The sequence below is a fragment of the Leucopleurus acutus genome (assembly GCF_964270905.1).
Source record: "Leucopleurus acutus genome assembly, chromosome: 19".
Lineage (NCBI taxonomy): Eukaryota > Metazoa > Chordata > Mammalia > Artiodactyla > Delphinidae > Leucopleurus > Leucopleurus acutus.
Window position 1 is genome coordinate 41,077,629 of NC_139161.1, and position 55,660 is coordinate 41,133,288.

General features: G+C 54.1%; 6 protein-coding genes and 2 pseudogenes across 8 annotated transcripts; all 8 read right to left on the bottom strand.

Annotated features, from left to right (window-relative positions):
- Positions 1-13,653: 13,653 nt before the first annotated feature.
- LOC309976209 (transmembrane protein 102-like) lies at positions 13,654-15,286 on the bottom strand (the record flags this gene model as incomplete). The annotated part of the gene is given in 4 exon segments (XM_082861772.1): positions 13,654-13,692; positions 13,694-14,825; positions 14,827-14,971; positions 15,073-15,286. Coding segments are annotated over 4 exon segments (1,530 nt in total).
- A 3,202-nt stretch (positions 15,287-18,488) lies between these two features.
- Positions 18,489-20,823, bottom strand: LOC309976129 (uncharacterized protein SPEM3-like; the record flags this gene model as incomplete). The annotated part of the gene is made up of 2 exons (XM_082861604.1): positions 18,489-19,513; positions 20,655-20,823. 2 exons carry the CDS (start codon positions 20,821-20,823, stop codon positions 18,489-18,491), a joined length of 1,194 nt encoding a protein of 397 aa, XP_082717730.1.
- Positions 20,824-21,563: 740 nt separating this feature from the next.
- Positions 21,564-23,308, bottom strand: LOC309975175 (uncharacterized protein SPEM2-like; the record flags this gene model as incomplete). The annotated part of the gene is made up of 3 exons (XM_082860125.1): positions 23,165-23,308; positions 22,945-23,002; positions 21,564-22,813 (listed from the first exon to the last, which is right to left on the bottom strand). Exons 1-3 carry the CDS (start codon positions 23,300-23,302, stop codon positions 21,564-21,566), a joined length of 1,446 nt encoding a protein of 481 aa, XP_082716251.1. The 5' UTR covers positions 23,303-23,308.
- Positions 23,309-23,530: 222 nt separating this feature from the next.
- Positions 23,531-31,457, bottom strand: LOC309975445 (acetylcholine receptor subunit beta-like; the record flags this gene model as incomplete). Its single annotated transcript, XM_082860575.1, is given in 11 exon segments — positions 23,531-24,749; positions 25,055-25,202; positions 25,557-25,737; positions 26,231-26,242; positions 26,245-26,454; positions 29,354-29,482; positions 29,485-29,562; positions 30,055-30,202; positions 30,568-30,676; positions 30,781-30,890; positions 31,431-31,457. Coding segments are annotated over 11 exon segments (1,293 nt in total). The 3' UTR covers positions 23,531-24,608.
- Positions 31,458-31,678: 221 nt separating this feature from the next.
- LOC309976130 (fibroblast growth factor 11-like) lies at positions 31,679-37,535 on the bottom strand (annotated as a pseudogene). Its single transcript has 8 exons — positions 37,330-37,535; positions 35,576-35,686; positions 35,267-35,370; positions 34,446-34,644; positions 34,106-34,179; positions 32,286-32,457; positions 32,061-32,200; positions 31,679-31,921 (listed from the first exon to the last, which is right to left on the bottom strand). The product of its transcript is annotated as a fibroblast growth factor 11-like (transcript).
- A 2,121-nt stretch (positions 37,536-39,656) lies between these two features.
- Positions 39,657-41,303, bottom strand: LOC309975645 (transmembrane protein 102-like; the record flags this gene model as incomplete). Its single annotated transcript, XM_082860831.1, is given in 3 exon segments — positions 39,657-40,115; positions 40,117-40,988; positions 41,090-41,303. Coding segments are annotated over 3 exon segments (1,545 nt in total).
- A 4,245-nt stretch (positions 41,304-45,548) lies between these two features.
- Positions 45,549-49,881, bottom strand: LOC309976131 (spermatid maturation protein 1-like; annotated as a pseudogene). The gene is made up of 3 exons: positions 49,864-49,881; positions 46,662-46,719; positions 45,549-46,462 (listed from the first exon to the last, which is right to left on the bottom strand). The product of its transcript is annotated as a spermatid maturation protein 1-like (transcript).
- A 531-nt stretch (positions 49,882-50,412) lies between these two features.
- Positions 50,413-54,072, bottom strand: LOC309976135 (neuroligin-2-like; the record flags this gene model as incomplete). Its single annotated transcript, XM_082861614.1, is given in 6 exon segments — positions 50,413-50,994; positions 50,997-51,474; positions 52,274-52,870; positions 53,236-53,428; positions 53,551-53,736; positions 53,910-54,072. Coding segments are annotated over 6 exon segments (2,157 nt in total). The 5' UTR covers positions 54,031-54,072.
- Between the last annotated feature and the right edge of the window lie 1,588 nt (positions 54,073-55,660).

Below are 55,660 nucleotides of genomic sequence, written 5' to 3' on the forward strand. Positions count from 1 at the left end.
AGGCTTGATTTGTGACCTAAGATATGATCTATCCTGGAGAATGTTGCATGAGCACTTGAGAAGCATGTGTATTCTGTTGTTTTTGGATGGAGTGTCCTATAAATATCAATTAAGTCCATCTTGTTTAATGTATCATTTAAAGCTTGTGTTTCCTTATTTATTTTCATTTTGGATGATCTGTCCATGGGTGAAAGTGGGGTGTTTAAGTCCCCTACTATGAATGTGTTACTCTCGATTTCCTCTTTTATGGCTGTTAGTATTTGCCTTATGTATTGAGGTGCTCCTATGTTGGGTGCATAAATATTTACAATTGTTATATCTTCTTCTTGGATCGATCCCTTGATCATTATGTAGTGTCCTTCTTTGTCTCTTTTAATAGTCCTTATTTTAAAGTCTATTTTGTCTGATATGAGAATTGCTACTCCAGCTTTCTTTTGGTTTCCATTTGCATGGAATATCTTTTTCCATCCCCTTACTTTCAGTCTGTATGTGTCTCTAGGTCTGAAGTGGGTCTCTTGTAGACAGCATATATAAGGGTCTTGTTTTTGTATCCATTCAGCTAATCTGTGTCTTTTGGTGGGAGCATTTAGTCCATTTACATTTAAGGTAATTATCGATATGTATGTTCCTATTCCCATTTTCTAAATTGTTTTGGGTTCGTTATCATAGGTCTTTTCCTTCTCTTGTGTTTCTTGCCTAGAGAAGATCCTTTAGCATTTGTTGTAAAGCTGGTTTGTTGGTGCTGAACTCTCTCAGCTTTTGCTTGTCTGTAAAAGTTTTAATTTCTCCATCAAATCTGAATGAGATCCTTGCTGGGTAGAGTAGTCTTGGCTGCAGGTTTTTCTCCTTCATCACTTTCAGTATGTCCTGCCACTCCCTTCTGGCTTGTAGGGTTTCTGCTGAGAGATCAGCTGTTAACCTTATGGGGATTCCCTTGTGTGTTATTTGTTGTTTTTCCCTTGCTGCTTTTAATATGCTTTCTTTGTATTTAATTTTTGACAGTTTGATTAATATGTGTCTTGGCGTATTTCTCCTTGGATTTATCCTGTATGGGACTCTCTGTGCTTCCTGGACTTGATTAACTATTTCCTTTCCCATATTAGGGAAGTTTTCAACTATAATCTCTTCAAATATTTTCTCAGTCCCTTTCTTTTTCTCTTCTTCTTCTGGAACCCCTATAATTCGAATGTTGGTGCGTTTAATGTTGTCCCAGAGGTCTCTGAGACTGTCCTCAGTTCTTTTCATTCTTTTTTCTTTATTCTGCTCTGCAGTAGTTATCTCCACTATTTTATCTTCCAGGTCACTTATCCGTTCTTCTGCCTCAGTTATTCTGCTATTGATCCCATCTAGAGTACTTTTAATTTCATTTATTGTGTTGTTCATCATTGCTTGTTTCATCTTTAGTTCTTCTAGGTCCTTGTTAACTGATTCTTGCATTTTGTCCATTCTATTGTCCATTCTATCTCCAAGATTTCGGATCAACCTTACTATCATTATTCTGAATTCTTTTTCAGGTAGACTGCCTATTTCCTCTTCATTTGTTAGGTCTGGTGCATTTTTATCTTGCTCCTTTATCTGCTATGTGTTTTTCTGTCTTCTCATTTTGGTTATCTTACTGTGTTTGGGGTCTCCTTTTTGCAGGCTGCAGGTTCTTAGTTCCTCCTGTTTTTGATGTCTGTCTCCAGTTGCTAAGGTTGGTTCAGTGGGTTGTGTAGGCTTCCTGGTGGAGGGGACTAGTGCCTGTGTTGTGGTGGATGAGGCTGGATCTTGTCTCTCTAGTGGGCAGGTTCACGTCTGGTCGTGTGTTTTGGGGTGTCTGTGGCCTTATTATGATTTTAGGCAGCCTCTCTGCTAATGGGTGGGGTTGTGTTCCTGTTTTGCTAGTTGTTTGGCATAGGTTTTCCAGCACTGTGGCTTGCTGGTCGTTGAGTGAAGCTGGGTGCTGGTGTTAAGATGGAGGTCTTTGGGAGATTTTCGCCGTTTGATATTATGTGGAGCTGGGAGGTCTCTTGTTGACCAGTGTCCTGAAGTTGGCTCTCCTACCTCAGAGGCAGAGCCCTGCCTCCTGGCTGGAGCACCAAGAGCTTTTCATCCACACGGCTCAGGATAAAAGGGAGAAAAAGTAGAGGGAATTAGTAGAAGTATGAGGAAAGAAAGAAGGAAAGGAGGGTAGGAAGGAAGGAAGAAAGAAAGAAAGAGGCAAAGAAGGAAAGAAGACAAGAAGGAAAGAAAGGAGGGAGGGAGGAAGGAAGGAAGGAGGGAGGGAAAGAAGGAAAAAAGACAGAAAGAAAGAAGATACAGTAAAAATAAAGTATAATAAAGTTATTGAATTAAAAAATTCTTATTTAGAAAAAAAAAGAAAAGGGGGATGGATAGAACCTTAGGACAAATGTTGGAAGCAAAGCTATACTGACAAAATCTTACACAGAAGCATACACATACACCCTCACTAAAAGAGGTAAATGGGGAAAAATCATAAATCTTGCTGTCAGAGACCACCTCCTCAATTTGGGATGATTCGTTGTCTAAAGGAGGGAAGGAAGGACGGAAAGAAAGAAAGAAAGAACGAAGGTAAAGTATAATATTGTTATTAAAATTAATTATTAAAAAAAAAGTAAAAAAAAACATGGACGGATAGAACCCTAGGACAAATGGTGGAAGCAAGACTATACAGACAAGATCTCACACAGAAGCATACACATACACATTCACAAAAAGAGGAAAGGGGAAAAAATCATAGATCTTGCTCCTAAAGTCCACTTCCTTAATTTGGGATGATTGGTTGTCTATTCAGGTATTCCACAGATGCAGGGTATATCAAGTTGATTGTGGAGCTTTAATCCGCTGCTTCTGAGGCTGCTGGGAGAGATTTCCCTTTCTCTTCTTTGTTCTCACAGCTCACCGGGGCTCAGCTTTGGATTTGGCCCTGCCACTGCGTGTAGGTCGCTGGAGGGCGTCTGTTTTTTGCTCAGACAGGATGGGGTTAAAAGAACCGCTGATTCGGGGGCTCTGGCGCACTCAGGCCGGCGGGGAGGGAGGGGCACGGAGTGCGGAGCGGGCCTGCGGTGGCAAAGGCCGGCGTGACTTTGCACCAGCCTGAGGCGCGCTGTGCGTTCTCCCTGGGAAGTTGTCCCTGGATCCCGGGAACCTGGCAGTGGCGGGCTGCACAGGCTCCGCGGAAGAGGGGTGTGGAGAGTGACCTGTGCTCGCACACAGGCCCCTCGGTGGCGGCAGCAGCAGCCTTAACGTCTCCCGCCCGCCTCTGGGGTCCGCGCTTTTAGCAGCGGTTTGCGCCCGTCTCTGGATTCCGCGCTTTCAGCCGCGGCTCGCGCCCGTCTCTGGGGTTCGCGCTTTTACCGCGGCTCGCGCCCGTCTCTGGAGTTCCTTTAAGCAGCGTTCTTAAACCCCTCTCCTCACGCCCCAGGAAACAAAGAGGGAAGGAAAAGTCTCCTGCCTCTTCGGCAGGTGCAGACTTTTCCCCGACTCCCTCCCGGCTAGCTGTGGTGCACTAACCCCTTCAGGCTATGTTCAAGCCGCCAACCCCAGTCCTCTCCCTGCGCTCCGGCCTCAGCTCGCAGCCCCGCCCGCCCCGGCGCGTGAGCAGACAAGCCTCTCGGGCTGGTGAGTGCTGGTTGGCACCGATCCTCTGTGCGGGAATCTCCCCGCTTTGCCCTCCGCACCCGTTGCTGTGCACTCCTCCGCGGCTTCGAAGCTCCCCCCTCCGCCTCCCGCAGTCTCCGCCCGCGAAGGGGCTTCCTAGTGTGTGGAAACTTTTCCTCCTTCACAGCTCCCTCCCACTGGTGCAGGTGCCGTCCCTATTCTTTTGTCTCTGTTTTTTCTTTTTTTCTTTTGCCCTACCCAGGTATGTGGAGAATTTCTTGCCTTTTGGGAGGTCTGAGGTCTTCTGCCAGCCTTCAGCAGGTGTTCTGTAGGAGCTGTTCCACGTGTAGATGTATTTCTGGTGTATCTGTGGGGAGGAAGGTGATCTCCGCGTCTTACTCTTCCGCCATCTTCCGCCTTCTCTATGAAAAATTTTTAACTCTACAAAAGTAAACAAAATAGTGTAATGAGTCCCTGTGTGCCCATCATCTAGCTTCAATAATTATCAACCCATAGTTAATATTGTTTCATCTATACCCCTGTCCACAGCGTATTGTTTTGACGTGAATGTTAGGCATTTATATCATTTTATCTGTAAATATTTCAATATATATGTTTAAAACAGATGGTGTCTTATTAAAAACATAACCACAATAACTATGTGCACATTAAAAAATTAACAAGAATTCGTTAACATCAAATATCCAGTCAGTTCTCAAGTTTTTAATTATCTCCGTATCTTAAACTTTTTGTTTGTTTTTTTTATTACTGTTTGTTTGAATCAGTAAAGTGCACGTATTATGATGGGTTGATATCTCATAAGGCTTCTTAGCTACACTGTTCAGTATGATAGCCACTAGCCACTTATGGTTATATAAATTGAAGTTAATTAAAATAAAATAAAAAATTCATTTCCTCAGTTGCATCAGCCACATTTCAAATGTTCGCATGGCTGGTGGTTACTAGATTGGGCAGTGCAGAAGTAGAATGTTTCCATCATTACAGAAAGTTCTGTTGGACAGTGCTGATCTATGGCCACCCTCTCTTTTTCTTTTATGTTTGGTTTTCAGCAGCTTGACTGTTATGGACCTAGGTGTTTTCATTGTATTTATCTGGCTTTCAGCTGCTTGACTGTTAAGTACCTAGGTGTTTTCATTGAGCTTGGATCTGTAAATTGATAGTTTCTGCCAAATTTGGGAAATTTTTTTCCATTATTTCTTTAAATTTTTTTCCGCCTCAGCATCCCTGTTCCCTCCTTTCAGACCTCCACTTACACATATGTGTAACCACTCGATATTGTCCCTCAGATCACTAAGGGTGGTTTTTAGTTAGTGTTTTCTTCCTTTGTGTTCTTCAGATGAGGTGATTCCTGTTGATCTGTCTTCAAGTATACAGACACTCCTTTTATAGGCTACAGTGTTCTGTTACATCCATTCAGTATAACTTTCATTTCAATATTGTACTTTTCGGGACTTCCCTGGCAGTCCAGTGGTTAAAACTCTGCACTTCCACTGCAGGGGGCACAGGTTCAGGCCCTGGTCTGGGAACTAAGATCCCACAGGCCGCACGGCACGGCCAAAAATAAAAAATAAAAACAGCAACAGATACTGTACTTTTCAGTTCTAGGACTTCCATTTGGTTCTTTGCTAAAATTCCCCATCTTTTCACTCAGGAGTGCAACTGAAGAACCCTGTTTCATAGCCTACTCTTCCTTTATTCAACTTCTACCCTTTGGACATCCCTTGGGCCTAAGAATATGCTTACTGACCCTCAGGAAAAGTGACCAGTAGAAGTATTTCAAGAAGGCCCTGGAAACAGTGTTAGGGCTTTTAAGCCAGGAAATTCTATGTGTTCTACCTGGGCATGTCTCTTTGGCCGTGTGGATTCTTCTATACAGGGGTTCCGAGGAGGCCAGAGGAAGATCAGAGTATGGCCCTCTAAACCATGAGGGCCAGGTTAGGAGCTCCAGTTACCCATCACCGAGGGTAGCTGGAATCCTCTGTGTCAGTACTTTCATGTCTTTCTTTAGGGGCTGGCTTATTTTTTCAAAAAATTATCCTTGCCTCTCCTGTTTAGAATATAAAGAGTTTCTAGCAGCCTCCTGGGAGCTAAATTGGGAAAGAGGGCTGGAGAGTCTCAGCATTCAGTATATGCATAAATTCACTTCCTTCACCACCCCTCAGCCATGCCTGGCATCCCCTTCAAAGTGCCATCTATCTTACTATTTTATTTATTTTATTTTTTATATATTTATTTATTTTTGGCTGCATTGGGTCTTCATTGCTGCACACAGGCTTTCTCTAGTTGTGGTGAGCGGGGTCTACTCTTTGTTTGGGTGCACTGGCTTCTCATTGCGGTGGCTTCTCATGTGGAGCACAGGCTCTAGGTGCACAGGCTTCAGTAGTTGTGGCACGTGGGCTCAGTAGTTGTGGCACATGGGCTTAGTTGCTCCGTGGCATGTGGGATCTTCCCAGACCAGGGCTCAAACATGTGTCCCCTGTGTTGGCAGGTGGATTCTTAACCACTGCGCCACCAGGGAAGTCCCAAAGTGCCATCTATCTTATTTTCTCTGAAAGAATCAATCTTTCAGTTTTATTGAGGGGCTGAGGTAGCTTAGAATGGTGGGGGGATCTAGGGCTGTAACAGTTTCTTGATCCTCTTTCTTTTAACATCCCCTCCCCCCATTTCCCCTCCATACAGTTCCAGAGGCGCTACCAGTCCTAAGCCTTTGAGAATTCTGTGGTATTTTTGCTAACACCATTTGTTTCACAGTTACTGAGATTTTGTTGCAGTTGTATTTTCTCTTCCCCATCTCTATGAATTTATACCTTTAAATTTTTTCCCTTTAATTATGGCAGAATTTCTTCCAAGAGAAAGAAAATTTAAATGTGATTTTAAGTCTACTATCTTTACCTGAAAGCCTGATGGCCCCTTCATAAAAATTCTTCTTTCTTCTATACTACTTTATGGTTAGAGGTTAACCTATGGATAAAGAATTGGTCCTTTAGTGTATATGATTTTTATTATCTATCTTTGTATCCCCTTTATACCCCACATAAGTGTTGTTTAATAAGAGGATGGATATTAATTAGGGAAAAGCCATAATGTCTTGGTTTTTTCTTTAGATGTCTCTTCTAAAACAAGGCAGTATTCATCAACTGTGTTCATTTAACCTTTGAATGATTAGGGCAGGAAGTGCTGAGGATGCTAGCTGCAAAGGACACAATCTTACAATCCCATTTATTCATATCTTTAAGATCTTTGTCAGCCAAAAGGGTTTTTTTGTTTGTTTTCTTTGGCTGCATCGGGTCTTAGTTGTGGCACCCGGGCGCTAGAGTGCGGGCTTAGTTGCCCCACAGCATGTGGGATCTTAGTTCCCTGACCACAGATCAAACCCGCATCCCCTGCATTGGAAGGCGGATTCTTAACCACTGGACCATCAGGGAAGTCCCCAAAAGTTTTTTTTTTTTTTTTTTTTTTTGCCAGTGTATGGCTCTGAGAAAAGTGTGTCCGTTGCTACTCCTATATTGCAGTCCCAGCCTGTGAGACAATCAGTTGCAGATGGTGCCTGTCCCTAATATTTCATGTTTTACATATGTCTGTTCACACTCAGAAAGCTCACAGTTGTAGCTATTGTACCAGGAAAACTGGTAAATGCCTCCAAACGGAAGACCTTTTCAGCAGCTTCCATCAAAGGAAGCAAACCAGCTTGGCATTCACTGACTTTTCTTGACTGTTGTGCAAGCCAAACAACCTCAGTATTAAAGCCTCCTTTGGTCTTCCGGGATCCACAGTTGAGGACAGTGCACTCTGATTGCTTTTATGGAACCACATGCTGCTTGAATAGACGTTGAGTCCTTGAGGTGGTGGATCTTAGGAGAACTATAAGAGATTCCCAGGTCACAGATAGATCCAATGCTGAAAATAACCCCTGTAGACAGGACAGAATCTGAAATATTCCATTAGCAGTATGTAGGTAATGGTTATGAAGATCTTGGTTATGAAAGATGAAAATATTTTACCACCAAAGAAAAAATTGTTTTTTCTGATTGCTGCTTCAAATTTGATATATTTTTCTTGTCACATCAGGACTATAAATGTTTCTTTTAATCTCATCTGAGAAATAGGGTATCTTATATACTAGATGTTCCTTTTTCACTAGGTTGGCCTTAGTAAGAACCCTCTTTATCCTTTTTGTCTGGATGATCAAGATTCTGCTAGACAGTATCTTTTGTCTTTCTATAACCAGAACTCAACTACTGGCTTCTGGGACTCTCTTTTAGGATATGTTTATTTTTTAATTTTTATTTATTTTTTTATTTTGGCTGCGTTGGGTCTTCATTGCTGTGTGTGGGCTTTCTCTAGTTGTGGTGAGCGGGGGCTACTCTTCGTTGTAATGCACAGGTTTCTCCTTGCGGTGGCTTCTCTTTGTTGTGGAGCATGGGCTCTAGGCGCACGGGCTTCAGTAGTTGCGGCATGCAGACTCAGTAGTTGTGGCTTGCAGGCTGTAGAGCACGGGCTCAGTAGTGGCTCCTCAGCATGTGGGATCTTCCTGGACCAGGGATTGAACCTGTGTCCCCTGCGTTGGCAGGCGGATTGTTTTTCAGTGCGCCAGCAGGGAAAGTCCCAGGAATATGTTTGTTAATAGCGACGGCCCTGCTTGAATAACCACACATAAGCAGTAGATAAGAATTCTGTATTCTGAGGAACTTCCCTGGCAGTCCAGTGGTTAAGACTCTGTGCTTTCACTGCAGAGGCTGCGGGTTCGATGTCTGGTCGGGGAACTAAGGTCCCACATGCTGTGTGGCTCTGTCTCAGCAGAGGGCCACGCTGCTCCACCTTCCCCTGGGGAACCTACACAAACCTTGAACTTTTCCGGGGTTCAGAGTCTCCGATGTCTCCTCCTCCCCGCCGCCCCCGCCCTGCCCCCGGATGCCCGATGTCTCGGTGCAGCCTGGCATCTTCTCTCTCTCTCTCTCTCTCTCTCTCTCTCTCTCTCTCTCTCTCTCTCTCTCTCTCGGAGTCAGTTTGGGTGAGCGGAGCACCGCGCCTACTGGGCTGCGGGCGGCGAGACCCCGGCGCCACACCAGGGGCCGGGGCACCGGGCGCCCGCGCAGCCTGCGGCCAGGGAGGCGGTAACTGGTGCCTACGGGGCCGAGTGGAGAGGAGGTGCCAGCGGCGGGGCCGGCTCCCCATGGACGAGTGTGAGGGGAGAACAAGAATCAAGGAGCAAAAAGGAAGAGGAGGTGGGGGGAGCCACAGTTGAACGAAGCCGCCGCCGCCTCCGCCTCCTCGGCGATCACGCCGGCTGCTCCGCAGTAAATGACTCGAGAGAAACACACACACTCGCGCTCGCCCGCCCTCCTTCCTCGTCCGGGATTCAGCGCCCACCCCGGCAGTAGCGGGCGCGGAGCCTGGCGCGCTCTCTCCCTTCCCCTCCCCTCCCCTCCCCGATTCCCCGTGGTCACGTGGCCCCGGAGCGCGCGGCCCACGACTCGCGCGCCACGGAGACGCCCCCCAACCCCTGCCTCGCGCCCCAGCTTCTCCTCCCCTGTCCACGTGTCCATTCCGCATTCCCAGCCTGGGAGCGCGCGCGTCTCCTTAATGAGACTTGGGCAAGGGCCGACCTCACGATTCCGCTAACCCCTGTTTCATGTTTTATTTTTCCTCCCCAGAGCAGGCTAGCGCTGGGGTCCCAGTGGGGCCGGCCGGCTGCGGCGGCCACATTCCCCCCCCCCCCCCGGGAAGACGCCACCGCAGCCACTGTTGTCCCTTTTCAAAGGACGCTGTCTCCTCGCCGAGCGCCAGAGGTGTTTTACGGCCTCTCGGACAGAGGCACGCATAGAGGGTACCCTAACCCCACCGCCAGAGTCTGCATGGGGCTCTTCGGAGCCCTGGGTGGGAATCAGACGAGCTGTCGCGCCCAGCCCCTCTCGGGCCGCGCCAGAGCTCGCCGGCTCAGCTCCGTTTGGGGATGGGTCCGGGACGCAGCTCCTGCAAAACCTGTCCGCTGCTGGGGGTGGAGGGACACGAAGAGGAGGGGACATGCCTTCCTACAAGTTGTTTTGCCAGCCTTTAAAGGGACATGGGGATGGGGGTGGGGAACTGTCCTCTTGCACACTCACCCAGGCACCTGCCGAGGGGCAGGGGTGGGGGGGTGGCGTTCTTTCCCACCGTCGGGCCCGTTCCATTCGAGCGCAACCCAGATCAGACCAGACGAGTCAACCGTCAACTGTCAGCCAGGCATTGGATCAATAGAAATGATTTTATAGCATCGTTGGGTATCACGCCCCAACCCCCAAGGACCGGCTCTCAATCCCACTCTACTCTGGAGGAAGAGGGTCTTCAATCCTATGGACATAGCTCGTATGCCGGGGGTGTGTGTGTGGATCTTCAGGGTCACCGCCCCCCCCCCCCATATCTCTTCACTCAACCAGACAGAGTGTGGGAAGAGGTAGGTCAGAGCAAGGCCAACTGGGGCGCTTCGTCTCTGTCCCTCATCTGCCTGTCTCAGTCCTAGAACTCTCGACACTGTGAGTTTCCTTTTCATCTAGAAAAGTGACATTTTCTTTTTGGAAAATGGGCTTGGAGCCTTCCCGGAAGCCTCCCTCCTCCCGGGCTGCTGGCTGTTGCCGCCTCAGCTTGGCACGGGGGCCTGCGGAGAGCAGCTCTCGCCCCTCCCCATAGACCACGTCTGTCTGGAGCTCGGAGGTGCAGTGTGGGGAGGGCTGGCCGGGCTGTTGGCGGCCCTGGGGATGGAAGGTGCTGGAGTCGTCAAGGAAGATGATTCTCATTAGGCCCCTAATGCCTGATGGCAATTAGCGTCACCCAAGGGCTTATTCACCATCCCACTGAGAGGCGAGCCAGCCTCTGTGTGGGAGAAAGGGGGAAAGAAACCACCTCCTGAGACTGGCCTGGGGTGGGGGTGGGGGTCCAGGAGGAGGAGGACGAAAGCAGGGAGGTCTCCTACCTCTGCCCACCTCCCCACAAGGAAGGGGCACGGGGCTTGTAAAGAGTAAGTCCAGAGGACAGACACAAGTTTGCTTTTCTGAGCTGAGGACCCACTGCTCCGGTGATGTGGGTCAGCGATTTCAGTCCACTCTCCCAGCTTCCTCTGCAGACTGGGCACAGTGTTCCGGTTCTTCTCTCTAGCCCTGCCCCCGTAACCCAGAGCCCTTAGATAATAGGAATCCAATCTCCCTCTGCCCACTCAGTTTCCCCTCCTCCCTCCCTCTCTTCCCTCTCCCTCCCTTTCACAATATGGTGAATATTTCTGGTACCACAGCCACTGCTCACAACGGTGAGCAAGACCGACATAGCCTGTCCTCGTGGAACTTCCATTCTAGAGGGGAAGACAGACACTAAGCTTGTGATTGATTACAAGCTGTGATAAGTATGTGGCATAAAAATGCAAGCATTTTTGCTCATCTTATGGAGAAGACTGAGACCCAGAGTCAGGAAGGGTTGGGGGTCGGGGGCAGTCTGCTATCATTAGGGAATATGTAATTTCAGCCTCAGATTCTTCTGGTACCTTCTATGTGGATCCACCTTCATGGACCCTAGAACAACCCCAGCCTTCTGCCAGGCAGCCGGGCAGAAGTTGGGCCCATCAGGGACCCACACAAAAACTGCCTGACCTGCCACGACGGTGGACCTGGTGACATCTGCCCCTGTTTTTCAGGACCCCTGCCCATAGAAGAAGATAGGACAGGTCAATGTGGGCCTTCACTAAGGGAAGCTCACTGTTTGTGTGTGGGGGGGGTGCACAGTCGCATCTTGGACAGCAGGATGAGGAGCTGCTTCTGGCAAAGGGACTTGGTGCCGTGGGGACACACCCGCAGCTGTGCCGACATGGGCCGGCTGTCCCCGGGCTCGTGGACCTCCCGTTTCTGCCGGATCAGGCTGCTGACCAGTGCCGCCATGGCACCCCGGGAGGAGACACCCCAAAACCGGCAGGCTCCCGGAGCGCGCTGGGCCCCCCCAGAGAAGCCCGCTAGCTCACCAGGACATGCTCTTGACTCTCCGGTCCGACTCGCCGCCTCACCCACGGGACCTGAGGATAAGCCCTAGACGACCCCCACCCCAGGCACCAGCTCCCACCCTTGGGCCTCGTGCTAGCTTCGCCAGACCCAGCAGCCTATGTACCTCTCAGTTGACCCCACCCTCGACCTTTGCCCCCCACAGAAAACTCCCCCTTCTCTGATCTCCAGTGTCCCTGTCCCCCACTAACACTATCCCAAAGCCAAGACCCTCAAATTTTCCAGGATGTGGTTCCAATATCCCCAGGCACCTTTCCACCCTATTTCCGGGCCGTGCACTCCTGCCAAAGCCACTCTTGTAATTTTAAGGGTGTGGGTCCTTAGCTTTGGGGATATTAGCTCACCCCACCCCTGCTGGGGTGCTGCCAGTGTCTAGGGAGAACCCAACCTTGGTGTCTTTTCCTTTGCCACCCACTAAGTGAAGGATCCCCCACTGCTTTTCACTGAAATCCCCCAAAAACTATGCCTTGGAATATCCAGACTGTCGCCAATCAGCGAGAAGAGGTTCCCAGACCCTGTCTCTGGACGATACCGCTTTTTACCAAGTCACCCCCATTTCTAGTGGCACAGCATTCCAGCTGATGAACCCCTTTCCTCACCTTGTTACCATCCACTCCTTTTGAAGTCACCTCCAAATCCGCCCTTCCTAGTGGTTACAACAGGTGGTTGTCTGGAGGGCCCTGTGTCACCTCGGAAAAGGAGCATAGGTTTTTGGCTTTTTTTTTCTGGCAGCCCCTAATTTCCTCGGGGACAGCTGGTGCTGTGTAGATCCCATGCCCTCCAATCCAGCCAGCACCCCCGAGAGAGAAGTGCACCCACGTTGTCACAGGTCCCCAAATGTGAACACACCCGCTATAAGTCTGAGCGCATCAGAGCTTTCTGTGACAGGGCTTCCTTGTCCTCCCCGGGACTGCCTATAGCGCCCCCTCTTCCTTCCCCGACGCCCCTCAACCTCTCCTGTCTTGTCGATCCTGTGACGGCTGGTGCTGGCTCGGTTTCCAGGATCCTCTCTCCCTGTACTCAGCAAGCGGAGCTTCCCCCCACGCCCGGCTAGGCGTCCCGGACCCCAGGAAGGAGTGAGGGTGTTTCCGCAGAGTGCCCTCGTCTGGCGAAGTGAGCACTGGGCCTGGCGGCTGGACCAAACCGAGCGGCGGCAACGGTGGCACCAGTAGCAGCTGTGGGAAGTTGAGGCGGCGGCGGCGGCGACAGCGGATTTCCCCTCCTCCGAGAGGGGGTCTGGTGGCGGGGCAGGGGGTGGAGATGCCGGGAGAGAGGGGGAGGTGAAGCTGGGCAGGCGGAAACCCGGGGATCCTTGGAGGCAGGGAGTGGCAACGGTCTTAGAGACAGGCGGAGCCGAGGCAAGGCCGCATGTCTCGCATGTCTCACATATCTCGGGGTTCAGAGCAGGAGGGACAAGGAGGCGACTCCACTGAATGGAACTCTGGTTGGGGGGAGAGGTTGGGCTTAGATAGATGGAATGGCTGATGCCCCGAGAACGGAGAAAGGGACCCTACTGCCCGGGATGGAGGGCAGAACTGGATGAGGAAGGTGGCGGGAATAACTGAAGAGATAGCGGTGGTGGTGAGGTCTAGCCTGGGGTGAAATCCGGCCTCCTTAATGTCTCTGCTTTTGTGTGAGACAAATTGGTCAGTCCCTGGTCTCCATACCTTTCTCCTTTACACGTTTTTTCAGCAAATATATTACCCCCATCCCGATTGACTCCTAAGAGAAAAGACCATAAGAACTGGAGGGAGATGGATGCCAGAGGCTGCACCGGAGTGGGAGGGGTGCTGGCCACAGATTTGGAAAGTGGAGAGGCCAGAATGGAACGACCTGTGCCAGGGATGGGGCGGGAGGAGGGTGGGAGGAAGCGGAGGAACCGGCGAGGAGGCCTTCTAGAACGGGCTCTTCGGGCCCAAAGCGCTCAGCCTGTCTCCCAGGTGAGGGGAGAGCAGTCCCCTCCACATCCCGCTGGCCAACAGAAGCACATTCCAGGTTAGTAGGAACAGCGTCTTTAATGGGCTCCGCCTCCCACGCCGGCTAAGCCACCCCCCCTTGCCTGCAGCCTTGGCCTCTTCCACAGAGGGGTGCAGGGCGCAGGCAGGGTCCCTGCGAAGCAGGGCCAACGCCCTGAGCAGCGAAGCGGCGCCGTCTCCCGCACGGAGCTTTTGGCCACTCAGAAAATAGTGGGGCTTCGTCCCGGCCTTGAGCACCCGGCCCAGCTCATCCAGCAACCCGAGGCAGCAGGCGCCCGCATTCTCGGCTCGCGCCAGACAGGGCGCGGGCAGCCGCTCACACGCCCAGTAGAGCAACGTCCACAGGAGGTAGGGCGCCGCGACCCTCGTCCTGGCCACCAGAGGGCGCGGTAGCGCCTGGGCCGTCGCATGCGCTTGCAGCAAGGGAATGGGTATGCGCGTCTTGAGCGCCAGCACTTGGCGGGCGAAGTAGAGCTGCCAGCCGGAGGCGTCCGTCTGCTCTGTGACGCCGCCGCCGCCGGGCACCAGGTAGAAGGAAGACGACTCTGAAGCCAGCGGGCCGGCCCACGAGTGCCTCCGAGCCCTCTGGGGACATCCGGCCACGGACACCACGGGGATCAAGTCGAAAATCAGGAGGCGGCGCGGGGACCCGGGTGTAGCCAGGAGGATGGTGGTGACCCCCGCGTGGCGGGCTGCGTGGACCAAGCGCGGGGCACCCGGAACCGGAAACGGGGACTCAACGACAGCAGCCAGCGAAACAAAGAACCAGGCAGCCACCTGGGCGAGGCACAATATGGACCATGCCTCCGAAGCCTCCAACGGCTGTGGCACTGGGCTAACGTCGGTTGCTTTGGTGACGTCACCATTCGTTTTTTTCAGTGGTGAGGGAAAGTCAACATCGGTTACGTCTTGTGGAGGCAACTCTGGCACTGAAACATTACTAGGTGAGTTTTCCAAAGACTCGTGTGTCTCAGGCTCAGTGACGTGTAGCTGGTCCACGGAGATTTGCGGATCCTTGGGAGTTTCTTTGCTTCGAGCTGGGTGGATCGAATCACCTCCTCCTGGGACTGGGGATCCTAGGCAATCCTGCCCTGCCTCCCGGACCGAGGTTCCGTGTACCTGCTCTGGGAGGAAGAGCCATGTGTAACAGGATCCCACGTCCGGTTGCAGCTCCTGCCCAGTGTCATCTAGCGAAAGCACGGGCACCAGGTGTGAAGCCGGCGTCGTAGTGAGGTCCCCGAGCGTAGGGACCTAGAGGCACAGGCCCCAGATCCAGGGAGCCCTCGCGAATCCCGCAACGAAGCAGCAGGAGCTCTGCCTGAGGAGGAAAGCGAGGGTCCCGGCGGTGAACGAGACCTAAGGAAAGAGAAGGGATCGTAATGTCGTGATCCAGAGCCGGGGCGGGGTGAGGCGGAGCTGAGAGCTGCAAGTTCCCGAAGGCTGGGAGGGTTACTTACAAAGCAAAGAGAAAACAAAGTCCTTGGCCTGGAAGAGATCTGGTCCTGGCTTGGGACCTTCACTCCAGCTCGCCTGCACACCCAGCTCCTGGATCAACTGGGTTAGTTCTTGCAGCTGCGCCCCAGAGCAGAAGTCGATGTCCGTGAGCGGCCGGGCTGGGGCTGGGGGTGGTGGGCCCCACCAGGGAGCACTCCCCCAGACCGCGGAAGCCATATGGCTCTGTCGTTTGGGGGCTAGGAAATACACAGACGGGAGGAAGCCCAGACGGGCCGTACCTTTTGTTGCGGAAAACTGGCCCCCGTTCTTTCCTCTTGTAGAGGCCAAGAGGGTTCCCAAGACTCAGTCCGCCAATGGGTCTGCAGACGAAGGGCCCTAAATTTAGTCTTGAAAGAGAACAAATAAATACCTCCTCCATCCTTGCCCTTTTCTCATATGCTGGTCCCTGCCCCCGTGGAACGGTTCACCTGACTCAGCAGGTAGAAAGTAGCTGTTTGGCCCCTCCTAAGGAATGCAGTAGCCTCCTTTTCTGCCCCTTGTCTACGTTCCCCTTACCTCTTTTTCAGAAGAGGCTAGTGGTTTGCGTTTTCCCTCTTAGGGTTAGCTACAAAGGCTGGGAAGAGAATGGATAGGAAGATTCCACAGGTAACTTCTTCCTGCTGCCTGTAAGGCCACGCCCTGAAATTATAACCACGCCCCTTTCTGGAGACTGTCGGGGTGGTTCCGGACCAGCCCGGCCTCCAGTCAGAGTTCAGTCACTCCTTTCGCTCTGCAGAGATCTCGCGGCTATCCAGGGAGTTGTAGTTTGTCTTCAAAGCTACCAGGGCATTGGGGCCACGCCCCCACATCCTTTCCTGTTCCGTTGAAGTAGTGCCTGATGGAAGTTGTAGTTTCTATGGAGATACGCTATTCTGTGTCTTTGCAAGGCCAGGTGAACCGCACAAACACCCCTTGCGGTCAGAACAGAGGCCTAATGGGATGAATCTGAATTGCAAACCATGATGAGGGCCATACACTAACGCATGCGGAGAAATAGGGGACTCTACATCTCACTTGGGAGTAGAGGAGCCCTGGTCATTTAAATCTAGAAGGGTTCTTGCATGCAATTATAACTTCATTATAGAGATGGGCCTGCAAGCCTAGAAAGGTTGCACATGACTTGTCCAAGGTCAGAGCTGAGCCAGAGAGGTGTTGGAAATGGGCTATCCAGCTGGGACGTATCTCCTTGGAATCGGTGATGGTAACGTTAGTCAAGAACACACCGATAATGTGCATGTAGTGACCCAGGGATGGACATCTCACTCAGGGAAGGGACATGTTAGTGTTGCCCACCTCAGACACACAAGTGGTGGCAGGGAAAACGCTTTGGAATCTCGCAGCTTATCTGTGTATACAGAAGAGTTATCAGGACTGAAAATCAAGTCCAGAGGAAACTCCAGCTGGGCTAGGGCAGGGCCATGAAAAATTATCAGGGGAAGGAAATGGCTTTCAGCAACCAGTGCTATCATGGACACAGCTTAAGTCCAGGATGAAACTAGGAGCCAGAATAATAGGACAGAAAGATAGGACACCAGAGACACGCTCACAGATTAGACCAATGCACACTGGACCAGAAATTCTTACATGCCTTTTTCCCAGGGGTCTGTCTCCACAGTGAACTAGGCCTAAGTCCATGGGCAAGAAAATTAAGTGGAGACACCTCGAAAAATTTAGAGGCCTATGAAGGAGGGGACCCCCAGAATCCAGAGCCTAAAACACAAGGTTTCCTAGTCACTGACAAAGAGAGGTCTTCTCCCTCAGTAACCAAGAGCCCCAAACACAGCCCAGAACGGGGGAGGCAAGTTTCCGTACATCTGGTCGTGACCCAAGAGACCAGATGAGGAAAGCTGAAGCCTGGGCTCTTTCTCACAGTCTGGGGAAATCAGGCATTGGCTGTCCATCCCCACATCTTACCTCCTCCCCAGAGGATGGCTTCTGAGCCACCCTAAAAAGAGCTAAGTTCTCTGGGCTCTGGGGGAGCTTTAAGATGCTGGGGGTGGGTGACAGGGAAAGCAAAATCGCTCTAAACTCTAAAGCACTGCTCTCCAATAGCATTTTCCATGATGATGCAAATGTTCTAAATCTGTGCCGTCCAAAACAGTAGCCACTAGCTCCACGTGCCTACTGAGCACTTAGAAGGTCATGCCACTGAGGAACAGAATTTTTTTTTTTTTTTTGGCCAAACCATGAAGCTTGTGGGGTCTGAGTTCCCTGACCAGGGATTGAACCCCAGCCACAGCAGTGAAAGCGCCAAGTCCCAACACCTGGACCACCAGGGAACAGAATTGGATGCCAGGGAAATTCCGTTCCCTGAGGAAGAGAATTTATAATTTATAACTTAATTTTTAACAGAATTAATTTTCCTTAATTTTAACTAATTTACATTCTAATAGGCATTTGGCTAGTGGCTACTGTAATTGACAATGCAGCTCTAGGGCCTTGGCGATAACGGATTCAGCTAGAAAGCGATGGAGGGAAAGCAGGGATAGTTTAGGTCCTCATCAAGCCCTGTGGGATGGGGCTAGGGTGGATGTCCTCAATAACCACAGATCACTTCTCTTGTCTCTTTATTCCTCGTGCATATCTGTCCCCTCTTTTTCTAAGTTGCTCATCACACACTGATATCCCCACTCCTTGATGGTCTCCGGTGAGTTGTTGGATGTCTCTCGGTGAAGGCGCCTGGGAGACAGAGCTTCGCACTTGTCCCTGCCTGTTCTGAACTGTCTCTGGTGGGCATCAAAGACCACGTGCCCGAGCCGGGTGCCTGACCCAGGACAGTAGGGCTTCCAGCTGGTTTTGGGAGGTGTAGACATCTGGCGATAGTTCTGGCAGGTTGGAGGAACTGTATCCATGTGGTGGTACACTCAGTCTTGGCTGCCTGCTCGCTGGGAGGGTGATTGCAGCTCAATCAGCCCAGGTACCTCTGAGAAGGCTTGCAGGTCATTGTAGGCTACGTGAGCCTTGGGAGAGCAGGAGTTCTGACTGGGTGGGATAGAAGTCCATGTTATGTGCTGCCCTGCATTCTCCTTTCAAGGAACTGCCTCAGATATAAATGACTGTCGGGTCTGATGTGGGCCCAAAACTTGGACAGAGTCAGTTCCTAGAGGGTTCTTATGGAGGCCAGGATTTGGGATAAGGCATGAGTTGTTATGGAGGCCTGATCTCTTGGATGAGCCAGAGTACTGAGTAAGGGCTGGACTCTTCTGGGGTCAGGATCTCGATGAATTCCACAGTACTTGTGTAAGCTAGGGTCATGGGTATGTTCTGAGCCCCTGTCAATTCCAGCATCTTGGGTAAAGCCTGGAAGCTTGTGGAGGCCTTGGTCTTGAGCAAGGCCTGGGTTCTTGGGGAGGTCTGGGTTTGTGGTTGGGCCTGGGTTTCAGGAAACTCTGCAGACTTTGGAAGGGCCTGGGGTCCTTTGGAGGACAGAGGCTTGGTTGAGGCCTAGACTCTCAGGAAGTTCAGGGGGTTGGGCCTGGTTTGGGGTTTGGGAAGTAGTGGATAACTGGAGAGGGATGGGGCCCTGGGAAGAGAGGACAGACTGAGAAGACTTGGAGGTTGGGGGAAAGGTGGGGGTTTGTATTAAGGTGGAGGGCTTCTGGTGGTTGCTGTGTTGATGAAAGACCCAGGATCTGGGAGAAACAAGCGGTAGATAAAGAGTGTATGGTGGAGGCATGGTGCATGGTGAGCTCTGGGCACTGTTTGGAGAATGGAAGCAAGGTTGAGAAGGTACAGCATCCTTGGAGTACAGGAATTTGGGGTAGACTGGAGTCTGGGGGTCCGTGTTTCTCTTCTGAGACCTGCAAGGAAGGAAGCTGCAGTAAGGGAAGGTCTTGGACTGTACAAATTTGTCTTTGGCATCATTTGAGATCTTCCATTCCATATTCCCCAACTCCAGGTAACCCAGTATGGATCCTGTGGAGGGCTTAGCACTGTCCCCACTACATTGCTTGAGTGTTTGTTCAGCTGTACCAGAGCTCACCAGACCATGCCCCTCTTGGGGCCTGGAGAGGGTACCAAAATCCTTTCTGGAATACCCAGAGTTCTGAGGGGCACACACATGGAATAAGTTCTGCTTTACCCTACGGGCATCATAGACCACACGGCCGGAGGAGAGGCCTTGGCTGAAGGCAGACAAGGTAGAGGGAATAGAATCTAGGATGGGGATAGGGGTGGTGGAAGGGACTGGAGTGTTCGTCAGGGCCATGCCCAGCGCTGGGACAGAGGTTGTGTCAGAAGTTGGGACAGGGGCTGGTGTAGGGGCTAGGGCAGGAGTAGTAGCAGGGGCAGAATTTGGGGGAGGGACTGGGGCAGAATTTGGGGGAGGGACCAGAGTGTATGCATGGGTATAGGTCAGATGAGCATGGGTCAGGGTGCAGACAGAAGTGTGGCCCAGGGACTGGGCTGAGGCATGTGAGGGGGCCTGGGCTTAGGCCTGGGCTGGAGTATGGGCTGAGGTATGCTCAGGGCCATGGACCTGGGCAGGGCTGTGCTCAGGGGTGAGGGCTGGGGAGGGGGTCTGGGCCTGGGGGGTGGTGTGCTCAGGGAGGTGGAATGTGGAGCAAGTCTGGGCCTGAGGTGGGGCGTGCTCAGAGGGGTGGGTGGAGGAGAAGGTCTGGGCTTTGGCAGGAGTGTTCCCAGTGGGGTGCACTAGGGAGAAGGCCTGGGCCCAGGCGGAAGTGTGCTCATGGGCGTGGCCTCGGGAGCAGGTCTCAGCCTGGGTGGGGGGCGGGTGTGCTCAGGGGGGTGGGCTGAGGAGGTGGCCTGGGCCTTGGCAGGAGCATGCGCAGGGGGCTGAACTGGGGGGCGGGTCTGGGCCCGGGCTGGGACCTGGGCTGGGTCAGAGTCTGGGGTCTTAGTCTTGCTGTCTTGGGGCAGGTGGAGTGGAACCACGTCCACCTTGCTCATCCTGCAGAGCTTGGAAGATGTCTCTTACCTGTAGTAAAAGTTGGCTTGGGACTTTAAGACTGTGACCGGAGGGGCCTCCCCAGCTCTCACTACCCACTCCTTCCACAGTCCCCGTGGAACCTCCGTGGAAGCCCCAGCCCGTCCACACTGAGGCGGCATCCAGCAGTACTTAGAAGCCTTCTCATCTTTTCTGTCTCGTATCCAGGAGTCAGGGTGGTTTGGGTGCCCAAGCAGGAAGCTTGGGCCATGGCGGAAGCAGGGAGAAACTCTTGAGCACAGGTTCTTGGGATCCATGGAGCAGCGCATGTGACGGCTGCCTACACAGCTTGCTTGCTTGTCTGCAGGGAAAGGCGAGATGGGTCAGGGCCTGGGTTCCTGAGGGGCTGAGAATCAAGGCAGGGATAGAAGAAAGGGGACAGGCCCACATCCCCTGAACCCACGCCGGCGCCCACTCACCTTTGTGGAAAATACGATTGAAAAGTGCCCGCAAGAATCTCTTCAGATGCCTCCAGAGCTGAGGGAAGAAGGGGAGGGGGGAGGCCGGGAGCAGGGTGAGCCCTGAAATCCAACCCTTGTCCGGCCACACCCCAGCAGCCCTCCCACCTCAGCCCCTTCAAGACCCCAGGGCTCCCCCAACCCCGCTGCACATTTCCTGCCCTGACCATAACCACCATGTTGATCCCCACGTTGACGAAGATCAAGCTGACCAGGAGCAGGATTATTGCGTCTCCTTGCTCCTGGCATTTCCTGGGGATGGGGCCAGGGAACGGCTCAGCTCCACAGTAGGTTCGCTCACCCATGGCCATTGGTCCCAGGACTGCCTGGGCCCCCTGCCCTCCACTTTTAACTGGGTGTCAGACTGGGTCATAATGGGGCAGGTGGTGACATCACAGTGAGGGAGGGGGACGAAAAGGAGGGCCCAGGGTGGCATTGCCTGGTAACCAGGGTCAGGTAAGCTGAGCCTGGACAGTCAAACAGGGCCCGTAGGCCGGCACACCTCCCGAGCGGTCATTCATTCGCTCACCGCCCGCTCACTCACTTGTTCGAATGACACATTCCATCTCTTGGCCCCTCCTGAGACTAGGAAGACCTCGGCCTCAGAGGCCTCCTGAAGGCCTGGCTGGAGTCCAGAGCCTCAGCCTTTTTCATGCCCTTCACTGGGCCTGGAGCTGGACCTGCCCAGATGTGGAACCTCCCAGTTTGGAAGCAGCTTCTTGTATGAGGCTCTTTGGGGACGGGGACAGCTGAGACACAGAGGAGGTGCCCAGAGACCAGTGGTTTGGAGTCTGCAGCTGCAGATGTACTTAGTGCATGGTATAGGACCAGGAGGGGCCTGCTGTCAGGACTGTGGCCACTAAACCAAGGGGACCCTCAGGCCAAGAAGGGGACACTGGCTTCTTATTGCAGGAAGCCAAGGGCAGGGACCCAGGCTGGCAGAAGGAGTGGTGCTTCCAAGCCACAGACCACCAATGTTTCCTGGACTCTAGCACTCTTTATTCCTCTCTCCATGCCCTGACGGCCCCACCCCGGCCCCATTTGCTGCTGGTCAGTTCATTTTCCCAGTCTGTCTCCCATGCAGAGAGGGCCTTGAGGCCAATTTGGAAGGTAGCAGCGAGTTGGCCCGCGTTTGGCTCTTGCACTTGCCATTCAGCTCCAGGCTGTCATACATCTGGTAGTTGGCATTGCCCCCCGGGTTCCAGCTGAGTGGCATGAAGGTGGGTGGGGGTGGAGGGTGCTCGGTAGCCTGGACTTCAGGAAGGGGCTGGGAGGGGCGGAGGAGCAGCGCTGAGCTGGGAGCCGGGGCCCGCTGGTACGAGGCCTCGGCCAGCACCGTGAGGGAGGCGGAGGCGGCCAGAGGGCGCCGCACGGGCAGCATATCAGCCCATTCGGCCGCCCGGCGCCGCACCTTGTGGGGATCCCGGGAGTAGTTCAAGTGTCCCGTGGAGAGGTGTGGCCTGCGGTTGGGCTGGCTGTGAGCACAGCTGGGGAGGCTCCGTCCACTGGCCGGTGGGGAGTTGCGCTGCCAGGCTTCGGGCCGGCAGCCCCAAGGCACCAGAGCAGATGGAGGCCCAGAGCCCTCCAGACCACGCCGCTGCTGATCCCAGGAGTCATACGGGAGCTGGCCCCTTGAGGGGTAAGTGCTGTGCCCCCCAGGGACCCACGAGGGGTTAGGGGGCAATCGTCGGGGAGGTGGTGGAGACGAGGTCCAGCGGTCAGCCTCCACGTTGCCCCAGATGCGGGTTGGTGAGCAGGGGGACCCAAAGGACTGCAGCCTTAGCTCGGACTTGGCCTCCACACGCTTGGCCATGCAGCGCAGCTCGGGCGACAGGTAGAGACAGGGTGGTGGCAGGCTGGCCAGGATCCCACCCTGGCGGCCCCAGAGGCCCACGTTGGAGGGCAGGCCCATCTGCTGGTATAGCCCTCCCCAGCACCCCCACGGGTACTTGGGTTGTGGGAAGGAAAGATCCTCCTCCTCCTCCAGGTAGGAGTCCGGGTCCTCGCAATCAAAGGAGGGCATCGGCCGCAGCTGTGACATCCCGTGGCTGCGATGCAGCCTACGGAAGCCTGAGCGGCTGTAGGGGAATTGTCTGCGGTTCTTTGGCCTCCGCTGGTGGCTGCCGGGGTGGCGGCTGCAGCTGCGTCTATGGTTGCAGAGATGATGGTAGGAGGACAGGGAGTAGTAAGCGGGCCGGGCCATCTTCATTTCCACAGGGTCCAGGGTGCAGTGGATGTGGACTTCATGGGCCTTGGCAGGAGGATGTTTGGGGGACCTTTCACAAGCCTGTGAGATTTCATCTGGGGGAAGCGAGAGTCCGTGAGGGCAGGGCAACTGTCAGAAGAGTTCAGGGTTGGGAATCTGGGGGCCTGGGTTTCTAGGGCCCAGGGAGTGGCGGGGGGGGTGCCACTTACCTGTCTTCCGTACTTACTTTTCTGGTTAATCCAATAGATGGTCTTGTTTAAGGCATTCTGGAGCCCATGCCATACCTGGGGTTGGTGGGGTGGGGTGGGTGAAAATGAAGGCCAGGCTCTGTACCCTCACCCCCCCCTCCCAGCCAAGACCATTCCTGCAGATGGAGGTGCAGGCTGCAGCTGGTTCCCACCCTCAGCCCTCTTCACCCCTACTGGTGGTCCCCAACCATCTCTGACCATAGTTGCCATGCTGATCCCAATGCTGACAAGAACGACAAGGCCCAACAGCAGGAGTAGGAAGTCCTCCACATTCTGGGTTCTTTCTTGGTATTGATGGCAGCACCCCAGGTTGTCATACCAGAGCCGGTTTTCCATGGTGGGGGGGGGGGTCCTAGAGCCACCTGGGCCACGGGCCGCCCCCCCACCACCACCGGCCCTGACCCACAGTGCACTCATGCCAGGACCTGCGGACACCCACCAACAGGTGAGGGAGCATGGTCATAATGAGACACGTTGTAGGGAGTCACAATGCCGAGGTGGCCAATCTTTCATCCACTCAGCTGGCCCTTTATGTGGCCATCTCTGCCCTCGGCTCCCACTACATGGAGCCTAGTCCCCAGAGTTCAGTCTGTCCTTCTGTCTCCATGGGGCCTTGCTTAACTTGATTTGCAAGCATGGTTGCTACAGATGAGAGACCGTCTTCATAGGGACTGAATCATGCATAAAGGATTTCCTCCATTTCATTGTTCGAGACATTATGGCAGCTTATGTAGCCTGTTGGGATTCTTCGAACTAGCCTGTAGTTCTTAAAAAGTTTCAAGAGAAGCCAGAAATCCAAATTTCTCTGTGAAATATCCACATTTCAAAAGTAGCAAACCAATTCAAATTTTAAATTCTGCTGGCCAACAACATGGGCCAAACAAAACACACCGGTTTGTTACCTCTGATGTATACTGTATAATGCTTCTGTTCTCATCTTCTCATATGATCCTCAGACTAGGGAGCAGATACTATTATTAGCTTCATTTTACAGATGGGGAAACTGAGGCACAGGGCAGTTTAGTAGCTTGTCCAAAGTTTGAGCACCAAAGCTGGAACTTGAGGTTTTTACAGTGTGCTTTTTTATCCTCATCACAAATGCATCCTTTTAGAAATAACCTTTTTTTTTATCCTAAAGATATTACAAAATACAATAAACTACAGGAAGGTAAAAACAAAGAAAAAACGACCACTGGTCCCAACATGCAAACATAAACACTGTTACTTAGTGTATTTCCTTACAGAAAAAAAATTTCCCTGTTCATTCAACCAGAGGTACCAGCTGTATAGGTTAGGATCTGTGCTAGGTGCTGGGGATATTACAGTGAACAGACATAGTTCCTGCCCTCAGAAGGCTTACAATCTAGTTCTTGTTCTTTGTTCCATTCATTGCCAACCTAGATGTGAATATCCAATGGAGCTTCTTCAAGAAGCCAAAGAGTAAATAAGCGGATAGTGCATTTCAGGTGGGCCCAAGGCCCCCATCTGCCCAGTCCCACTTGGGCTTCCTCCCTAGAAACGAAATGATGAGAGGATTGGACTCCTAGTGAAGGAGTTAAGATGCAGAAAGGGATAGGACTTGAGAGTCCTACCAAACTCTCAATTCAACTGGCCGAGGACCTCGGTCTCGGCCCTCTCGTCCTCAAGGAAAGGGGTCGGGAGGGGCCAAGTGGTACGTGGCGTCCTGAAAGATGACGAGGGTCCCGACGCTCGTGAAGATGATGAAGGTCCAAAGGAAGAGGCAGTCCACCACCATGACCACAAACTGCCAGTCCTCCTTCAGCTGGGGGTAGGAAGAGGAAACTGTTCCTGAGCTCCAGACCCCCAGGGAAGGCGGCCCCAAGGCCCTGTACCGCACCCAGGTGCTCTTACCACGGCTTTGAGACAAGGGCAGGCCCGCAGAATAGTAGAGAGCGAAACTGCGGGCGACCGAGGTGAGTAAAGAACAAGTCGGAAACCAGGAGGCGGGACCAAGTGAGGCAAACTTCCAATCAGAAATAAAATCGAGTGCTGGGGGCGGAGCCTAAGTTTGTGGGTGGAGCCAAGGCCACCTCAGGCCTTGCCTTGGCCCACCCTCTTTGGATTCACCGCGTCGTGGTCCTCCTGTTCCTGCAGCTGTTGAGCGATGTAGCTGATTGAGGAAACGACCTCCCGTAGCTCGGGAGGCAGGCCCACAGCCCGGTGTGGACCATCGGTAAATCGCCGCAGGGCCGGGGCAGACAGTTCAGGCTGGAACCTGGAAGAGGCGAGTCTGTTTGGCCACGACCGGGGCACAAAGACGGCCTGCGCGGCTGCTCTAGGCCCCGCCCCAACTCCCTCCTCCAACGCCCATCCAGGTTTCAAAACGCGAGAGAGCACTTCAGGTTCTCTCCGACAGCGGCGACCTCTCTAGCCTTCCGCAATTCCTCCTATTCCCTTACGCTTTACTTCCCACCTCCCCGCAAAGTGGGCAACAGAAGGGATACTACAAGTCCCATGATGCTCAACCACGACAACCTCCGGGAGCTTAGGACGCCTGCCTCCGCACAGTCTCCTGGGAACTGTAGTTCTCCCTCTCCCTTCTACATGGGCGATGGGGAGTAGATACTACCTGTTGGGTTTGGGGAAGAGAAAATCATTTGGTGGCTTGCGGATGAAATATTCATCTGTTCCCCGACCCCAGCCACTTCCTGGAGAATCCCTGAGAGGTATAGGAGGTGGCTCCGGTTTCTGGTCTCTCTCAGGTTTGGGTCTCTTCAGACCCAGATACGGAGGGAGTTTGTGGATAAGATCTGCTGAGTAGAAGAAGAGGCGTATTGGAGGGGGCTCTTATGCTCTCAGACCAGAAGGGAAGCCGCCAACCACCCCCACGGCATGTGCCCATTCCTGTGCATGCGTGCATGCGTCCCACAGATGAAATGCAACTACACAGCCCAAGAGTTCTTAAGTGGGTTAGGAGGCATCCTGACTGGAAAGAAAAGTTATGAGGGCTTCCACCCTGATAGTACCTAACCCTTAGAATGCTTCCTTGGGACCCACGATGGGCAGTATTGATGAAGATAGTCTGGGATCTACGCAGCGTCAATGATGGGAGGATAAAATTAATTGGGCAACATTTCAACACCCAAAGACCTTGGCACTTTGACACTCTACCAGGAGTTGTAGTTCTCCCTCAGGTCTGTGAAAGGGAAGGTTGAAGTTGGTGGGAGGGAGGAGCGATACCTGGACAAAAAGCCAAATACTAGGATTGAGAGTTAACACAGGTTGGAGAGGAGATCTTCTTACCTGACGGACCTAAAGGGGCATTTGGTGGGTGTGGGGTGAGCGATGGTGCAGGTTGAGGTCTATGACGCTAAGGATGACTGAGAAGGTGACGAGGACCATGGTAAACATGAGGTATTTGATAATCATGGGGACAGACGGGGAGGTCTCAGGCACTTTGTCTGCCGGCAGCAGCAGGAACACAGGAAGGGTCAGCAGGGCAAAGGTCGAGAGCCCCATCTTCTCTCCTTGGGGGACAGAGCGGAAGGCGGAAGGATTAGGCTTTGCCAGAAAGCAATCTCCCCGGCATAATCAGTGACCGTGTTTCCAGCCCACTCAAGGACAGGCTTTTGGAAGGGTCAACTGCATGTAACTAACTCCTACATTTATACCTCCAACCTGGACTGATTCCCCTAAATTCCACACTTGTATCCACCTGCCTACTTAACCTCTCAATTTGGGTGTCCACTAGACATCTCGAACTTCACATGTCCAAAACTTAATTCCCTCACCACCGACTCCCGCCATAGTCTTCCTCAGTTCACAAATGACAACTCGATCTTTCCTGTGGCTCAGGCCAAATCCCTTTGAGTCATTCTCAGCTCTCCTCTCTCTCATCCCATATCCAATCCATACCAAACCCTGTTGGCTCTACCTTCAAAATATATCCTGAAACTGATGACTTATCACATCTACCACTACCATCCTGGCACAAGCCACCATTACCTCAGATCTGAGTTATTATAAAGGCCTCCTCTTTGCTTCATCCTTTGCCCCCCTGCTGACTGTTCTCAACAGAGCAGCCAGATTGACCCCGTTAAAATGTAAACCAGATCATACCACTCCAGTGGCTTCCCATCGCCTTTAGCATAAAAGTCCATACTGAAGTCTACAAGGCCTTCCCATTAGTTCTCTGACTACATCTCATACTGTTTTCTCTCTTGCTTACTTCATTCAGTTATTACTTCATTGGCTATTTCTTGAATATGCAAGGCACACGCCCACCTCAGAGCTTTTTGCACTCACTGTTAACTCCTCCTGCTAATTTCTTCCCCCAGATATCTACCAGGGTCATTCTCTCACTTCCTTCAAGTCTTTGTTCAACTATTGATCAAACATTCCCTTTTTAGTGAGGCATTCACTGACCATCCTATTTTTAAATTGCAACCCCTGTGATGAACCATAGCGGAAAAGAATATGAAAAATATATATATATCTATAAATGAGTCACTTTGCTGTACAGAAGAAATGAAACACAACATTGTAAATCAACTATATTTCAATAAAATTGTTTAAATAAATAAATAAATTGCAACCCATACCCCCATTCGCATCCTCCCCAAACCCTTTTCCCATTTTTCCTTCTTAGGAATTGACCTCTCCTAATATACTATCTAGGAATTCCCTGGTGGCACAGTGGTTAGGAATCCACCTGCCAATGCAGGGGACGCGGGTTCGAGCCCTGGTCAGGGAAGATCCCACATACCGCGGAGCAACTGAGCCCGTGCGCCACAACTACTGAGCCTGTGCTCTAGAGCCCGCCAGCCACAACTACTGAGCCCACGTGCCACAACTACTGAAGCCCGTGCGCCTAGATTCTGTGTTCCACAACAAGAGGACCCACCGCAGTGAGTAACCCGTGCACTGCAACGAAAGTAGCCCCTGTTCACCACAACTAGAGAAAGCTCCCGCGCAGCAACGAAGACCCAACGCAGCCTAAATTAATTAATTAAAAAAATAATAATACACTATTCAATGGGTTTATTATGTTTGCTGACTGTCTCCCCACTAGAATATAAACTCCATGAGAGCAGGGATTTTTGTCTGTTTTATTCACTGATGTATTCCCAGCGCCTTGCACATTACAGATGTTCAACAAATATTGTTAAATGAGTGAGTGGACCAACCCCTGTAGCAGGAACTATATAGCAAATCGAAGGATCTAAAAATGAAACCAAGTATATAAGAATATGCCAGGTGACTGGTTATTACTGTGGCATACAACAGGCGCTGAAAACTTCATGGAAGCTATTGAAATAAGTAACTATTATGGTCTGTTCTACTTTAGTCCTGTAATATTGGGTTCCAAGATTTGCCTTGCTCCAGGAAGAAGGAGAAGTTACATGTGGAAGTGTGTTCTAGAGATGCATCACTCTCCTTCCCTAGACTGAGAGAGGGCTTGATTACAGAGAGAAGGAAAGCGTGTGTTTTTTGTTTGTTTTGTTTTGTTTTGTTTTTCAGGCCACAGCAGTGAAAGCCCAGAATCCTAACCACTAGGCTACCAGAGAACTCCCAGTAAAGCATCTTTGAATATGAGAGTTTAGGATATCAGTCTCTGGATCAGACTAGTACTAAGCAGGGTTGGAACAGCAATACTGCCTCTCTCTGTGTAATGTCAGGTGAATGACTTAAACTCACTTAGCCTCTGTGAAACGGGCAGACAATTCAGTACTTACCTCACAGAGTTGTGAAGATTAGAACTGAGTTAATATATGTAACACATTATTTGTATTATCTTATAGCAAGTGCTCCAAATTAGAAAAGACTATACCTACACGTACACAAAGCTTACAGAGTACCAGGCATAGTTCTATTAACTCAGTTAATCCTCAAAATAGTCCTATGTGGGAGGGACAAAGACTGTCCTATTTCCAGATCAGGACACTAAGAGATTAAGGAATTTGCCCAAGGTTACTCTGTTAGCATATTGTGCTGTCTCCCAGAGAAATGTTGGCTATTATTTCCAAGGGACATAGGAGGTTAAGGGACTAGTAGGCGGCATTTGACAAGTGGGGGAGGGAGGATGCCAGGAATGGGGAAAGGGAAAGGAAGCGTTAGCTGAGCCTGGGAGTTTGTTGGTCAGAGGAGTGGCAGTTCCAAGGATGAGATCCTAGGATTCTGAAGGGAAGAGTTCAGAAGTTACTGGGTGCAGAGAAGTGAGCAGCAGAGGGGAGGTAGAGCTTGAGGTTGGAGGGGAAATCTGGATGCAGAGGCAAAGGCTCTTCCTGAAAGGAAAACCTGGGTGAGATTGCTGAAGCACAGTTCATGAAGGCTTGAGTTGGCAGGAAAACCTTCCCTGTATTATGGGTGAAGAGCAAGAACCTGAGCTATTGGTAAGAAGGAGTGCTGGGCCCCTTCCCCTCTTACCTGCATCTGGTGGCAGGTAGAAGACGAAGATGGCCAGAAGAGTGATGAGGATGCATGGGGCAATGACGGTGACCAGGTAAAAGAGAGGCTTCCGGCAAATGATGAGGTACAAGGTGACTTCTTCACGCCGCCTTTCCCCCCTCCCCTATGATCCACTGGAGGCTGGATTAGCCGAGAAGGCTTGTGAATAATCTCCCATTGACCATTCTCTTGGGGAGAGTGGGGGGAGAAGAGAAGGTGACACAGATGTGGAACCTCTCTTTGTTGGTGCCAGATACGGCTTTCTTTTCTTTTCTTTTCTTTTCTTTTTTTCTTTTTTTTTTTTTTTTGCCTCACTGCGCTTGTGGATCTTAGTTGTGCTTGTGGGATCTTAGTTCCCCAACGCGGGATTGAACCCGGGCCCTCAGCAGTGAAAGTTTGGAGTCCTAACCACTGGACCGCCAGGGAATTCCCAGATATGGCTTTCTCTGCCACATTCTAGAGCAGGGGGGACTGATGTAATATGGGGCCAGCTATGGTCCCTGGGCTGGACAGCCCATCTCTAATAAATTTAAGCAAGTCTCAATTTCCATAACCACAAAATATAGACAGTTACACCTATCTTGCTGAACCCACAGGGACTCACTAAGGGAATATATTTATCAGCCTGTCAGAAACTGGAAATCGTAAAGCCCATGGACATGGGAGCCAAGCCGACTCACCAATAAAGTTGCCTTCATGAATATGCACTTCCTGCCGCTCCTGCCCATCGGGACCCAAGCCGGTCTGCAGACTGACTTCTGAGCTGTCATAGCTATAGGAACTGAACACCATGGTGCAGTTCTGCCAGTCAAAGGGGAAGTAGGTGACCTGGATGGAGTGGAGAGTCACTAGAGCTGCCAGAGAGCTGGTCAGGGCTGGGGGAGTTGGGGAGGTCACAGGGCAGACAGGGGTCAGAGGATATGGTGCACCAGGGAGATAGGGATCACCAGGGGGAGATCGCAGAGAAGTGGAGTCACAGAGGAATAAGAAGGTTATGCGGGGAGGTCATGGACAATGGAGGGCGGCGGTCACTGAGGAAGACTGGAAGTCAATGAAAGTGGACAGAGAAGATGAAACTCAATGGAAAATCAGAAGGGTAAGAGAGACGTGAGGGTCATGGGGATTATGGAGGAGGGATATCTGAGTGAGGGTTTCTAGGAGCGCCTTGAGCTTCCCAGGTGGGGCCCGGACACCTGGATGCTGCAGCTGCTGCGATAGATGCCCGGGGGCTGCCAGCGCACGGAGCCGTCGGACGACACCATGACGCTGATGTCCAGAGCAACATCAAAATTTCCGTCGTTGCTGCCCGGAAAGAATCTTCTCATCTGGGTTCAGGTCCCTCCCTCCGGAGGCCGCGCCCCTCCAGAGGCCCTGCCCCACCTCCCAGACTCTGGGAACATCCTTACTTGTTTAGGAGCACCACGTCTGGTAGCCACACGGATTCGGCAGTGATGCGGAGTGAATCGATGCCCTCTTGCTCCTCAGGGTCCCAGCTCAGCCTGTAGTCGGTCCACTCCTAGGGAAGCAGAGGCTGAGGGGCCGTCTCCGGCTGGAGGTTGGAAGGAGTCTTGGGATGTGCGAAGGAAGCCCGGGCAGGGAATGCAAGGGAGGAGAGCCGCGCAGGCATGGTCTGTGGTTCTGGAGGCCGGGGCCCTGTTTAAGACTCCACCTGCACTCTTTGGGACCCTATTAACTGATTTCCCCTTCTCTCTCATCGGGCTCCAATTTCTTCTTTCTGTAAAAAAGAGGGAGTTGCACGCTAGCCTCTAAAACAGTGGTTTTCAAACTGTAGTTAACGACCCTTTTCATAGGTCCGGAATCAAATGAGTGGCCCCAAACCAGTGTTAAAAATAATTTAGAATGAAAAATGCATGGAATGCAGCTCCCATAGTAAAGATAGGTATTGTTTCCTGAAGCTTCTGTTTCAGTTATAAATGTGTTTTCTGAGGTCGTGATGCAAAAAAGAAAAAAACAAATCTTACCAGGCGGAACATTCGAGGAAATTGTAAAGGCAGCGGCATGCCCGCCCTTTCCCACCGTGCGGGGTTCTCCGTACCAGGTCTAAGCAGACCTTTGTGCTCATCTCCTCATCCTTCTCGTACTAGAAGGGAAAAGTTTAAAGGGTAGATATGATGTCAGTGTAGAGAAATGAGGGGCTCGGTGGGTAAACTCTCCCTGGAAACTCCCCTCTTTTTCTGAGTCGCACCCTCTTGGGTTCAAAGCCCACCTCCTATAAACTGCGTTGGCTTAAGCTCCGCCTCTATCTCGTAAACTTCCTGCTGGCCGTACAGCCAGCCAGTTCATTTACCAGTCCCGGCCCCGGCCGGAGTGAATCTCTGCCCGCTGTTGTTTATTGACCCTGTCCGGCACCAAGGTCCGCCCCAGCCTGTGACCCCGCCTCAAGTTCCGATCTCCGGCCTGTCCATCGGTCCCAGCTCCACTTTGAGATCCGCCAACAGGCCATTTCATCATCCTGCCCGGCTCAATACTGGCCCTTCCAGCAGCCACGCCCACAGCTTGTCCATTGGTCCGATTTCGACCCAATCTCTACTAACGGCCAGTCAGTCACCCAGCCTGGCCTCGCCCCGGACCCCGTCCCCGGTGGTCCCTGGGTTCCGCCCTGCCTAAAGCCACGCCCCCCAGCCGGCTAGCGGGCCAGACCTCAACTCCCCGCGTGTGCCCTCACCAGGCTGATTAATTGCGCTAGGCTGAGACCAATGCTGACCCCGACGCAGTCTCCCACCTCCCACGACGGCCTCACCGAGCTATCATAGCCCGAGCAAAGTTTCTCGTGGAGTCGGCCCTCCGCCTCTGAGCCGCGGGCGCCTGGAGGAGGAGAGAACTGAGTGAAGCCGTGGTGCCCGGCCACGACCTCTGGCCCTGTTACTGCCCCTGTGACGCTCAGACTTACCCGGGGCGAACGGCGCCCCCAACGCCCCCAGCAGCAGCAGCAGCAGCAGCAGCAGCAGCAGCAGCAGTGCCCCTGGGATCATAGCCCGCCCGCGTCGCTCAGTGAGTCCGCTTGGGTGAGCCGCCAGGACAGCCAGCGCAGGGGAAGTGACGAGGCGCCCAGGAATGTGCACCTGTTATTGGGGGGCAGCCGCCAGCCTACCCGCCCCGCCCCTGGGACTTGACCCCTCCCCGAACGGCTGCCAAAGCCTGCTACCCACAGATGGCAGACAACACTTCAATTGTATAAATCGTCTTTAATTGAAAAAGCATGGAGTGGAGACTGGTCCCCTGGGAGCAGAGCCTTTTTGGGTACCTAACACCCAGCTGAGGTAAAGCAAGTTTTATTCAGTTAGAAGCTGGAGGGGTGTATGAGGTCTAGAGACCAAGAGGCCCTCACCGTCCTTGGCCTGACCTGTAGGGGAGAAGGGTGGGACTTATTGCTGAATTGGTGTCTCCTCATTTGAGGGGCGTCAAAACTATATCCCATTTGTCTTTTTTATTCTAGACCCACTACCCTAAAGACCTCAGCTTTAAAGGGGGCCTGGAAGGAATTCCTGCTAAGGTAGCTAAGTGTTCATGTCCCCCCAACCCAGGCACAGGTCCAGTCATGCCATGGTTCTGGCCACTTTGCCATCCTAGCTGCCCTTCTATGAGCCAGGGATTCCTTCCAAAACTCCTCTGCCCTTCCTCAGCCTCTGTTCCCTGGCAGGACCCCAGCTGAGTTGCAGGAGCTAGAAAATGCATGTAAAAAATAAGGTTAGCATTCAATAGGAAGAATAAGATTTTTGGAAAAGTGTCTAGGGAAAACAAGAAGTTCTGGATGATCCATCCAGAACTTAGTTCTTTGTGAATCATAGCTGGGTCCTTTCCAGAGCTCCTGCTTAACAGGTATCACGAGAGAAGGTGGGAGCGTGGGTCTAGAACTCTTACTCTAGACCAATAACATGCCTATATAGGCTCTAGTTCCATCCTAGAGGGAAGGGCTGAGAGTCGGGGTCTATGTCCTAGAGCTGAGATTCAGAAGGAAGTATGGCTCCGTATGTGTCTAGAACACCACGCTCTAGAACCGGGTGTCTCTGGGGGAAGAAAGTTAAACCTGTGGTGATCTGAGACTGGCCCAATTCAGGCCAAGACCAAAAGCTGGACAGGGCTCAAATCCAGCCTCTCTCTAGATGGAAACCAGGGGTCCATCTGGGTGAAGGACAGAAGCCTGATGGATCCAGAACAGAGCCTGGCAGCATGCCTGTGTTCCAGCACAGACCCTGGGTGCAGAAATGGCCCTGGCTGGGGTGCCTGGTGTTCCAGAACCTGTCTGGAACAAGGCAAAAGGTGGAGTAGCGAAAGAAGGAAACTGATCCTGAGCTGCAGTGGACCTATAAGTCTACGGCTTGGTAGTCATGAAAAGGGCAAAGGGCTCCAGGAACTGGCTGAGCCCGGGGTGGGGAAGATTTATGCCCTGGTTTTGTCAGTTTTGGAACACACGCGCCATCTCGGGAAAAGGCTTTGGAGGGTGTGAGTGTGGAAGGAAAGAAGTGATCAGCCAGGACCATTTTGAGACTTCCTCCTCTCTGACCCCTTTCCCAGGCCCAAGGATCTAAGGGTCTCAGCAGCCCCGGAAGTCATGGCCGGCCCCTAGGCTCCCTCAGGGTAGGGCACCTGGTGGGACGTGGCTGCTCAGGGCATGAGTGTGGCAGCAGGGGTGAGAGCAGGGCCAGAAGCAGGGCTGGGAGACAGGCTGTGGTGGTGGCTAGAGCAGGGAGCCTCCAGTCCGGGGACTACATGGCAGGGGGCAGGTTGACTGGAAGGGGAGGTCTCAGGGACACTGTGGAGAGAAGGCTCCTGGTACACAGCCACTGTGAAGGGGAGAGAGAGGAGCAGGAAGGAGAGTTAGGCACCAAGAGAACTCTGAAAGGGCTCCCTTCCCCTACACTCCTCCTCTGGGAACGCACAGAAGGAGAGCTTCCCAAACCTCCAAAGGCCAAAGCCTTCCTGGCTTGACCTGTCATAGCATGTGTCCTCTTAAAACACTTATAGCCCCTTAGCTGTGTGTCACTAAATGTCCATGTCAAGGTCAATACCATCCCATGTGTCCACCTCTTCCCTGGGGGTCCATACTCACCCTCCAGGAGCTTGGGCACAAAGTGGGCGGCTGCCTTGGTCTTCTTGACTCGATTTCCCTTCATGACTCGGCCCTCCTTGTCCAGGCCCATGTACCATGCCTGGCCAGAACGACGCTGGTGATAGAGAGCAGAGGCGTACAGGACATAGTAATTCTCAAAGACGCACTCCTTAAAGCGACACTCAGCTGTGAAATGTGGCTGAGGAGACAAAGACCCAGAAAGGCACACACAGACAGAAACACAAAAAGACACATCACTGAACAGAAGGGAGCCCTGGGAAGAACAAGGCAGGATATAATCCATATGTTTGAGACTGGGAGAGCCAACTTCTGAGTCCACACAGGAACTGGGAGAAAGGGAGGATGAGGAAGAGTCTGGTGGCCCCCCGAGGGCCGGGAACTAGACTTCTGGGGGCCTGGGATAAGAAGATAACTTCTCTCTGCTCTACTCCCAACCTCTCACCATCCAGGGCACCTGGAGGGAATTTCTGCTTGGAGGAGTTCCTGAATCCTTCCCCAGCATCCTGAATGACTCCTGGGAAGTGAGTAATAATGAGGTCTAGAGGAGGTTGGAGAAGACACAGGGGTCCTAAAAGGTTGAAAGAGTTGGACATTCAAAGAGCCTGGGGGTATTTAGGAGAATATTGGAGGAGAAGGGATTGGAGGGACGCTAGAGGAGGTGCTTGGGAGCGGGCAGTGAGGACAGGGTGTCGGCAAGAGCTGGAGGGAGAGAAAGCCCTGAGCTGCAAAATATCTGTAGTTGGGAAGGCTGTAGCTAGGGGAGTCCCCTGACTCCAGGCCACTCTGCCCCCTTGTCTCACCGAGCTGTAGAGCAGCCCCTCAGCGTTCATGGCCATGTAGTTTCCCAAATTGGCACTCTGGGTGGTGACTACACGGAGCTCCGCAGGGATCAGGTTGAAGTGGGCTGGGGGTGGAGAGAAGGGGTATCAGTACCCCAAGCCTCCAATCCCCATCTGAGCCCCCCCCCCAATTCTGGTCCCAGTTCTACTTTTTCGTTTGCGGGGTCAAAGGGCCAGACTGAAAACCACAGAACATGAAGCCACAATACGACTGTCATCTCCTATGCCTGTGCTCCCCATTCCCACCCAGCATCTGGATTCCCCTCTCACTGAAAGAGCTGGTGTCCTCTGAGGTGCCCTGGATGCTCCCATCGGGATTCACCTGGAGGTAGAAACCCTGGCGGCAGAACAGTTTGGTGACGATGCCTTTGAGCTGAGGCTCTGGAGAGAGAGACATTCATCTTGGAACATGACATCTCTGTTCCCAGAAACATTGCTACACTTGGCGGGATCAGAGGAGAGAAAAGAAAGGAGGATGGAAGGAAGGAAGAGGGTCCCAGGGCCCCAGCTTCCTGACCCTCTAAGCAAGCTCTCCCACCTCTCTTTGACTCCAGAGGAAGCTGGGGTGTGGGTCCCTTCTGCCTCCTCTAACCAGCTTTCAGTTTAATTGATTGAAATTTATTTAAAGGTTTAATTCCTACTCTACAGCTCAACCAGAATGGGGGGAGGGGAGAAGAAGGAAGAGGAAGGGGAGAGATATATGGAAACGCAGAGGACAAAGGGAGACAGGCAGAGCTGCTGAAGGGGCAGTGTGTTTGCGAATATGGGGGGCATTAAGGTGACCCCAGGGTAGGGTCGCACCCTCAGGAGTGGGGGTGGGACTGGACCTGACGCTGACTCAGCACCTGCTGCTGCAGCTGCCGCTCGCTTCGCGCAGGCCTCGCCTTGGCCCAGCGCCAGCCTGTCTGACACTGACCCATCTGTCTGTCTGTCTGTCTGTCTGTCAGTCTGCTGGCTCGCGGGGGCCCAGCCCTCCCTTAGGCTCAGCCTCTCCCCTTCAGCCAGGTAACCCGCCTGGGATGGAGGATATTCGGTACCAAACCAAGGAAATGGGGGAGGGGGCCAGGGAGCTGGTGAGGCTGGCTGACTCACGTGGGGGCTGGGTCCCACACAAAGGGTGGGCTGCTGACCTACCACTGCGGAGGGCCGGCGGCGGGGGGAGGAGGACGGCAGCGGGGTGGTGGGGGGTCTCCCCCTAAGGGAGCTGCGAGCGGACGGGAGCGAGGCCAGAGGGACTTCCCGCCTGTCGCACCGGGACGGGGACCACAGGCAACTCTCTTTGCCTGGCGCTTGCGGCCGAGTTCCCGGTACCCCTTCGCAGATGGTACGACCCCCAGTCTCCGTGCGGGTATCCAGCCGTGTAGTGTGTCTGACTTCCTCGCGGCAGAGGGTCTCCTGAGCCCGTGGGGCCCGATTTCTGAGCCGTGTAGGCGGTCGTGGGGGAGTGCCCAGCTCCCTTCTTGAAGTGCAGGTCACGGGAGGAGGGCGCACAGAGGGACGGACTGGCGAGGTAGCTGCAAGGACACCCAGGGGAGAGCTGGGGAGATTGGTACCGAGCCAGGCAAGCTCGGCGAAGAGGAACGGATCGAAGGCTCGGAGGAGCGGGAGAACGAGGACGGGGCTACCGGAGCCGCAGAAACCCTCGGGGTGACCCAGGCGTCTGGAACCCCCAGGCCCCTCCACTCGGCATTGAAAGAATCGCGAGAGACGGCACGTAGGCAGAGGATGGTGGGGGTGGGGGACTCCTGTGTTGGGAGTGGGGGCGAGCGGGAGCTTCCAGGCTTCGGGGCACCAGGCTTAGCCGCTCAAGCCTTCCCCTTGCCCTCGAAAGCGAGGAGACTCGGGTTTATGGGCGCGAGAGAAGGAAAACTGAGGCATCGTTTGGCCGAGAGTTTGTGGTCCAGGCCCACCTCCTTTCACTTTCGGGGAGTCCCCGTCAGTCGGGCCCCACTCTTCCGAGTCCCTGGCCTCAACCTCCCAGGCGGAGAGACCCCTGGCCCGGAGACCCCTCCCTAGCCACTCACACGGCCAGCGGTCCGGTCGCGCGCGCCGACCCCCCCCCCGCCCCCCCCAACAGTCGCACCTTGGACAGCAGGATGAGGAGCTGCTTCTGGCAAAGGGACTTGGTGCCGTGGGGACACACCCGCAGCTGCGCCGACACGGGCCGGCTGCCCCCGGGCTCGTGGACCTCCCGCTTCTGCCGGATCAGGCTGCTGGCCAGTGCCGCCATGGCACCCCGGGAGGAGACACCCCAAAACCGGCAGGCTCCCGGAGCGCGCTGGGCCCCCCCAGAGAAGCCCGCTAGCTCACCAGGACATGCTCTTGACTCTCCGGTCCGACTCGCCGCCTCACCCACGGGACCTGAGGATAAGCCCTAGACGACCCCCACCCCAGGCACCAGCTCCCACCCTTGGGCCTCGTGCTAGCTTCGCCAGACCCAGCAGCCTATGTACCTCTCAGTTGACCCCACCCTCGACCTTTGCCCCCCGCAGAAAACTCCCCCTTCTCTGATCTCCAGTGTCCCTGTCCCCCACTAACACTATCCCAAAGCCAAGACCCTCAAATTTTCCAGGATGTGGTTCCAATATCCCCAGGCACCTTTCCACCCTATTTCCGGGCCGTGCACTCCTGCCAAAGCCACTCTTGTAATTTTAAGGGTGTGGGTCCTTAGCTTTGGGGATATTAGCTCACCCCACCCCTGCTGGGGTGCTGCCAGTGTCTAGGGAGAACCCAACCTTGGTGTCTTTTCCTTTGCCACCCACTAAGTGAAGAATCCCCCACTTTTTCACTGAAATCCCCCAAAAAGTATGCCTTGAAATATCCAGACTGTCGCCAATCAGCAAGAAGAGGTTCCCAGACCCTGTCTCTGGACGATACCGCTTTTTACCAAGTCACCCCCATTTCTAGTGGCACAGCATTCCAGCTGATGAACCCCTTTCCTCACCTTGTTACCATCCACTCCTTTTGAAGTCACCTCCAAATCCGCCCTTCCTAGTGGTTACAGCAGCTGGTTGTCTGGAGGGCCCTGTGTCACCTCGGAATAAGGAGCACAGGTTTTTGGCTTTTTTCTTTTTTTCTGGCAGCCCCTAATTTCCTCGGGGACAGCTGGTGCTGTTTAGATCCCACGCCCTCCAATCCAACCAGCCCCCCGAGGGAGGAGTGCACCCACGTTGTCACAGGTCCCCAAATGTGAACAGACACGCTATAAGTCAGAGCGCATCAGAGCTTTCTGTGACAGGGCTTCCTTGTCCTCCCCGGGACTGCCTATAGCGCCCCCTCTTCCTTCCCTGACGCCCCTCAACCAGTCCTGTCTTGTCAAACCGGTGACAGCTTGCGCTGGCTCCAGTTGCATGTTCCTCCCTCCGTGTACCCAGCAAGCGGAGATTACCCCCACGCCCGGCTAGGCGTCCTGGACCCCAGGAAGGAGTGAGGGTGTTTCCGCAGAGAGCCCTGGTCTGGCGAAGTGAGCACTGGGCCTGGCGGCTGGACCAAACCGAGCGGCGGCAACGGCGGCAGCGGTAGCGGCTGTGGGAAGCTGAGGCGGCGGCGGCGACATTGGCTTCCCCTCCCCCGAGAGCCGGTCCGGGGGCGGGGCAGGGGGCGGAGACCCCGGGAAAGAGCGGGAGGTGAAGCTGGGCAGGCGGAAACCCGGGGTTCCTTGGAGGCAGGGAGTGGCAACGGTCTTAGAGACAGGCGGAGCCGAGGCAAGGCCGCATATCTCGCATGACTCGGGATTCAGAGCAGGAGGGACAAGGAGGCGACTCCACTGAATGGAACTCTGGATGGGGGGAGAGGTTGGGCTTAGATAGATGGAATGGCAGATGCCCCGAGAACGGAGAAAGGGACCCTACTGCCCGGGATGGAGGGCAGAACTGGATGAGGAAGGTGGCGGGAATAACTGAAGAGATAGCGGTGGTGGTGAGGTCTAGCCTGGGGTGAAATCCGGCCTCCTTAATGTCTCTGCTTTTGTGTGAGACAAATTGGTCAGTCCCTGGTCTCCATACCTTTCTCCTTTACACGTTTTTTCAGCAAATATATTACCCCCATCCCGATTGACTCCTAAGAGAAAAGACCATAAGAACTGGAGGGAGATGGATGCCAGAGGCTGCACCGGAGTGGGAGGGGTGCTGGCCACAGATTTGGAAAGTGGAGAGGCCAGAATGGAACGACCTGTGCCAGGGATGGGGCGGGAGGAGGGTGGGAGGAAGCGGAGGAACCGGCGAGGAGGCCTTCTAGAACGGGCTCTTCGGGTCCAAAGCGCTCAGCCTGTCTCCCAGGTGAGGGGAGAGCAGTCCCCTCCACATCCCGCTGGCCAACAGAAGCACATTCCAGGTTAGTAGGAACAGCGTCTTTAATGGGCTCCGCCTCCCACGCCGGCTAAGCCACCCCCCTTGCCTGCAGCCTTGGCCTCTTCCAAAGAGGGGTGCAGGGCGCAGGCAGGGTCCCTGCGAAGCAGGGCCAACGCCCCGAGCAGCGAAGCGGCGCCGTCTCCCGCACGGAGCTTTTGGCCACTCAGAAAATAGTGGGGCAGAGTCCCGGCCTCGAGCACCCGGCACATCTCATCCAGCAGCCCAAGGCAGCAGGCGCCCGCATTCTCGGCTCGCGCCAGATAGAGCGCGGGCAGCCGCTCACACGCCCAGTAGAGCAACGTCCACAGGAGGTAGTGCGCCGCGACCCTCATCCTGGCCACCAGAGGGCGCGGTAGCGCGTGGGCCGTCGCGTGCGCTTGCAGCAGGGGAACGGATATGCGCATCTTGAGAGCCAGCTCTTGGCGGGCGAAGCAGAACTGCCAGCCAGAGTCGTCCGGCTCGCTCTGTGCCGCCGCCGCCGCCGCCGCCGCCGCCGCCGCCGGGCACCAGGTAGAAGGAAGACGACTCTGAGGCCAGCGGGCAGGCCCACGAGTGCCTCCGAGCCCCCTGGGGACATCCGGCCACAGACACCACGGGGATCAAGTCGAAAATCAGGAGGCGGCGCCGGGGCCCGGGCATAACCAGGATGATGGTGGTGAGACCCGCGTGGCAGGCTGCGTGGACCAAGCGCGGGGCACCCGGAACCGGAAACGGGGACTCAGCGACCGCAGCCAGCGAAACAAAGAACCAGGCAGCTACCTGGGCGAGGCACAATATGGGCCATGCCTCCGAAGCCTCCAACGGCTGTGGCACTGGGCTAACGTCGGTTGCTTTGGTGACGTCACCATTCGTTTTTTTCAGTGGTGAGGGAAAGTCAACATCGGTTACGTCTTGTTGAGGCAACCCTGGCACTGAAACATTACTAGGTGAGTTTTCCAAAGACTCGTGTGCCTCAGGCTCAGTGACGTGTAGCTGGTCCACGGAGATTTGCGGATCCTTGGGAGTTTCTTTGCTTCGGGCTGGGTGGATCGAATCACGTCCTCCTGGGACTGGGGGTCCTAGGCAATCCTGCCCTGCCTCCCGGACCGAGGTTCCGCGTACCTGCTCTGGGAGGAAGAGCCATGTGTAACAGGATCCCACGTCTGGTTGCAGCTCCTGCCCATCTAGAGAAAGCACGGGCACCAGGAGTGTGAAGCTGGCGTCGTAGTGAGGTCCCCGAGCATAGGGACCTAGAGGCGCAGGCCCCAGATCCAGGGAACCCTCTCGAAGCCCACAACGAAGCAGCAGGAGCTCTGCCTGAGGAGGAAAGCGAGGGTCCCGGCGGTGAACGAGACCTAAGGAAAGAGAAGCGATCGTAAAGTCGTGATCCAGAGCGTGGGCGGGGTGAGACGGAGCTGAGAGCTGCAAGTTCCCGAAGGCTGGGAAGGTTACTTACCAAGCAAAGAGAAAACAAAGTCCTTGGCCTGGAAGAGATCTGGTCCTGGCTTGGGACCTTCACTCCAGCTCGCCTGCACACCCAGCTCCTGGATCAGCTGGGTTAGTTCTTGCAGCTGCGCCCCAGAGCAGAAATCGATGTCCGTGAGCGGCCGGGCTGGGGCTGGGGGTGGTGGGCCCCACCAGGGAGCACTCCCCCAGACCGTGGAAGCCATATGGCTCTGTCGTTTGGGGGCTAGGAAATACACAGACGGGAGGAAGCCCAGACGGGCCGTACCTTTTGCTGCGGAAAACTGACCCCAGTTCTTTTGTCTCCAGAGGCCAAGAGGGTTCCCAAGACTCAGTCCGCCAATGGGTCTGCAGACGAAGGGCCCTAAATTTAGTCTTGAAAGAGAACAAATAGATACCTCCTCCGTCCTTGCCCTTTTCTCATATGCTGGTCCCTGCCCCCATGGAACGGTTCACCTGACTCAGCAGGTAGAAAGTAGCTGTTTGGCCCCTCCTAAGGAATGCGATAGCCTCCTTTGCTGCACCTTGTCTATGTCCCCCTTACCTCTTTTTCAGAAGAGGCTAGTGGTTTGCAGCTTCCCTCTTAGGGTTAGCTACAAAGGTTGGGAAGAGAATGGATAGGAAGATTCCACAGGTAACTTCTTCCTGCTGCCTGTAAGGCCACGCCCTGAAATTATAACCGCGCCCCTTTCTGGAGACTGTCGGGGTGGTTCCCGACCAGCCCGGCCTCCAGTCAGAGTTCAGTCACTCCTTTAGCTCTGCAGAGATCTCGCGGCTATCCTGGGAGTTGTAGTTTGTCTTCAAAGCTACCAGGGCGTTGGGGCCACGCCCCCACATCCTTTCCTGTTCCGTTGAAGTAGTGCCTGATGGAAGTTGTAGTTTCTATGGAGATACGCTATTCTGTGTCTTTATGATAAACTATTCTGTGTATTTACAAGGCCAGGTGAACCGCACAAACACTCCTTGGGGTTAGAACACAGGCCTAATAGGATGGATCTGAATAGCAAACCATACTGAGGGACATACACTAGGGCATGCGGAGAAATAAGGGACTCTATATCTCACTTGGGAGTAGAGGAGCCCTGGTCCTTTAAATCTAGAATGGTTCTTGCACGCAATTATAACTTCACTTTAGAGATGAGACCGCAAGGCTAGAAAGGTTGCACATGACTTGTCCAAGGTCAGAGCTCAGCCAGAGAGCTGTTGGAAATGGGCTCTCCAGCTGGGACATATCTCCTTGGAATCGGTGGTGGTAACGTTAGACAAGAACACACCGATAGTGTGCATGTAGTGACCCAGGGATGGACATCTGACTCAGGGAAGGGACATGTTAGTGTTGCCCACCTCAGACACACAAGTGGTGGCAGGGAAAACACTTTGGAATCTCACAGCTTATGTGTGTATACAGAAGAGTTATCAGGACTGAAAATCAAGTCCAGAGGAAACACCAGCTGGGCTAGGGCAGGGCCATGAAAAATTATCAGGGGAAGGAAATGGCTTTCAGCGACCAGTGCTATCATGGACACAGCTTAAGTCCAGGATGAAACTAGGAGCCAGAATAATAGGACAGAAAGATAGGACACCAGAGACACGCTCACAGATTAGACCAATGCATACTGGACCAGGAATTCTAACATTCCTTTTTCCCAGGGGTCTGTCTCCACAGTGAACTAGGCCTAAGTCCATGGGCAAGAAAATTAAGTGGAGACACCTCGAAAAATTTAGAGGCCTATGAAGGAGGGGACCCTCAGAATCCAGGGCTCAAGTTGGGGAGCCTAAAACACAAGGTTTCCTAGTCACTGACAAAGAGAGGTCTTCTCCCTCAGTAACCAAGAGCCCCAAACACAGCCCAGAACGGGGGAGGCAAGTTTCCGTACATCTGGTCGTGACCCAAGAGACCAGATGAGGAAAACTGAAGCCTGGGCTCTTTCTCACAGTCTGGGGAAATCAGGCATTGGCTGTCCATCCCCACATCTTACCTCCTCCCCAGAGGATGGCTTCTGAGCCACCCTAAAAAGAGCTAAGTTCTCTGGGCTCTGGGGGAGCTTTAAGATGCTGGGGGTGGGTGACAGGGAAAGCAAAATCGCTCTAAACTCTAAAGCACTGCTCTCCAATAGCATTTTCCATGATGATGCAAATGTTCTAAATCTGTGCCGTCCAATGCAGTAGCCGCTAGCTCCATGTGCCTACTGAGCACTTAGAAGGTCATGGCACTGAGGAACAGAATTTTTTTTTTTTTTTGGCCAAACCATGAAGCTTGTGGGGTCTGAGTTCCCCGACCAGGGATTGAACCCCAGCCACAGCAGTGAAAGCGCCAGGTCCCAACACCTGGACCACCAGGGAACAGAATTGGATGCCAGGGAAATTCCGTTCCCTGAGGAAGAGAATTTATAATTTATAACTTAATTTTTAACAGAATTAATTTTCCTTAATTTTAACTAATTTACATTCTAATAGGCATTTGGCTAGTGGCTACTGTAATTGACAATGCAGCTCTAGGGCCTTGGGGATAACGGATTTAGCTAGACAGCAATGGAGGGAAAGCAGGGATAATTTATGTCCTCATCAGGCCCTGTGGGATGGGGCTGGGGTGGATGTCCTCAAGCAACCACAGAACTCTTCTCTTGTCTCTTTACTCCTCATGCATATCTGTCCCCTCTTTTTCTAAGTTGCTCATCACACACTGATATCCCCACTCCTTGATGGCCTCCGGTGAGTTGTTGGATGTCTCTCGGTGAAGGCGCCTGGGAGACAGAGCTCCGCACTTGTCCCTGCCTGCTCTGAACTGTCTCTGGTGGGCGCCAAAGACCACATGCCCTAGCCGGGTGCCTGACCCAGGACAGTAGGGCTTCCAGCTGCTTTTGGGAGGCGTAGACATCTGGCGATAGTTCTGGCAGGCTGGAGGAACTGTATCCATTGGGTGGTACACCCAGTCTTGGCTGCCTGCTCACCGGGAGGATGATTGCAGCTCAATTAGTACAGGTACCTCTGAGAAGATTTGCAGGTCATTGTAGGCCACCTGAGCCCTGGGAGAGCAGGAGTTCTGACTGGGTGGGACAGAAGTCCATGGTATGTGCTGCCCAGCATCCTCCTTTCGAGGAACTGCTTCAGATATAAATGACTTTTGGGTCTGATGTGGGCCCAAAACTTGGACAGAGTCAGTTCCTAGATGGTTCTTGTGGAGGCCAGCGTTTGGGATAAGGCATGAGCTGTTATGGAGGCCTGATCTCTTGGTTAAGCAAGAGTCTTGAGTAAGGGCTGGACCCTTATGGGGGCCAGGATCTCGATTAATTCTTGAGTATTTGTGGAAGTTAAGGTCATGGGTATGTTCTGAGCTCCTGTAATTTCCAGCATCTTGGGTAAGGCCACATCTCCTTTTGACTTCAGTGGCTTGGGTAAGGCCTGGATACTTATGGAGGTCAGAATCTTGAGTAAGGCCTTGGCTCCTGCAGACTCAAGAATCTTGGGTAAGACCTGGATTCTTGTAGTCTCCTGAGTCTCGGGTAAGGCTTGAGCCCTTATGGAAGTGAGGGGTTTGCACAAGGCCTGGGCTCTTCAGATTCCTAGCAAAGGCCTGAGCTCTTGTTGGCTCCAGAGTCTTGGGCAAGGTATGGATACTTCTCTGGCCCAGAATCTTGGGTAAAGTCTGGACTCCTAGAGACTCCTGAATCTTGGGCATTACCTGTACTCTTGTCACATCCAGAATCTTGAGAAGGGTGTGGGCTATTATGGAAGCCAGTTTTTTGGGAGAGCTCTTGACTTTTATACAGTACAGTCTCTTGCTTTCGTTCTAGATTCCTATAGACTCCAGAATCATGCATAAAGCCTGAGCTCCCCTGAATGTCAGAAGTTTGGAGAAATGGTGTGTTCTTGTGGAGACCAGAGGGCTGGGTGAGATATGGGCGTTTAAAGAAACGTCTATCTCGAGTAGAACCTAAGCTCTTCTGGGTGCTAGAATCTTGGGTAATGACTGGATTCTTCTGAAAGTCAGAGTCGTGGGAAAGGCTTGGATTCTTGCAGAGGTAAGGGTCTTGGGTAAGGCCTGGAAGCTTGTGGAGGCCTGGATCTTGAGCAAGGCCCGGGTTCTTGGGGAGGCCTGGGTCTCGGGTAAGGCCTGGGTTCTTGTGGAGGCAGTCCTGGGATCATTGCTGGGGTTCATTGCTGGGGTCTGTGAAAGCGGTACCTGGCGAACCTCAAGTCATTTTGTTTGCACAATGAACATCTCAACAGATATAGAGGAATATAGACCTCACTTTCCATACCAGATGGGTTCCTGGAATGTGAGCAGATAGTCCTTTTATGAATCACCCTGCTTCTCTGTTCATTTTCATTTGACTAACGTTATCGATCATTTTAAGCTGATTCCATCAAGTGGGTCTATATTGAGCACCTGCTGTGTGTTTGGAGTCTTGATGCCCACTGGCTGTTTCTCTTTCTTTATCTCTTTTTTTTTCTTTTTGGCCATGCAGTGTGGTTTGCAGGATCTTAGTTCCCCGACCAGGGATTGAACTGGGGCCGTCAGCAATGAAAGCGTGTAGTCCTAATCACTGGACATCCCGGGAATTCCCTGTGGCTGTGTGGGCCCTGGCACCCCCCACACCACCACAAACCACCTCCTCTCTTCTTTTTATTCTTCTCCCAGTCACCTCTCTGTCAGGGAACGGTATACCTAGGCCTTTCCCGTCCCCTCAGCCGTGCTGGACCCAGAGACCGGGGGGTAACAGTGGGACAGGGCCTCCACCTCCCTGATCAGCTCCCGCAGCTGCCGCCTCACGTCTCTGGCATTATAGGCTATGCGCCCTGAGGAGTGGCACCGGGGGATGTCTGCGACGTGGGCTGGGCCCAGGATGGGTGGCTGGGCTGGCGAGCACTGCTCCTGTTCTGCTTGGGGCACCCCCCAACCGTTCTTGTGGCTCAGGGCCTGAGGGCTGTGGGGCGGGGGTTCACAGGGTACGCGTTGGCCTGTAGGCCCAGCTCTGACTGCCTCTCTTTTGAGCGGCCTTCCCTCTACAGTTTGCTGGAAGCGGATGGTCTGGGTAGGTGGCTCCACAGCATCCTGGGCCCACGGAGTCCAGAACCCCTGGGTGGACTGAAAGCCTTCCCAGTCCTTGGGGCAATTCCAGTTGTGGGGGCAGATTGTTGTGTGCTGACGTGGGGGCTTCTCATCATCGCTGTCGGTTGTCAGGGGCCGAGGCTACGGGGCGGTGGGCGTGGCGTGCTGAAGAGTCGTGACGGCGATGGCGGCGAGTGGGTGGGGGGGACACGATCATTTTCACAGGGTCCATGGTGCACTGAAGGCAGACTGCAGGGGCGCTCTGCTTCGGGGGCTGGGTCTGCTTCCCAGGTGAGCATAACTTAGAAGCTTCTGTGGATCGGGGACAGGTGAGAGGCTGGTGGGGAGCCTGGCTCCTCCAGGAATGGAGAGGCAGGTTGCAGGAAGAAAAGCTGCATAGTTATGGTGTCTGAGCAGGGAGAGCGGGAGGGGAAGGGGCCCACTTAAGGTCAGGGCTAGAACACCTGGTTTCTGCCTTTCCTATTCCCCAACCTCCCCATCCTCCACTTACCTTTCTCACAAATAACACGAAACACTTGGTGTAAGAAGCCACGGAGTCTGCGCCAGAGCTAGGTCGGGGAGGACACAGTGACTGAGTGGCCGTGGCCATGGGGGTCCCTAGGGCCCCAACCTACTGTGCCCACAGTACTACCGGCCGCCTTCCTGTCCCAGAGGCTCCTGGGGGTAAGTGGGTCACAACGATGTGGGGCTCTCCCTCACAATGTGCCAAGAGGGAGAGTCCTGGGCCTGTGTTTGACCCTCCAGCCTGGGCCAGGGCTTAGCAGAGGCCAAACCCTTCACCTTGCATGTCTCTCCTGTAGCCAGCCACCTGCACCAGCCCATAGGCCCTCTGGCCTGTTTGGTGTCTGTCCCCATCAGCCCCTGCCTGGTCCTCTATGCCAGGCTCTGACCTCTGCACAAACACTGGTCCTGATCTTAACTCCCCGAACAACCCCATTACCAATGACCACCTCACCCCAGCACTCACTCCCCCTTTCTCTCTGACCTCAGAGCTGTTCACTGGAAAGGGCTGTGGGCTCGGACCCCCTCCTCCTCCCTCACTGGCAGAGTCACTTCTCCAGGGTTTGTCTCTTCAGAGCCCCACCCCTACCTCCCAACATAACAGCAGGCAAAACCAACAGTTAAACTTTTATATTTACAATATTCCATCCTGGAGTCCCTGCGCCGTGACAAAGTCATGATGCAATCAAAGGCAGGACTGCAAAGCAGCACTGTGCCAGGACGGTGGACTACATCTCTATTGATTTGTTTGGTTGTGTTAAGCTTATGTATGGAAATAGCACAAGGGGGATTTGCGCCCAGGGTTAGGAAAATGAGAAAAACTACTACCCCCCCTACTATTGTTATTACAAAATGGAAAGTACCTATTTCATCCCCAGGAAACTGCGAACGCAATACACAAATGGAAATATAGGGATGTTCCTATGGAAAACACCCCCAATTGAACAACAGTGGCCCTACGAAGGGGCTGTTGATGATTTTGCTTTCATATGGGTCCACTATAAAGAAAGGTTAATACTCTGGCAACAATTGCCAGGTGATAAACAGGAGCATAGGAGGTATTGTAAGTGCTACTAGTGGAGTCAGGTACACAGGAACTGTAGGATATATTGTAAATATTTTTAAGGCACTATTCAAAAAACTTGCCCATGCATTTAAGAAAAAAAAGTGTCATGAAGAACCTAGGGGTAAGAGAGGAATAAAGACACAGACCTGCTGGAGAACGGACTTGAGGATATGGGGAGAGGGAAGGGTGAGCTGTGACAAAGCAAGAGAGAGGCACGGACATATATACGCTACCAAACGTAAGGTAGATGGCTAGTGGGAAGCAGCCGCATAGCACAGGGAGATCAGCTCGGTGCTTTGTGACCGCCTGGAGGGGTGGGAGGGAGGGAGACGCAAGAGGGAAGAGATATGGGAACATATGTATATGTATAACTGATTCACTTTGTTATAAAGCAGAAACTAACACACCATTGTAAAGCAATTATACCCCAATAAAGATGTTAAAAAAAAAAACTTGCCCATGCAGAAAGAACACGAAGATTGCACTTCTGTATTAAAGACCTTACATAATAGCTTGGCTTAACTATTAGAAAATAACCTGCAACTAATGAGAACTTGGGGAATTATCTTGTTAGTACATCTAGAAACTGGGGACATTTTCAGAAAACTGACAAAAATATTTTGAGGTTAGAACATGTTGAGATGTTTTGATTTTGTACATGATGATGAAACCTGCCTATATATAAATACCAGCTCTGAAAAATAAATTTGTGCTTGACGTGCTGACATCTACAAAGGGTGTCAGGTCTTGTTTCCTTCGCCGACGCCGTCCATCCCTCAGGTTTACCTGGACTCGTTGGAGCTGGACTCCGACAATTTACAATATTCTCTTCATCTTTTGCCAGGTTTAAAAATGTGTACAGAGCCGCGAAGGGTTGGGGTGGGGACAGGGGATTGTCAAGGAATTGTTCTGGGGACAGGGGCTGGGCATTGGAGTCCGTGGCTGAATCATGGGGTCCCCCAGCCCCCCTCCCATGCCCCAGTTTGGGGGGCATCTGTCTACAGGGTTCAGGGCCCAGGTCCCTAGCATTTAGAAGGCAGGGCTGTTTGAAAAGGAGCTAGACCAGGCAGGGGAAGGGGTGGGAAAAGAACTAAGTTTCCATGGGTGGAGGTGGGGGCAGAGGGACAGGCAGGAGGCAAAGTTCTGGGGAGCCAAGACCAGGGATTTGGGGGTCAGTGGAAGACAGCACTCCACCCCCTATTCAAATTTGGCACCAAGGAACCCACAAAATGCCAGCAGACGGGGATCGGCTCCTTCTCGGCTGGTGTCCCTTGAAACGCTTCCCGACATTGCTCCCTTCCCCAGAGGCCCAGACCATTCCTCTGTGGGCAGTCGCCTTACACACATCCTCTCAGATCAAATTCTTCCTGCTGGTGTCTGCCCAAGCGCTGTCCCCCACTGCCCCCTCCATCTGTTCCTCAGTGCAGCTGACCCCGCTCTCTCCCCCAACCTGTCCGGGGAAGCCTTTCTCCCCTGCTCTCCTCCCCTCCCCCCTCCACTGCTCCTTTCCCTCAGCCCTGGGGGCCCAGGGGAGAGGGGGCAGGTCAAAGGAGGGGGTGGGCAGCTGAGGGGAGAAGCTGGCTTGGGACCAGGAAGGGATGTCTTCAGAGGGGGACGGCGAAGGGGGGAGGGAAAACAGGGGCAGAGAGGGAGGGATGAGACATGGCGAGAAGAGGGACGCAGGCGGGACCCCTTTAGCTGCCACCTCCCCCTCTCCTGTATCCTACCTGCCCTGGCCCAGGGCTGAGGAATCCTTGGCACGTTTTGGGGGGTCTTCGCCCCTCAAACCCACCTCAGCAGTTTGGCACGGATGAGCGACGGTCTGAGGACTGAGGGAAGAAGGGCTGCCCTCAGACCGCGGTGAGGGCTTTGGTCAAACATGCACGGCCTCTGTGGGTGGCAGGTGCCACGCAGCCCCCACCCCACCCCACCCCCCGAACTCTAGGGGAAGGAAGGGCAGAGCTTAGGGTCTGTTCATCTCCTCAGGGTTTGTCCCTCCCCCTCAGCTTCTGTCAGTTTGAAGTCCTTTCACACCTGCTGTGTGAGAAGTTAAGTGCTGGGCCTGAGGCCCTAAGATGCAGGGAAGTGCTGGAGAGAAAGGGGCTGTCTGCATGGGAAAACGTACCTCCACATGCAAGAACATGTTTCCACTCAGAAATGCATCCTGGACCCAGGGGAAGACAAGTTCCCAGGCAGCACAGGGATGCAAGGTCTCCTCTCTTCCCCGTGGCACGGAATGTGTGTTGTCATCTGTGGAAGGCGAGGCCTGCCCGGGGGAGACCGTGCTTCACCTCACTTGTGCCACGGGGGATACACATGCTTCGCTGGGGCGGGAGGGCTGGGGGCAGGGCAGGGGGGCTGTGATTTCCTCGCTACTTCCCAGGCACCACCCTGCGTCGTCCGGTGGCCAAGGGTCGCTGTTTGTGAACACACCACTTCCAGGGTCTCCAGGGGGTGGGAGGAGGGAGGAGGTGGGGGCACAAATCCCCACAGAAATTCTTTGAGGGAGCCAACATGTGTCCAGGGCGGCAAAAAACCCCTCACCCTGCACATGGTTTCTCACCCCCTCGTGAGAAAGCACACCTCCACGTGGGAAAATACTTCCACGTCTCCACACACCGAAGACGGGTGTCCAGACGACGGAGGGGAAAAAACACCCCCCCCCCCCAGTTGTTCAAAGGCCCGGGTCTACAGAAGAGAACGGGCCACTCCGCGCGGGAGAAGCGCACACATCCCGGCGAGGAAACCCATGTCCACCTAAAGCTCCTCGATGTGTCACAGCTCCACACGACAAAAGCCTGTCGCCAAGTCCTCCTCCCTGCCTTCTGAGCTGGCCGGGAGGGCCGGGGAGGGGGGCCTCCCCGAGCCGCCCCCATACCCGAGTGGTGGAGTGGGGATGGGGGAGCGTGTTGTTGTGGCTGGTAGCGGTGGGGGGAGGCGGGGGGAAGGGCCCAAAGGGATGCAGGGAGGGGGGCGGCGGGGGAGGGGGTGGCCCCAGGCCGCTGGGCAGCAGGGTCAGGGCCCCGGGGGCCAAGAGTGGCACATCGTCCGGCGCCCGGCGCAGGGCCAGGGTGTAGTCGGGCGGGCAGGCGGGGCGCAGGGCCTCCGCAGGTTCCGCCCCGACGCCCCCGCCCCGCTTCAGCTGCAGCGACACCAGCTTCTCCTCGGGTGGCAGCTCACGGCCCGCAGCAGGGAGCAGGGTGCCCCCGCCGAGCACGCCGGTGCCCGAGCCGCCGGGGCGGGGTTGGGAGGGAGTCTGAGCCGCCTGCACCGCAGCTCCTGCCCCGGGTCCCGCTTGTTGTAGAGGGCGGCGAAGGCAAGGATGTTGAGGAAGAGGAGGGAGGCGCCCACGGCCACGGTGACGCTGAGCTCCGTGGAGTAGTCTCGGGAGTCCCCGGGGAAGCGGTCGTAGGCCCGGGGGCCCGGCTCGGGCTTGGGCGGGGGGCGGCGAGTGCCGGGGGCACCAGGGGGCGGGCGCGGCGGCCAGCGCGTGGCGTAGGGAGGGAGGCGCGTGGTGGTGGTGAAGAGCTCCGTGTGCAGGTTGTGCAGGTGCGGCACGAGCTCCAGCCAGAAGGCCACCTTGTTGGCGCGGTAGTTGTCGCGCACGCGCGGCTTCAAGCCGATGTGCAGGTACTGCTTCTCCTTGCTGTTGAACTTGCTCCACACCACCTCCTCGAAGCGGTTGCGCTTGGTGTGGATGAACTTGGTGTCCTGTGGCACCGGCTGGTTGGGGTCGCTGTGGACACAACGGGGCAGGGGAAGGAGGAGTAAGGGTGAGGCTCCCATGAAAGGCGGGGGTGGGGGCGTGCTATGGGAGGAATGGGGAGAGAGATGGACAGAGATGCAGAGAGCTGGGGAGACGGGAAGTGAGACAGAGACGGATACGAAGAGACAGAGAAACTGCCAGAGACGGACGGACAGACAGACAAAGAGGGATGAAGCCAGACTGCCAGAGACAGTCTGAGATGAGGACAGAGGGGCAGAGAGGGAAGAGACAGACCACCAGTGACAGAGGCAGAGTCTGAGAATGAATGAGATAGAGACATATGGAAACAGAGACACAAAAGGACATGAGAGACAGCCAGGGGGAAACCAGCGAGTACAGAGTAACCAGATCAAAGCAAGCAGAGATATCAATAGATTTCAAGAGAGAGAGGCAGAGACAGCAATAGACAGACAGACACAAACCCTCACACACACTCAGATACACAGATGGGAGCACTCAGACAGCGGGCAGAGCTCTGGGAGGAGAAGGAGAGAGCTGGGTGGGCAAGGGAGGGAAGGAGAGACAGACACGGAGCCAAAGGCACCAAGTGAGCCTGCCCCCCAGAAAAGACAGGGACCTCTCTTCCAACTCTTCTGAGTCTTCAACACACACGGAGGAGCTGTCCGGCAGGTGTCTGAGTCGAGAAGGCAAGAGTGCCTTGATGGAGGAATGATGGCCGTGTGAAGGAGAGGGAGAGAAGGGGCTGAGGATGGAGGCGGTGTGTGCCCTGACCTGCAGGGATGCCTGACCCAGCCCCTCTGGCCCTCACCCGGTCTTGGCGAAGTTGATCCAGTAGGTCATGACCACGGCGCTGAGCATGACATCATTCTTGGAGAAGTTGCAGGGGAAGAGGTCGGTGGCACCCACCATGGGCACACCAAAGACGTAGGGTAGCTCATCCCCGTGTGCTGCATCTGCCCACTCGGGCCGGCCCTCAGCCTGGCAGTGGTGGTAGAAGGTGTAAAAGTAGACAGGGGACTGGTAGTCAGCGTGCAACTTGGCGGTGGCCACAGCCGGTGCCACCCACTGGTGGCCAGTAAAGAGCGCCAGCAGGGTCTTGCGCCACATCTCGCCATTGTCCCTGTCGGCCCAGTCCGTGTACATAAACTTGATGGTCTCCCGAAGCACATCCTTGCCCTCTGGGTAGCCATACAGGTTGTCTACAAAGTTGGAGATGGTGAAGTCGAAGGCGCTGGCAGACACGCCGTCCTCGCTCTCCGCTGAGTCCTCCACGAACTTGAGGCCCTCTCCCTGGTTGACACCGATGAGCATGTCATAGTTGAGGAATTCTCTCTGCTGCATGAGGATCTCAGGGTCATCGGGGACTATGTCACCGTCCACCACGGGCCCAAAGGCGATATGGTAGCTGGGGAGAAGGGGTCAAGGTCGCATCACCTGTTCACCGGCCTCCTCTCAGCTCACAGCCTGCTGAGTCCTCTGCTCAGAAGACTCCTCTCCCCTAGTTAAAACCTTCTGAGCCCTTCAGGGTACTTGACCTCTCGGGAAGTCCTCCCTCAAGCACTTCATGGAGCCTCGTGCACACTGGCTCTGTTTAGGCACCTCCGCCTAGGGAAGGCTTCTGGGAGAAGGCAGGGCCCCGGGAGGGCCTTGAAGTCCCCCTCTCCTGGCTAAATGGAATGCTTGTGGCCTGTGGGCACCTCTCACCCTCAACCTCCTTGGAACCAGCAAGGAGAATGGAGGCCTGGACCTGGCCCTCTCCCACCCCCATACCGGGCGGGCTGTATGTCCTTGTCCACCAGCTCCCGAGAAGGCTTCCAGCGCAGACACTCCACGGCCTTGGCGCTGTCCTCCCGGTCACAGCCCACCTTGGCCGCCAGCAGCCACGTGTACTTGAGAGGCTGGTAGTTGACAGACCAGCTAGAGATAGCAGTGCCACTCTGGGCGATGGCCTTCTGGAACAGCCCTGGTGGGACAGGCAGGCTTTAGGCTGGGCTGTATCAGCCTGAGGGAGGAGAAGGGGGACCTGCTGGGGTTGAGGGTGTGAGAAAGGGGACAAGAGGGACAGGCTGAGGAGGTGGCTGGTACCTTCCGAATGGTGGGAGAGGATCAGAAGGTTGACACAGGAGGCCCCTGCCCCAGATCCGAAGACGGTGATGTGTTCGGGGTCGCCCCCAAAGTGGGCAATGTTCTCACTGAGCCAGCGCAGGGCCTGGATCTGGTCCATGAGCCCGTAGTTGCCTTTTGCAGCCTGGTCCCCAGTGCTGAGAAAACCTGGGGGTAGAGGAAGAAAGGGGGCTTCCTGGGGGTGTCACAGCACGCTTGCCCTCTTTCTGGGCAGCTCAGTCCAACCCAGAAGCCATTCTGCTTCTGCTGGGTTTAGAGGAACCCTGCCAGCAGGCCCTCCTCCCAGACTCCAGCCCCTAGAGTTGGCTGCCCACCCTCACCAGGCACCCCAAGCCGGTAGTTGAGTGTGGCTACAATGATGTTGCCGTAGGTGGCCAGGACAGAGCCATCCAACATGGTCCCGGTGCCCTCCACGTAGGAGCCTCCATGCAGAAACAGCATCACCGGCTTCTTCCCGGAGTCCCGGATATCTGCGTGGGGAGGGGGCGGGTAGGTGGGCCGGGGGATGGGGGACAAGGACACAGTCAGACCAGAAGCAGTACCGCCCAGCTCCCAGGCCTGCTGAGTTCCAGCCCAGAGCTCAGGGGACATGTCACTCCCATCCCTGGGGGGCAAGAACGGATTCTCCTCCCTCCCTCCCCAGCTAACCCTGGCAGAAGATCCCTCCCCACCTCCTGCCGGTGTGCCCTACAGCACTTCTCCCCATGCCTGGCAGACCTTCCAAGAAGCCTAGCAGAGGCAGGGCTGGGGGCTGGCCCTCCTCAGGGCATCTGCTGGACCCAGGGGAACCCCTTCCCCCACACACACAGCAAATCTCCTTCCTGCTCCTAGGAAGAGCGAGCTCTCAAGGCTGCCACTGGAGCTAGAGATCCTGGGAGGGTCCAGGCGTTTCCTTCGACTCAAGCCGTGGGCCTCAGCTCCACATGGTAGCCTGTTCTGTGGGTGAGGGGGTGGCAGGCCCTAGGGTCCCTGGGGTCTTGGTCTCCTCCCCAGTTACCATGGCAACCCCCAGCTTAATTACTGTGGCCAGAGGCGGCAGGGTGGGAAACAGCCTGCCTAATGAAGCCAGGGTGCAGCTCTCCCCCAAACTGGCCTAAGTCCTGAGCTCTGGACCCTTCTCTTGCCATGTCCCCAAAGGATCCCATGATCACTCCCATGTGTAGAAGGCCCCTTGAGGGGTAACTAATTCTGGAAGAGGGTGGGAGTCTGAGAGGGCTGGCCAGGGTCCCTGCCCCGGCAGCTCCTCCATGATGCAGCCACAGTGCCTGTGCTGGCGTCACCCCTGGCCTCCAGGCCCTCCTCTTTCTTGACACCTGCAATCTCTGACCAGCCTGGGCACTCGGGCAAATAAGATCCAGGCCTGGGCCTCCACATCTGGTCCCTAGTGCCTCTGCCCGCCTCCCTCATGCCGCTAGGAACTTCCCTCCTGGCAGAAGGTCAACCAACAGGTCACTGAGACACTCCCCTCCATCCCCCCACAGACAGCTTCCTGCCTCCTGTCTCTTAGGACCTTCTATGACAACTCCTTCCACCTGACTTTGGCCAGGAGCTCCTAGGTGGGCAGTGCCCTCTCTGTGTCCTCCCCCAATCCTATTCTTCCCTTTGTTCCTGAACCCCCAGTGGCCTTCCAACAGTTCAGGCTTGTCTCCTTCCCTCCGAGGTCCTGTCCTAAATGTCTTCACTCCTCCCCGCTCCTCCCCACCCAGCACCTCCACTCGCAGTAAGGGGGGACGGGGAGTCAGAAAGGGGAGGAACAGGAAGGGGGGCTGGGGCAACAAGAATTCAAAACCAACAACAAAAAAGAGGATCAAGAAAGAAGAAAGAAAAAAACAACAACCAAAAAAACAAGAAGCTCTCGGGGCAGATTCAACAAGAAAAGAAAAAAAACCCAAAAAAACAAGAAACCAAAAAGATCCATTTTTGGAGAAAAAGAAAAAAAGAAAAAAGTTCTTTGCACTTTTTCAAAATTTTGTGGTGTAACTTCAAGATATTGGGCCCTGCTTTCAAAAATGTCCAAATTCTTTAATTTGCTTCAAATGTGCGTTTTCTGCATCAGACAGGCTTTTTTTTG